Raw genomic sequence first — 61,426 nt, 5'->3', positions numbered from 1 at the left:
CTCCGAACCCTCGTCTTTTGAGGGCGTTGCACCTTACGACTGAGACGTGAATCGTGCCTGGAAGGGGGTTGTCCGGTTTCAAGTCGCTGTCCATCAATATACGTTTAATCTACCACAAAGTTTGATTTTTGATTCTTCGTTTACGTCTACATCGATACTTCGCAATCTACGTTACGGCGATTGGCGGAGTGTGCCTCGTACCACGACTGTTTGTGCCTCAGTATGAGCCCTAATTGCTCATATCTTCGTGGTCCTTACGCGCAATATATGTTGGAGGAAACAGAATCATTCTGGAGTCAGCTTCAGATGCCGGTTCTCCAAATTTTGTCAGCATTCTTCGAAAAGAACCTCATCTACCCTCCATGGATACCCATTTTAGTTCCCAGGGCATCTCCGTGACATTTGCGTGTTTTTCTAACCTACCGCTAACAAGTCTAGCAGCCAGTTTCTGGAATGTTTCGATGTCTTGCTTTAATCCTACTTGGTGTGGATCCCAAACACTCGAGTAGTACTCAAGATAGGTCACACTAACGTTCTATACGCGACCTTCTTTACAGGTGAACCAGTTTCCTAGAATACTCCCAATTGCTGCCACAGTCCTAATGCTCGTTCCATTGCATATTGCTGTGTAACGTTACGCCCAGATATTTAAAGGCGTGACTGTGCCCTGCAGCACACTATTAATGCTGTATCAGAACAGTATGGGTTTGTTTTCCCTACTCATCCGCATTAACTTAGGTTTTTCTACATTTAGAGCTAGCTGTCATTTATCACACCAACTAGAAATTTTTAAATTGTCTTGTATCCTCCTACAGTCACTCAACTTCGCCACCTTACCATACACCACAGCATAATCCAACAGCCGCAGACGGCTGCTCATCCTGTCCACCGGGTCATTTATACATGTAGAGTGTGACATCGGTCCTATCACACTTTCCTGGGGCAGTCCTGACGGTACTCTCTGAGCACTCTCCGTCGATGACGACATATTGGGTTGTATAACTTAAGCCTTCGAGCCTGTCATGTCTGTGTACCTATTCCGTATGGTCGTCACTTCTGTAATTAACTGCAATGGTGCACAGTGTAAAACGCTTTCCGGAAGTCTAGAAATATGGAATCTGCATGTTGCACGTAGTTATCAGTATATCATGCAAGAAAAGGGCAAGCTTAGTTTCGCACGAGGGATGCTTTCTGAAACCATGCGGATTGGTGGATACAAGCTTCTCGGTCTCAAGAAAATTTATTATATTCGAACAAAGAATATGTTCAAGAATTCTGCAGCAAACCGATGTTACGGATATTGGTCTGTAATTTTTCGGGTCCGTTCTTTTTCCCTTTTTATCAAGGAGTGACTTTTCTTCAGTGCTTCTCTCGAGGGATTAAGAGGTCGATGCAATCCTTCGAGAATTCGTTCTCACTTTCTCACCTTACACAGACGCGCTCTGAAGTTGCGATCGAAAGTATCGGTGCATTTGCTCAAGGCGTGCATTCGTATAAGATTTGTGATTCGTCAGAACTTAAGTTGCTACAAATGATCCATGTTGATCGTTTCGGCTTTATCAAAGTGAGTAGATTATGAAGTGGTGTTTTCCAAGTGTTATTCCCTCTTGGCAGATTTCATTCACCCATGAGTTGCTCCGAGAGCATAATTGTCATTTGAGTATACTGTGAAGTACTACGTGTGGACTCTAGAGTATGCAAGGAATTCAAGCTTTTCGTTTGGAATGGAGGAAGCCTTAGCAGTGCCTCCTTAAGAAGTGAGACTTCGCAATATTTAAATTTAATACGCTTTTAGAAGTATGTGGTGCAGTTAACTTTCAATTTCTACGTCGTTTGCTTTGCGCCATATTTTATGTAATGGTTCTGGTTAATAAGGGGACTTATTTTTCTGGTCAATAGCATGTATCAGATATGGTATTTTATGAAGTATGTACAGTTAACAAGCCACAGCAGCAGACACGTGTTCCCCAAGTTACGCAAATTCTTACGTATGGTGCAAACTGTTCCAGTATACGTCTTCAAAACACAACTGTCCAGACGATTGGAATACTTTTCTGCCATTAGGGCAGACAGCGCTTAGAACTGAGGGAAGGGCAGACTAAGTATAGCAGCCGTCGACACTTTTTGTGCCGCTGCACATTTAACCACCTCTTGGGTGCTGGTTCGCCGACGTTCATGGGGCAGTGAGTCACGGCTGGCTGAAAGTGAAAGCACCCATTAGTGGCACCCATCCTGCAGAGCTCCAGGGGCGAAATCTTCTTGAATCGGGAATGAGCAATTCGTTACCGTAACGAGTCCAAGGACACATCAGTTTGTGTAGTGCCTGAATCAAATATGTCCCGCTATGTCGCAATTTAGCTGAATTTCCTGCAACAGAAGGCAGCTTTCAGTTTACCGGAAATATGCCGTTAATTTTATCTAACAAGCCAACAAGTTTTAAAATTTCGTATATCCTATGGACAAATGTGCGACACTTCAGTGATTTCCTTTTGAGACGTTGACCAAGGCCTGTATGTTTCCACTTCAGTAGTTACGCTCCGTTTCGCATGTGGACTTCACATAACCTATGGTGACGCAAAGAATTCCTTAATGGCATTATCATATACTTTTTCGCGATATTGTTCTGGTTATAATGTACTATAGGAATCAGTTTTTAATGTGATGTAGCTTGAGAATACCCAAGGAGGCGAAATTAGCTGAGTAATGAAATAGTGCTTATTCCAAACTGAAATTACAGCCTACGAAGAAAAATGACTTCCTGTAATACGCGAAGGAATATTGGAATTTTCTGTCGTGATATTACATTGCAGAACATGAAATGTTAATTGTAAGAGTCAAACATTGGGCGGGGGGAGGGGGGGGGGCAATAAGTATGTAGGCATATATAGTGAGCGATGTATCGTATGTTATAGCCATCTGACGTTCGAAAGTAATTAAAAACCAATTACTGTCAGCATAAAGTCATTGTCTGTCCTAAAGTACATGGATTCAGGCGTTTCTCATATTCTTCTGTTTCGACTCCAATACTATCCACTCTGCACTGTCTTGTGGTGGCTTCCCACCTTTGGTCTTCTCGTGAATGTATAACCGATCCCTCGCAATCTATCCAAGCGCCTACACGCACATTTATTAAGCTACTAGCGAACTGTCACCAAATATTGTACTCCCCTAGAAAAGACAGTAAATATACATGTATGAAGGTTGAAGCTGTGTTCGTTGACTTCAAGAGGTGATACAGCTCCACACTGTCGCCTAACGAACAGGTAACGAGCATGCGGAATATGACAAGCTTATATTAACGGAGAGAAACCTGAAGACGTTACAGCAACTTCGGTCTTGCCACGATGAAGTGTTAAGAGAAAATAACTTCACTATATTTCTAAATGACCTAGTGGGTAAGGCTCTTTGTTTGTGTACGGAGTGTTCACAGCACTAGAAAATTTTTGCAGAAAGCCAGAAGGGTCGACGCTTGTTGCGTGGGTTGGAAGTTGACGTCAGCGAATGTATTCTACTGCATGTATTGCCAAACAGCCATGCCCCTGAAGTACCTGGGAGAAGGCGTACAGAGCAATTGAAAGTGGAACGATCACATTAAACTAATCTCAGGTAAGGCGGATACCAGTCTATCAGTTGGGAAGAGCTTCAGGGAGTGTAGTCCTTACACCTATGAAGTGGGTAGCTTACAAAACATGTTTTTAATAATCTAGAACCAGCACCATATAGGATTGCTAGATTTAGATAGGGAAAATCCAAAATTACTGCATCCCGTAACAGGTTGATTTAGTAAAGGTCAAAGCGCCATGGAGATAGTGATCCAACTCCAGTGGCAGAAAGTACAGGAAGTGCCGAATGTCGCGGTGTGATATCTCTGCTAAAATTTCGAGGGCGCACATTCCTAGCAGAATCAACCTAAAAGACTAGAAGGTAATATTATTTAAATAAAAATAAATTTTTGATACAGGTTTTTAAATCGGACTAAAGTATAAAATTTCTCCTAGCGCCATACAGAATCCGTACCCCATACAAATAATAAAAATTTGTGCTTGTGGATTTTTAATAACTGTGAGACTACTTGTAAGATTTATAACGAAAAACTTCAGTTACATGCAATACATATCGTCGCAGGACTAGTTAACGACTATTGTCTGCTGCATCTTAAAAGTTTCCTCTCTCTCTCTCTCTCTCTCTCTCTCTCTCTCTCTCTCTCTCTCTGTGTGTGTGTGTGTGTGTGTGTGTGTGTGTGTGTGTGTGTGTGTGTGTGTGTGTGTGTCCTCTGCTCAGCCTTGCCCATCCACTCACATACCTCCTGATGCGCATTGCGGTACTGTCCTATCCGCACAACACGCTGGTCCTACATGGCAGCCGAGAAGTCTGATGTAATCAGAGTTTTCGTCCCCATCCCCACTGATCAGATAATAAAGCGTTTAATATTGCGTTGTCATCCAGTTCTGAGCAATTTTTAAAATTTCATGTATCTAGCTCATCGGGAAGCTAGTTTGGACGGAGTTGCAAAGTTCGTACCAGGGACAGAAGTGACCAAAAAAACTTGTTAGAGAGATTAGAGCTCACACTGGAGCTTACCAACAATCCATCTTCCCTCACACCACCACAACGGGAACCACCATACACCGTAAGGTGATTTCCGATGTGTAGATGTAAAAATAGATACAATTGTGTTGCGCGTGAGTGAAAATATGGCCCGGATGAGTGACAAATTGAACAACACGCTCACTAAATCCAGGCAGTTAATGTCGATGTTGGTGCTGCCAGTACAGCTAGAACACCAGCAACGGCTTGCATTCAAAACTGGAGTAAAAAAGTAAGCAGCGGTGGGTCGGTTTTCACCTCGCCGCCAGGAGGCTGCAGCAATTCCCAGCGCCGTGCAAGGTGAAGGCCGGCGCCGCTCTCGCAGTGCCGCCCTCTCTCTCCGCCGCCTAGCGAGTTGCCTCTTATAAGCAGCGGCGAGCCGGCGCGCGCTCCGCATACAGGCGCGCCCGGCGGCGAGGCGAGCGCCAAGGTTAGCCCAGTTGGGCCGCGACCGCCAACGCGGCGGCAGTGACAGCGGAGGCGGCGGCATCGTCCTCGTCTGCCGGTGCTGTGCACGAGCCGGCGGCCGCGTTCGCGTGCACCTGCCGCCGCCGCCCACCACGCCACACCTCGCGCCTCTTCGACTCGAGCGGCCCACTAGTTCGTAAGTCTCCAGCACCCACATGTGCCTCCTGATTCTGTCTCTCGACAGCAAGTGTCTGGAGTAAAGTGCCGTGTTTACGCATCAGTCTTCACCAGGATCATATTTGTGTTCGGAATCCTTGTCCACTAGTCATGCCAACTGCACGCATACTCCGCGCGCCACAATACGGTACACGGCGGAAGGTACAGTGTACTACTGCTGGACATCCCCTTTCCTGTTCGTCTCCCAAACGGAGCTAGGAAAACTTAAGAATCCAGTTTATCTTAGTTTACCTCCGCAGACCTTACTTGAGATTTTCGTAGGGCAAAATTACGAACCAATATCTTTAACATCCGTTTGCTGGAAAATCCTTAGCATATTCTAAGTTCGAATATAATAAATTCCCTGGAGAGGGAAAAGCTTCTGTCAGCAAATCGACAAGGTTTTAGAAAACATAGCTCGTGTGACACTCTGCTCTTTTCTCGCATGATATCCTGCGAGCCATGGGTGAAGGGCTATAAGCGGATTCCATGTTCCTAGGTTTCCTTAAAACATATTTGGTACAGTGCCATGGTGCCCACTGGTAACGAAGGTTCAAGCATAAACAAGCTTCTTAAGTAACAGAACCCAGTATGTTGTCCTCGGCAGTGTGTGTTCGTCAGACAGGGGTATCGTCAGGATTGGCCCAGAGAAGCGTGGTAGGACCTCTGTTACCTTTTATATACAAAAATGAACCGGCAGACAGGGTGACCAGCAGTCTGCTTCTGTTAGCAGACGATGGTGTGGTATAGCGGAAGGTGTCGTCGCTGAGTGACTGTAGGAGGATACAAGATGACTTAGAAAAAAGTTTCTAGTTGGTGTGATGACAGTTAGCTCTAAAAGAAGAAAAATGTAAGTTAATACGGTTAAGTAGGAGAAAAGCTTATAATACTCGAATACAGCATTAGTCGTGTGCTGCTTGACACAGTCGGGTCGATTAAATATCTGGGCGTAACGTTGCAGACGAACTTGAAATAGAATCAACATGTAAGGACTGTAGTAGCGAAGGCGATTGGTCGACTACGGTTTATTGGGAGAATTTTAAGAAAATGTGGTTAATCTGTAAAGGAGACGCATACAGGACACTAGTGCGACCCATAGTTGACGGCTGTTAGTGTGTTTGGGATCCGCACCAGGTCGGTTTAAAGGAAGACATCGAAGCAATTCAGAACGGGGAGGGGGGTTTGCTACATTTGTTACCGGTAGACTCGAACAACACACGAGTATCATGGAGATGCTTCGGGAATTCAAATGGGAATCACTAGAGGAAAGGCGACATTCCATTCGAGGAGCACTATCGAGAAAATGTAGAGAACCAGCTTTGAAGGTGACTGCAGAGCTATTCTAGTGCTGCTACCGTACATTTCGCGTAAGGACCATGAAGATTATAGAGATTTGGGATCGTACGGAGGTATATAGATAGTCGTCTTTCCCTCGCTGTATTTGCGAGTGGTACAGGAAAGTGACAGGTAGTGTGGTACAGGGCACACCAGCCACGCACCATATGGTGGTTTGCGGAGTATCTGAATAGATTTGGCAGGATTGGTCAGCAGTCTGTCGCAAATGATTTAAACCTGAAGCAGTTAGGTTGCTATTTACACTCAAAACTTAATGTTTCTATAAGGCGATTAAGCCATTTTGAACGGTGTCATCATCAGCGGTGTTTATCACTTTCCATTTCACTTCACTGTTTCACGATAGCATCAGACCAACATGATTACTTCGAAGTAATAATTATGTACGCTATGGTCGAGGACATTCGTACTCGTGTTAGTGAGAACTGCTTTTCATTCACGAATTACGTAAGTGTTGATTCACTGGTATTCACTACACCCCGCAAAACCTTTTACTTCGATGGAGCTTTTCGTAGGGTAATTCTGTAGAGTTGTTAATTTGAAAGACGAATATTTGTCCCATCACCTGCACTACGGTAATTGCGCCAAAACACAGCGTGTTTATATGGATTGTGATAAAACAGGCTATTATGACAATGCTGTATGTTCATTTGTGTAGCTCATACATGGCTGAAATGTATGGTTGATAGCGTGTTTATATGGATTGTGATAAAACAGGCTATTATGACAATGCTGTATGTTCATTTGTGTAGCCCATACATGGCTGAAATGTGTGGTTGATCCATTGAAGTACATACAATGTTTTACTCCTTGAATATGATTGCAATAATCGAAACCGATAGAAAATAAGCATAAAACCGTACAGTTGATGGCACAAATGTGTTTTTACTTTCACGTTTTAGGCTCCTAATTTCCGGGAGACTACTTCTCTCTAAAGAATGTTTCTGTAAGGGCACTATCTGAGAGCACTGGACAAGGGATTATTGTGGTTATATGTACAAGCTGTTTAGGTTGTGGATTTATTATTTTTTGTACTAAGTGCTTAATGTATTTGAGGTCTTGAATAAATATACCATGGATACTGTTTTGTTTGCAGCAGCAAAAATTTCATACTCTGATGTATGTGCCACTCAGCGAAAAACAGTTGAATCCACTGGACCACGCTCCCGGAAATATTTAGAAGGCAAAGTGTTTTATTATTCTCATTTAGTTTTTGAGAGAGAACTACTAGCAACGCTCCAAACTTTTCTACTACAGTACACTAACATAATATCCCTGATAGACTGTACTGTATTTACAACGCTCGAGAGTACGTATTGTTGCACGTTCTTCAAACTGCAGTCTATACGATCTCATTTCCAGAAACCAATAAAAATAAATGATGTTGAACACTTTTCAGAAGTCAGTCCAAAGCTTCTCTGGCCCATATTGAGTATGGTGTTGCAATAGTTTGGACAGTAGACTCATATTCTGGAAGAACAACGCCTAGGTCCTCGTACGAGCATATTGGATCTTCGTTTCCGTGGTTTCGCTAACTCATGAGACGAACGCCAGGATATATCCTTCCACGAAACGCTAACGATGTCTTCCATTTTTCTTCGTTCAGACATAATACTCCATTTCTAAAGATGTGGTCGTCGACCAAACACTGACCTTTCCGCCTTCTTACAACCATGTGCACTCGCTCAAACGTTGACGCGCGGGAGAATTATCTCGAAATTTTCTCGAAATTTGCACGTACATGCGCAATTCTGCACGACATACTGAACCGATTCACAGTATGAAAGGGAAGTTTTTAAAGCTGTTGAGCAACAGTGTCTTAGCAAACAGGCTGTACATATTTAAGAGAAAAATAGCTATCTACATATGTGCCTTAACGGAAATTTTGTACCCAAATGGCTACAGGTGAAGTGAGTACAAATAGCTTGCTTGTATTGGAAGAATAGCTGACCCTCCCCTCCCCCTTTTTCTGTCGTAATGGTCTGTTGATAATCTTAAATGAGTTTGAGTTTCTGAACTCCTTTGCTATATACATTTCAGTTACTGCCTATAAGTTTCTCATCCGCATTTGTTTATGCTCTTCGTGTGTTGGGCCAACAGACAATAACTTATCCGATAACTATCATTGTTGACATCCGTTTTCTCGCTCGTATCCTGAGATTCTGGAATAAGAATGGTGATGGCTGTTTCCTTTGCCTAATCAGCGTTAACGCTCTCTGGAATACGGTATTTTTTCCGCTTCCTGTTCAGTTTCATCGGCCGTAACCACGATACAGCTCACAAGAATCAGATCACGCAAAGCTTGTTAATTTATCCTTTGACCCGCAAGACACCATACTAGTGTCGGAGCTGCGAAGTTGTTGGTTTGAACCCTGCATTTGATGGATAATTGTATCGACGTCTGTTAGATGTGGGCTCTATGTTGAGACAACAGTGATCTCGATGTCATCTCAGTCGACACCAATAATAACGCAAGTTGTTTTCTATGCATCTTATTTACGAACAAATGCTTACTGCTCATCAGAAAAAGAGCCATGCCACCAATTTCATTCCGTTGCGATATTTACAATTTCTTACATTCTTGTTGCGGGGAGAGTTTCTTTCCTATAAGCCATGTAACTGCTATTCTGAAACTGTTTTATGAGCTTGAATATTCTTCGTCAATCTGAAAAAGTTCCTTCCGCACACAACTGACTATATTGCGAATATACAGAACATTAGTTAAAATGTCCGCTACTATGTGAAGGAAAATACAGTGTATGCCATTGGAAAAGTAAATTTCAGACAGTGTTCTGTCGTGTTCAACGCTCAGTGCACCGTGGAAGGCACTGCGATATCCATGTTCCAGAGAGAAGGATAATTTCCAAGTGGATAAAGCAATGTCATGAGACGGGTTCTGTAGCCTGAAATGGCATGCGTATGATGGGAAAGATCTGTCTAGTTCGTGCAGATCTGCAGCGAAGCCCACGGGGATCTAATCGTCGCTGTTAAAGAGGAAATCCCTCGTTCGTCTTTGCAGAGGATTAACAGGATTCAAAGTTTCAACCTTATAAGCTGCATGCGTCTCAGTAGTTAGAGCGGGGAGACAGTGAGTAAGCGCAATTTCAGCTCAACATTGCTGGACGCAGTTGATGACGATGACGCTCTTTCTACAGATCCTGTGATATCTGATGACAGACTTTCATCTAAATTGGTTTGTCAATAAAATATCCGATACTACTCGAACACACATCCTTCAGCTAATGCATGGAAAAGGACCACGGCAACTCAAAGGTCGTCTCATGTGCTATTGATAGTTCAATGGAATGGAATCAGTGAACCATATCTGAAGACAACGGCCGGCCAGTCAGTGTCTCTTTCGAGCGGTAGGCAGCCGTGGTTAACAATTTCTTCATTCTGAAGCTGCAGGGACATTGCTCTGTGGTTTCAACAGCCCATAAGGCTGATAATGAAATTACTACTTTGAGTCACCGTCTTCCACACAGATTGCTCTCACTATTCGGTTTTAAAACGCGGCCAGTGAAATCACCTGACCTCTCAATCCCTAATTTTTTTCATGCAGGTCATCCCAAGAGCAAGGGTTTCTTCTCGGCAACTTCACAATACTGATGAATTGAAACCCGCTGTCCAGGAGAGAGAGAGAGAGAGAGAGAGAGAGAGAGAGAGAGAGAGAGAGAGAGAGAGAGAGAGAGACCCCGACCGACCGACCATTCCTTAATAAATGACTTAAATGACTGTGAACGTAAAGAGTAGCTACCGCGAACGTTTTAACAATGCATAGTCAATGACTGAAGCCACAAACTACCGTTCAGATTTTCAGTAATGGAGATGTATGAAGAACACTGTTACATTCTTAATTTGTGTGGCCATATTGTCCGTAGGTGCTGTAAAATTCGTGATAGGATTTTCGTTCCGTCTTAAAACTGCAAGAAAATGTGTTTTTTCTCGTCAGACACGTTTCCCTTTATTGAAGTAAAGCGTCATCAGTGCTCTGTAGTTAAAGATATTTACAATATGATTTGTTTTTAAGATCGCAAGACAGTTCATTAACAATTTGTTGGTTTTACTTTCTGTGATTACCGCTCAGTTTCCCGCCTACATTAGAAAAAATGCCGTCTGCCAGCACGTCTGTTTTTTTTTCTTTTTTTTTTTTTCGACACTGATACTTCTAGTCCAATTTTGCGCTCCTCTGCAGAACTGTGCATTTGTTGAGTTTTACTCAGCATATTTGCTTTTACAGCGCTGTTCGCAATAAATTGAGCCTCTCCTTATCGTACGGATGAACGAAAAGGAACGAATGGTGAGACATACGCAGAATCTGCATGCATCGTCGGCTAAAGAAAGGTTACTGCCTCCCCCCCCCCCCCCCCTGCTGTCAACCCGCATCTCGTGGTCGTGCTGTAGCGTTTTCGCTTCCTGCGCCCGGGTTCGATTCCCGGCGGGGTCAGGGATTTTCTCTGCCTCGTGATGGCTGAGTGTTGTGTGTTGTCCTTAGGTTAGTTAGGTTTAAGTAGTTCTAAGTTCTAGGGGACTTATGACCACAGCAGTTTAGTCCCATAGTGCTCAGAGCCATTTGAACCACTCCCTGCCGTCACACTGAACTGGTTACATGAATACACGACGTGATTAATTAATTTATGAGTTTGAAATATTTAAGAAATATGTAAGAAGTAAGAAAGAACATTTGTTTCTGTGTTGTTCCATTCTTGTACGTATCTCTGTCCTTTAAATACAATGTTTGCTAGAGCTGGGGAGCCGTTTCATGTTGCTCTCTGCCTTTCGAGTTATTCTTGTTTCAGTACAACATAATGAAATATTTCCTGTCGTGACTTTTGTACCCCCTATATATCCTTTCAACCTTTCAATATGTTCAAAAGGTTCAAATGGATCTGAGAACTATGCGACTTAACATCTGAGGTCATCAGTCCCCTAGAACGTAGAACTACTGAAACCTAACTAACCTAAGGACATCACACACATCCATGCCTGAGGCAGGATTCGAACCTGCGACCGTAGCGGTGCGCGGTTCGACTGAAGCGTCCAGAACCGATCAGCCACACCGGCCGACGCTACAATATGTAATTTGCAAGATATCTGGGGGGGGGGGGGGGGATTAGCCAATGCGGAAATTGTTTTATTTACCCTTTTAGTATTTCGGAGTTGACTCAGATACTTCGTGTGCATAATTCACCACAGAGCAGTATGGAGTGGACTAGAATACTGGTAACCTATTCCGTGGAAACATGGAAGGCATATTTAATGTATTTTTCCTCGAATAATAGTTTTGCTTTTACAAATGATGTTTATAGATCCGAAACATATCGAATAATTTGTATATAAATAAAATTTTACTTATTTGTTTGCCCTGCCTTAATCTGTATTTCCTCTCGTCTGATATTATATTAGATGACGTACTCCCACTTAAGTTATAAAAAATCAGCACATACTCACGTAGATCCTTTTGTGGAAGTGCCTCCTCTAACCATAGATGAGAGAAGAAATGTAGATTTTGGCAGGACAGAGTATAAGAGTTACGGTGTAAGCTGTTTCGGATCTAAGAGACTCATTTTTAAAAACAAAATCTATATTCTGGGAAAATATTCACTGACATTGCCTTTAAAAGGGCGAAACTCGTCTGGAAATTATAAATGTTATACTTCCGCAAGGAAAAAAGTGTTTAAATTTATAAAACTAAAACCTGTATTTACATATTCGCTACGGAAAATGGCCACACCTTCAACTTTCTTAGCGGATGCGCGTTATCAGACACGAGATTTCCGTGTCTCCCGCGAGTGATATGATATACTATTAGGGGAAGGGATCCCTTTCACCCCTTGTAAATGTCTTCCAAATGAGAATCCCTCTACCATGTGATCAGTGGGATGCAGCGCCTCATGTCCTTCCCGCCGCACTCCAAATGATTTTTTAAATTCTTCCAGTGACCAATGGCAGTCTTCTGCACCGACAGAAACTTTTAAGAAGTACAATTATGCCTTCATGTCATTCGGGATGGTGATTCTCGATGCTTCGTTTTCTTAGCGATTGTTGTTGTCAAACAGAGGATCGGTGATTCATTTGTTGCACTGTGAACAGACTGCTTGCTGCTAGAATCTGAGATTGCGCTGATGGCCGTTTCCCCGAACAGTCACCCACGGTATATTATTGACATGGTGGAACGTGAAAAGCCCAGCGCCTGCTCTAGCATTGGAAGATTTACAGAACTCCAACGTTAATTCTTCTGCGTGTTCATGTACCCCCGATAAATGTCTCAAAAACGGCAGCAACAGCCAATTATTGTGCTGACTTATAGTAACAATACTTTACATAGTTCTCTTGTGAATAGTTGCGTCAGCTAAACCCAATATGCTCCAGCCAGGTCCAGGGAGCGGGCGGAAGCATATGTGGCGAACGGATCTTGCCTCCCCGATATTGGCTTCCCCTCAGCACTCAATATTGCGCATGCGTCGCACGTGAAATACTCTTAAATTTCCTGTAGTTTCCGATCGGACCGTAGTAATTCTCAGATCCTCTTCCTTCATTTTACCTTACTAGCGTGGTTCACGACCTATTCCTTTCGTGGAACCCGACAAACCGGATTGGAAAAGCTCCTCGGAACGACTCTGTACTTGGAGCGTCCTGAATGCCATATCATGGACGGTTAGATCCCCCCACGTCATATTTATTGCGTTGTCATTGTGAGTACAGGTCAGCAGCGTAAATGTTGTTTGCATCTGGCGACTTTGTTGCATTAGTGCAATTAGCCCTCCAGCGAAGAATCTGTAGCCCTCCGCTAAGTAACTTCATGACCACACACACACTGCAGTCTCACTAGCTTGTTTATGTGGCAAGTTCCACGGAGGAAAGATGGCGCAAGAATAGGTGAAAGCCCATTGTCATGTTCATTTGAGTGTTAACATTATTCTGTATTAGTTTGCATTTCAAGTGTCTTATTTGATATCTTAATTTTATGCCGTCCTTGAAATGAACTGTCCAGGTGGTAGTTTCACTGAACGAGTGGAAAGGATAAGTATCCGTTCAGCAGCATGTGTGTTCGGCCATGTTTACATAAATTTTTCGGAAGAAATCTTAATTAAATTATGAGAATTGGAAGCAGTGACTGATACAAGCCAATTGGCAAAATTGGACGGCTCACTGATCGATAAAATTTAAGTGTGCTGACCAAGAAGTTATTTTCTGTATGACAACTTTATTAGCAGATCTAAATGATTTGACACTTTTCTGTTAAAGGTAAAAAGGCTTACAAACAATTAAGATTCCTTTTATAGAATGTGTTTTCCTGGAGGTGGAAATATTCGGTGCAAGACCCTCCTTTTATATGCTGTTTGTATTGTTCGGTTTTGTTGGAATGAACACAAACAGAAGTCTGTGTAACGTAGATCTTAGCTTTGTAACTGATTTATTAGAAGCCTTAAACCACAGGAGAAATGAATGCTGTTTCTCATACTTGCTTTCTTAGCCATGCAAAAGGTACCAAATGGTATTCGACGAATAGTACTTCCAATTCGATCAGGGATGCTGCCTAGGAAGGAGCTTTGTTCCTAGTTACTTCAATACATGCCTCCAACATCTTTTGCTTTGTGAAGATAGGTTTTTAGTGCTTGAAGAGCAGCGCTTCGGATACTACCCTGTATTGGAATCTATGTAGCATGTTTGACACTCGCATCTCAATGAAATTTACTAGCCACTAATAAACAAGATTGTTTTTTGGACATTCACAATGTTAGTCACATATTAACCAATAAGACTACGTAGGTCCTAGTCCCCATTATTAAGATTCTGTTAATATTGGTACGAGAAAGTTTAACTGGATATGGCTTTAATGTACGTCGTTTCCACAACACCGACAGCAACACAACTAGCAGACTAATTAAGGCGTAAAAAAAAATATTCAGTTGCATATAATGTTGTGTCGCAATTCCGACTTCCTTCAGAAGAGGGTTGTAACTGAGCTTCGCATTTGGCTCGGAAGTCGCGAATTCGGATCGAAATTGTACCTCTGACTTCGCCTCCGATAATTTTGAGACAGATTATACTGAAGGAGAAGGTTCTAAGTTTGCGTTTAAAAGTGCAAAAATCAAAGCGTGAAATAGCAACATCGTTGCCAGATATGCGCATACTCAGAACGGCCGAGGTACTCTGTCTCCTAAGCTACCTCAACCCACCACAAAGGAATGCCGCTTGTGTTTACAAATCGCTTCAGCTTTGTCCGCAGTGGGGAGGATTAGTGGAATTTCCTAAAGCCTCCTGAAACAACGAAAAAGTATGCTAGGGTTGCCAACCGTTATGGACCTTCTTGTCCCGACATCCCGGCAGTACATATTGTCACGATTTTGCAAAACAGCACAAATACTGAAGTAACGCCATCTGTTATCGTGACATGTAAATGTAGTCTGTTACTTTTGTCAACAAGTTTATGCTGAAAAGGTCGTCTCACAGATAGCGTTGCATGTTTTGTATCCTGTATCGACGATGCAAGCACTTCCTAAATCAAGCGGTATCATTCAAGAAAATATCGACTTCTCCAGTAGTACAGGACTGGAACTATCTAAGCAGCACCACGCGAAAGAATCGGGCAGTTTCCGTTTGAATAGCGGTCTGATACGACGATTATTTTTGTACGTAATACGAACGACTAGAGCAAGTTAGTGACGTCTGAAGTGAAGTGTTTACTGCCGATATATAGGACGTGAAGTGTATATAGTAATGAGTACTAAGATGACTAAAGTGTTATTGTTGACTGTTTATCGTCTAATAAACTTATCACAGCTTACATTTAAGGATGAAGAAAGTCACATTTCGGACGATTTCACAAAAGAGTGGCCCTTTGTCAAGATAGTATATACGGCTAACAACGTTGTCAAGCGTCCTCAATCCTTCAGTTCTATGGCGATTGTAAAAAAAATTCTCGCGTCATACTGTGTCCTAATACATAAAACAATTGCAAGAAGTTTCACTTCACGGCATGGACACCGACGCATTGAACCCCAACACTGAAAAGATGTTTCTTAAGTTGGTCAATACTTCACTGAAACTGACGGAATCCAACAGAAGCTGTTGAAGTTTGATTCCCTGAATAACGAAACATCAAACAACATTGAAGTTCTGTCTAGACACTTTAAGACAACCGCAGATTTAATTAGATAAATTAATCGCTTGTGGAGACAGTCCCAATAACTTCGGGGGCTTCATCGACGCGGTCGTCGGAATGTTTTACACCAAATCAAAGAACAGTTAGGAAAAAAATGTGGAAGGAACTGGATGTCGTGTCCATATTCTCCACAATATTGTATGAAGCGCTGCTGGGATCTTAACTGTTGGCATTGAAATAATCGTCATGAAAATATTCTCCAATACACACAGTAAGGACAGAGAAGCTGAAAGAGATCATCTTATACGTTTATGTCAATCGTCAGATTCTTCTACCTCACTCAAATATACTTGGTTTTTGACGCCGAAGGCAGGCCAGACAACCTAAAAGCTTTGATTTTCCAGTAGTCCAGTTGTATTCTGAATAAACCTCACTGTGTCTCGATAACTAGTACAATTCTCAAGGCTGTCTATTCAACTAGGTACTTGGGTGTTAAAATTACGAACAACTTCAGTTGGAAGGACCACATAGATAATATTGTCGGGAAGGCGAGCCAAAGGTTGCGTTTCATTGGCAGGACACTTAGAAGATGCAACAAGTCCACTAAAGAGAGAGCTTACACTACACTCGTTCGTCCTCTGTTAGAATATCGCTGCGCGGTGTGGGATCCTTACCAGGTGGGATTGACGGAGGACATCGAAAGGGTGCAAAAAAGGGCAGCTCGTTTTGTATTATCGCGTTATAGGGGAGAGAGTGTGGCAGATATGATACACGAGTTGGGATGGAAGTCATTACAGCATAGACGTTTTTCGTCGCGGCGAGACCTTTTTACGAAATTTCAGTCACCAACTTTCTCTTCCGAATGCGAAAATATTTTGTTGAGCCCAACCTACATAGGTAGGAATGATCATCAAAATAAGAGAAATCAGAGCTCGAACAGAAAGGTTTAGGTGTTCATTTTTCCCGCTCGCTGTTCGGGAGTGGAATAGTAGAGAGATAGTATGATTGTGGTTCGATGACCCCTCTGCCAAGCACTTAAATGTGAATTGCAGAGTAGTCATGTAGATGTAGATGTAGATGTAGTCCCAGCTAGATGAGGCAAGCGTAAAATGTGCTGGATATGGAAACTGGGAACGCAAACTTTCAGATGACAGTCGGAATTCCAAATAGTCTTTAATGCTGTTCTGTGAGTGCGTTCTTTCATATGCATTTCATTTACTCCGGATGTGAGCCATTTCGAATTTATCAACGCTTCTGAGCCAGAAGTCTGATCATAACAAAGCGTGAGATGTGCTTTGGAATTCAATGACGTTAACATAAATTGTCAAATTTGCAAGAAAAGCCTCAAAAGGTTTTGCTACTCTATTACTACATCGGTAAAACGACATTTAAAATTTTTATAAAGAGTGCAGGAAACTCCATCAATGCTACAGGAAGCTAAGAATTGTGTAACTTATGCTGAATCCAGGATAAATCGGAAGTTCACTTCGAATCTTAAAACAAAAGAAATTGCCAGGTTTATTGGTGAAATGATTCGCTTAAAGACTTTGTTTCCCGTTTCAATGTTCAGAGCAGTTTGTTATGCCTAGCTATCTGTTAAGGAGACGTCATTTTTGTTTTCAGTACACTTATTACCATTACATCTTGTAACAATGACTTCAGTAATTTACCATTAAACTAATTGTTGTAAAAGTACATAGTGGCAAAATGTAACTTATTTAAAAAATAACTTATTACTCCACATAGCAGACAGTAGATCCGGCCATAGAGAGTACAGTTTGTTCGAGTAACTAAGTATAGCCACATTTCAGTTCAAAGTAGTGCGCGTTGATACCTCGCAGTATGAGCATGAAAAGTGATAGCGGTAAATGTCTTCGCGGATAGCCGCTTCTTTGATATTGACGATTGTGTTATCACACTATTTCTGCGATATGAAGAACAATACTATGAAATACCAACGCTGCAAAGAGCTTCCACGCTAGGAAGGAAACTCCAAGAAAAGTTCTTCCGTCTAAGGGGTTTTAGTTTATTAAATGGTGCCTGGACGTGCAAACATGACTTAAGATTTTTAGGAAAAATAATGCACCCGAATTAACCGCCCAGTGGACTGTTTGGACTGAAAGTGGAGGGACACACATTACACTTGAATAAACATTTCTTACATGAGTGTGCGGAGTGTTGTCAAACGAAAGTGCCGATCAACGCTTAATTGTTGCTGTAGCAAGCCGTGATAAGTCTCATCGGTATTGTTGCCTGCGTGTGAGACGACAGATCATGAATCAACAAACTCGACTGAAGGCGATTTCAGTATCGCCGTGCAAGGTATAGGGTTCTTCAAAAAGTGCACCGGTTTTCAAATATCAAATTACGAACTTTTTCTTTCAAAACATATTAACAAAATACATGAATTTGTTCATCACACCTTTCCATTACAAGCATGGAAAATGTCTGGCTTACGACCACACCTGTTGCGTTGGCATGCAAGACCTCTTCCGTGAAATTCTCAATGACTGCCGCATAAGACTCTACTTGAATTCCGTCAACACGTCGAATCTCCTTTAAATCGCGGATGTTTCGGGGATTGACACGCCAATGATTGGAAATAACCCCAAAGGGAAAAAAAACCTACCGTTTGGCCTCGTTGGCCATTGTTGGTCACCACTATGCGAATGAGGCGATCGGTAAAACGATCAGGCAGCAGCTAGACTGTTTCGCGGTAAGTGTGGCAATTGAGACCGTCCTGCTGAAACCACATGTCTTAAACGTTCATTTTATTGAAACGAGGATAACAAAAATATCTTTTCATACGATATAGGCTTCTATGAACCGTCACAGGTTGTTCAGTCTCGTTTTGTAGAAAAAAAGGGCCGATTATGCCGCCTACTCAAAAGCCGCAGTAAACCATCACTCGCTGTGGATGGATTTCTTCGCTATTGGACAACGCAAGGATTTTGTGACCGTCAGATACGGCAGTATTGCTTAGTCACAAATCAAATAGAAGTGTCTCATCACTAAAGATGTTCCTTGCAAAAGCACCTTCTCAGAAACTAGGCAACAAACTGACGCATTTTCTCACGGGAGGCTTGTTTCAGCTGCTGCGTTAACAGAATTCTGTAAAAGTGGTAATGGAGATCATGCTGGAGAAATCGCCGTACTTGCCAGGTGTCCAGCTAATTGCGGCCGTGTCTGGCTAAATATGTGAAAGTCCGACTTGTCTGGGTTTTTAGCGATGAAGTAGACGACGCACGACTAAGGTCTGTTCCAAGCTAATTACGTTAGTGCGAGGAATAACCATAATGCGGAATAAGGAGATACCCCATAAGGACATATAAATATGCCAGTCAATGCTGTTACGACTGTCCCCCACACTTTTCACGTACATCGAGCGATCCAAATACTGTCAAAAATCATGTACTCCCAGAGCGAGCGAGGCGAAGCATGGTAGAATGTGCCGATTAGACGATGCTAACACGCCCCACTGCACTGCACTACGCTTGAGCGCAGCTCGAAGCCTTGTAGGGAGACTATCCTATCAGTAGTTCCGCGAATTGATTTCCAAGAAAAGTAACGTTCTTGCTAAAATAATTTCATACGAGAAGTATTCTTTCTTTATAACTATAATTGAAATGGACAAAGTTATTCAATCTGTTTTACGACCCAGGATGGTCCAGTGCATGTGTTATTCAGAAGTACAATGCAATGTTCCTTTGGATATGCGCACGTGTCCGAAGAAACACACACTGCGGCGACAACAGACACTGCGGCGACTGCAACCTTATGAAATACATGAAAAGTATTCGCCGTCGCGAATAGGGACATCAGCTGTCTAATACATAATGATTGTACGACTGCAGGTTCTAGACACATGGTTGACATGTCGAAGTTCGGCTCTGGCCATTGAGTCGTGCTCATATAGCCATTGATAAGGCGACCGCTCACGTAAAGCGGCTTTGAATATTGGTCCAGAACAAATTTTCATTGTTATTCCATTCTACGGTTGATTGTTGTTAATATTCGCAAATGCGAATGAATTTTATGTATTTAGTTTGTCACAAAATTACCTCAGGAAGAAGACTGAGCACATCCAGTTGCTATTATAATTGGGAAATGGAGTCTGTTTACTGTTTAAGGTTGATCTCACAACAAATGACTACACTTGATTATTTTTAATCTTTTCTATTTCTTGTACTGTAGGTGGGTTTATATTTTCTGGTTTGGTTTTTACAGACGTGCATGTGCCTGTTAAAAGCTTTTCAGTTTCAACACAGTTCAAGAACTTGTTGTACGCTTCTGCCATGATTTCTGCGTTTTACTTGCCCTTCTCTTCTCCTCCGAAATCACCCTTCGGATTTTTCTGCTAATTTTTATTGGTAGTATGATACGTTTGTCCTGAAGTATCATGAGTGAGTTTCAAATCCTCCACCGTGATGTGTAATTTGATCGTGTCCTCCTTTCTCTCTGCGATCCATCTAATGCTGCTCTTACTATTCCATAACTTGGCGCGCGGCGCATGGCTTGCGTCAGATTTCGCACGCGTCCCCAGCCCGGCCCCCATCAGCTGTGCCGTATCGGCGCGGGGCCTCCAACCCTGTTAGCACTCGTAACCTTGGGCCAGGCCGCCGCCGGCCCATGGTGTCGCGACACGTAACCTCCGATGCAGGTGCGGCGGCGAACCCACGCGGCTCGCGCTCTCAGCTGTTCTGTCTGCTTCGACGACCGTCATGTGTGAACTTCGGCGCCGTTGTAACCAATCCTTACCACAGAGAAATGGGTTCTCGTACAAGAGATCAGCTGGTGTCGTACTGGAATCCGACATTTTCTTCTCGCGTAATCTGCCCCCACAACTGCAGTGCTTTCTCAGTAAGTAGCACCCGGATGTTGTTCAGCGCACAGTTCACAGCCATGCTTTTGTCTCGAGCAGATCGCACGTGCAATAGCACCTCAGTTTGAGATGATCCCAAGTCTGCGACACACACACACACAGAGAGAGAGAGAGAGAGAGAGAGAGAGAGAGAGAGAGAGATATGAAAATACAATTGCTGCCCGAAACACACGTATGGTTGAAATCCAGTTACTCTAGGCTGCTAAGCAATCAATCAACACTGGGGATTGTGCCAGTAGACCTGCACCAAAAGAAGTTATTTTATTCTTCCAGACTGATTAAAGTCGTTACTCCTATTGATTGCGTTTCCGATCCGAATGCAGCCTCCAGATGTCACTAAATAATGAGTGCCCTTGTAAAGATTATTACCGAGGCTGAGAAATACCCATGCGTTCTGTACCCGCTGGATGAAAAAGTAAGAGGCCTAACTACAAAGGTATGTATTTGTGTCAGTGGAGTTTATCACAAAGATGCTGTAGCAGTGTGGAAACAAGGATTTGATGTACAAATTGTTTAAACATCCATCCTACTCGCCTAATGTGGTACTCTACCTTCCACTTATTTTCGTACATCTACAGAACTATTTCAGTGTAATGAAGACGGTATAGTTGTCGTAGAAGGATGTTTAGCAGACCATCCGGAATTACGCTGCATTTGAGGAATCCACTTACTGAAAAGTTACGCAAAGAACATTGATCAAAAGGAGAGTAAATCAAAGTATCTCAGGATGTTGCATTGTTAATGAGTGGTATTTTCGACAATTTTCTACTGTCAGTTTATTTCTTCAGCAGCTTGTTACCTATGTTACGACCCATTTCGAGTAAAATAAATTTTTCTGCTCATTTGGGAGCCGAAATGTGTCCGGCTGTGCTTGCAGTTACTGGAAATATATCCAGTGCCATCACTTGTACTACTGCGTCTACTACTATGAGAAGAAAACTATTTAATAAGATTTTCTGGCGAAGGTTCTAGTAACTAACGCTGGACAGTTCAACAGTTCAGTATGTTGCTTTGGTTTCCCCTTTAAAATGCTAAGGTTAGCCGGAGCCTGATGATCGAAATGTGTTTTGCAACGCAATACTCAACGACTTAAATTAATCTTTCCGTCATTGTCAGTGAATGTTAGAAAGATACGAGGCATTCAGAATACAAGTGGTGCAAGTCCAAAGAAACGGTTTCTGTTATTGGAAGTGAAAGATATATGAGAATAAAAAAAGCATAAACTTAACAAACCTAAGAGTAGCTTGTTGGCAAACAGGAAGCTGCTGCACTTGCTCCATGCGAAATTGAGTACATAGAATAAACATTGAAGACTAGATTATTTTGTACTCGAAAATTATGGATATGCTTCAGTAGTCTGATAAAAATTATTACAAAATAATTAATGCACAGTGTAACATTCTCATTTCTAATGTTGCCATCTCAATTCTTTTACTGGTAACATTTATTTACGTATTCACACACATTCATTATTGTTTTCGGCATCAGCGTCATTCTGAGCAATTTGTTTGACTGGCGTTTGAAATGCAAGGAATATGTTCTTCTGGTGGCTGTCGTGCTGATCTTCCTTCATTAAAAAAAAAATAAATAAATTTCATCAAATTTTGTCGGGATTCAGGCTTTATTGCAAATTCACATCCTTTTTCCTACTTCCGCCAATAAATTTCTAGCTAATTAACTTCATCAACAAGTTTTCTTTCGATTTGCAATGCTTTTTTTTTTTCAAATTATTGTTGGTTATGTGTCAGTAAGCCTAAGTTGAAGTACTTTAAAATGTTCTTTTCACACTGGTTACCCAGTCAGCTGGCGAATAATTACGGCTGGTTTCCAATTCTTTAGCTCTATCAAGTTAGTCGACATCATTTGGTAGGTAAGAATGCCCTGACACATATTTGATCTATTATCGCACAACAGGTTTTTGCAATAGACTCTTCAAAGCAAGTGAGATTTTCGTGTTCATATTCTGTCGATTGCAGCTGTCTGAATATAAAAGCACTTGCTTGAAATGTTTTGCACGTTCCTAAATATACTGCACGAGGAAATATGAAATGTCTTCTGATCTTCCTGCTTGTCTTCTGATCTTCCTGCTTCCGTTTCACCTCACATACTTCATTTGTTCCGTTAAATGAATGTGTCCCAAAGTTGTTCATATAGAGGTTGCAATTGTATGTTAATGATGTGGACAGTTTCGGAAACTGGAGTGCCTGCGTAGATCAAATGTCATCTGAAATATTTGCTGCGTGAAATTAAAAATCCTCCGTAGCTTGAGCAGCTCTTCCATGTAAAACAGTTTAGCTTCATTGTGTTTCACTGAAATCTTGTTAATCTCATCACAGAAGGTGCATGTGTCTTTTGCTGGTAGCTTTAAATAGAGATTAAATTTAGTTGAAAAGCCATTGTAATAGCTTTTCTCTTCTACTGTTGTTTTATGTCCTACATTGTGTTTTTGACTGTGCGTACTGTACATTTTGGAAATATATAAATCTGCGTTTCAATATTTCCTTGTGTGATTTTTATTTCTTTTGTAATGAGTAATACTCAGGAAATAATTTTATATGATCAATATCATTAATTTTTATTGTCTAGGGCGATCTTGTCACGCGGGTTAACTACTGCAAAAACTTCTGGCTTTGTTATGCAACGGTACTGTCATCCATCAGATATCTGAAAGTGCTAAGAAAAAAATTATTTATAAACCTGCATGCTTTGGTTTGCCACCTCTAGGGAACAACTAAATGACGTTGATTTCTCATTTACAGAACAATTCACCGGTCATTTCTTTGATTGAAAGATTGTAATGGTCCTAAAGATAAATATTTTGTGAATAGTCACGTAGCTTCTAGAGAATAAAACAACTTCATGGACTTCCCTTCCGTTATTCTCGAGGAGCATTCTAATCGCCGTTAGCAGATTCTCAGGATAAAAACTTTCCCTATCTTGACCATTATTTAGGAGACTTTTCTTATTTTTGGTCTTCCAGATCTCCATATTTCGTGTTCGTTTCTTCGTCTGTGATTTAATGACGACTCATTGTTTTCTCCGATTTTCTCTCGCAGCCCTATAACGAAAATTACGTAATAAAAACAGATATTAAAAACACGAAGTTTGTGAAAAATAAGTTTTACTGTAGGTTTCAAAATAGTTTATTTTAAAACTGCACATGCAAATTATATAACTGGCAAAAAAATTAATTTTGTTTCACAGTTCGCTTAAAATTTTGTTTTAGCTTTTTTGTAAACACTCTTCTGGCGGCAGTCATGATTATCTGCTGTAATACAGCAAAACATCGAAACATAGCACGGAGTGTCATCTTGCTTCAGTTTTATTCTGAAATAATTGTTTCAGTTGCTAGATGAAGTGCTGCCATTTGGCAACAAGCAGCTCAGCTAGGGACGTCGTTCGCTATTCCTTTGAAAAGATCCGATACAGATAGTGTAATACGCCTCTTTTCTAAAAACAATTACTTTTCTAAACTTACACCACATGTATTCTGTGCGCATCACATGGCATTCTATCGATTATTTGCGGTCTTCACATCAAAAGTAGTAATTTTGCGTTTTGGAGAAGTAGTTGTAATAAACATGTAGCATTAAGTTTTCACGTACAGTTAGTTAACCATCCAGCGGAGTTCCCCCTTGGTGACGTACAAGTTAACTCTTACAACACTTTTCATATTTCGGAAAGACTGTTCCCTAGTTAGATTCAGTACAAATATCAATTGGGTTAAGCGTCGAAGCTACTGTTAGACATTTGGCGGTTCCAATAACTTCAAAGAAGACTAACGGAGCTTGATTGTTGCCCCTTACAAGTTCAGTTTTCCATAAATCAAGGCGTTTGTGTACTAGCCAGATGATTACGTGTAAACTTCATAGAGTTACCGCCAACTATAATGGCAGTTGGTTACTGTGTATGCGTATTGCATAAAAGTATTCACTAGCAAACGTATAAGAGGCAGTCAGATGAGACATATGGGAAAAGTAAGTAAACTTTTTTCGACAGTAATCGCCAGAACTGTTAACATTCATCCCCCATGACACGAGACGGTCAATGCGTTAATGGAAAAATGTTTGCGCTTGCCTACGAACTATGATTGTACCTTGGCGTGCAACTCTTCATCCGAAGCAAATTGATGGCCACGAATGCTTTTCTTCAGGGCCCCAAAAATACGCAAATCTCATGGGGAGAGATCGGGACAGAATGGATGTGTAAGGGCTTTCCAGTGTAACCTCTGCAGCGTACTCGGAACAACTTTGGCAACATGTGGACCCGCCAAAATGTTGACAGATTATTTCGAGTATTATGCAGAAGCTTCTCTGGGAAGTCCGTACACGTCCTCCATACAGTGCCGATGTCTCCCTAGACGATTTTCGTATTCTTGTAGTCCTGGAGAAACGCGTTCTTGGCCATAGATTTGTTTCGGACAAAGAGGTGCACGCCAGGGTACAACTACCGTTCCACAGGAAATCCAAACATTTTTCCACGAAGGCATTTATCGTCTTGTCTCACATTGGGATGAATGTGTTAAGATTATTTTTGAAATAATGAAAAGTATACTTATACTGTCACGTTTTCATTTCACTGCTGCTTAGTCTGGCACGGAGACGATAAATGTTTCATAACGTTTGATACATTCACGAAGTGTTTTTTGGATAAGTGACTAGCTGATGAGTAGCTGTCGCGCGGTTTATGTACTTCCACGATGTGACGACACGACGTGTAATTCAGTGACATTTTATACGACTTCGTGATGTTCAGAGTGCATAACTTGAATTTTTGTATGTCATTACGAACCATCTAATGGATTAATAACATCTGAAGACGGCAATAAATTGCCGAAACCGGTAATGTGAAAATTTTAGTTATTAGACAGTCTAGATGTAATAAATTAATAAGATCGCATATTTCCGTTTGTCATTTCGTCATTAACTCCGATGTTGGCCAATATACGACTAGAGATGTCAATACACGATGCAGCTTAGATGTAGGTTGGATCAGAACCTAGCACAGCTCGGGCACTAATGTATTAGTTGCTTTATTTTTACGAAGGTGACAGCTTGGCTGACCTTGCACAAGGCAGTTTCCACTTGTTAGGAGGTGCTAGAAGCTGCCGGAATGCAGTAACAGGCTTTGGTTTCGCGTGCGGGCTGGCGTGACCCGCGAAGCCCCGCCGGGTGTCGAGATACGCTCACGTGCATGAGAATGCGCTAAATGGATGCAGAGAAGAAGTCGTCCGTCGCCGATGACGTATGGGCAATAAGTTCATCTACATCTACATTCATACTCCGCAAGCCACCCAACTGTGTGTGGCGGAGGGCACTTTACGTGTCACTGTCATTACCTCCCTTTTCTGTTCCAGTCGCGTATGGTTCGCGGGAAGAACGATTGTCTGAAAGCCTCGGTGCGCGCTCGAATCTCTCTAATTTTACATTCGTGATCTCCACGGGAGGTATAAGTAGGGGGAAGCAGTATATTCGATACCTCATCCAGAAACACACCCTCTCGAAACCTGGCGAGCAAGCTACACCGCGATGCAGAGCGCCTCTCTTGCAGAGTCTGCCACTTGAGTTTGCTAAACATCTCCGTAACGCCATCTCGGTTACCAAATAACCCTGTGACGAAACGCGCCGCTCTTCTTTGGATCTTCTCTGGTACGGATCCCACACTGATGAGCAAGGTCGAACGAGTGTTTTGTAAGCCACCTCCTTTGTTGATGGACTACATTTTCTAAGGACTCTCCCAATGAATCTCATCCTTACCAACAATTAATTTTATATGATCATTCCATTTCAAATCGTTCCGCACGCATACTCCCAGGTATTTAACAGAAGTAACTGCTACCAGTGTTTGTTCCGCTATCATATAATCATACAATAAAGGATCTTTCTTTCTATGTATTCGCAATACATTTGTCTATGTTAAGGGTCAGTTGCCACTCCCTACACAAAGTGCCTATTCCGCTGCAGATCTTCTTGCATTTCGCTACAATTTTCTAATGCTGCAACTTCTCGGTGTACTACAGCATCATCCGCGAAAAGCCGCATGGAACTTCCGACACTATCTACTAGGTCATTTATATATATTGTGAAAGTTCTCGCTGTACTGTCGGAAGAATCAGGCTTCCCTAAAACTCACTTCGGAGACTTTTGCTGTTTTGCAAGCTTATCAGGTTTTGTTAATTCCTGCGGCAAACGAGAATACAAGTGGCATAAGGCTTTCGATAAGACACTGGGATACAAAACATGTGCTGCTAGACGCACACGCATAAAATTCCATAAACGCACAATACATAGGCCCAAAAACGCCTCAGTTGCAATGAAATTTATGCAAGCAGTACAGACCCATTTATCGAGACACACCCGGCCCAGACTTGCCAGTCGATGTCCGCTCTGGGGCAATAGGCGGTTGAATCTGACGTGCAGTTGGTGCACTCAGATAATGGCTTTAGCTACTGGTATTCGGTCATCGCCATGGAGGAAGTCATCCCAGTGCTTTGTACCCTTAACACACATTGCTCACTTTGTGGATTACATTGACTCAATTAGAGAAGGCTGCGACGGAAATCGGTCATGGCGTGTTAAGACACACCATCCAGGATGACCGGACTGGTATTTCAACCCCATACCTGGAGAGAATGGGTCCAGCTCCTGAAAATAACTGTGTATGCTCCGTCTCGCTTGGTACACGGTTCTTTGTAGCCTCGGTGCGCGCTCGAATCTCTCTAATTTTACATTCGTGATCTCCACGGGAGGTATAAGAGGTGTGGGCAGATGATCGCCTGTTGTACATGGACGGCAATAGGAGGGCTCACTCGGACCTAAGAAACAAACATCTGCGCAACTCGAGAAGTTTTCATATTTGTGAGAGATTTGTATTAACAGGGCATTGCCCTATTGAAAAATGACTGAGGCATGTTGCAAGGGCGATGTTACCAGAGACAGCACGGTCTTATCAACATAGCGACGAGCTAGCAGTGGGCTCGTCCGCTTGCATGTACTGAACAGTAGTTCATGCTTCACACATCCGTTGCCGTTTGTAAGCTATTCGTACTCCTCCAGCGTTGTAGCAGGTTAGCAAGGATTGGAAACGGCGAACAGCTGAAGGAGCTTAGCATTTCATAAACTTGTGCTTGCTTCATCAAAGACGGTAGATCGCGACTGTGGAACCTCTCTCGCAGGGATGCCGACAGTGAGGTTTAGCTCTTGTTAATAATGGAACGTAAACGCTGTCAGCAGTGTGTTATGGTAAAAGAGGATACATATGAATACACGTCGGACTGCAACATATCGGAATCATCCGCACGACAAATGCGTCTCTCTCTTGGTACGGGGCGACTTTTAAGTGTTCCTTTTATTCGAAAACTTAGTTTGAAGAAAATTGAGCATACAATTTGTAACACGGATTCCAACGGCTTGGCTGGACATTCGTGAGATGTTATACACCAGATACAGTTAAGAGCTAGAGACTGTTTCTCGTTAAGATGTGCCAGCTAAAACGCGAACAGATATCAAACGAGAACAAACTCTCTTATTAGGAGGTATTTAATTTCATAAAGAGAACAAATCTGAAATAAGATAATCTTGCAGAAAAGAAACTGAAATAAGATACTCCAGTTAAGGAAATTAAACAGATAACTATTAGATGTCATAAAATCTTAGCATAGAAATGGAGTATATCATTGGTATTCTTGTTTGAATAAAGCGTATTCGTTCTGCATGTAACGGAAAAGGTGCATGTCCACAGAAGTTTTGGAATTCGCTACAGTCCCAGAACATTGGCTGGCCAAAGTTACCTCCTCCCCTCCGCACAACAGAACCCTAAATTTACGCTTGGTATAATTACAAACAGGAAACAATCATTCAGAAAGCTGCCAGGCTGTGGAGTTGGATCATGTCTGATACCCGTTGCTCACACAGGCGTTCGCAACTGTTGCGAGCACTTCTTGAGGATAATTTCACACATGCATTTCGTATATGAAACAGCTCAACTCTGTGGCGCAGAGTGCAGTGGTCTGGTGCTTGCATGTGAGCCGGGGCGCATGCTGACCTTCAGCCGCTGGGCTGTCCACTTACACAGCTAACTGCTCGCGTTTACGTGGATGCTTGCTGCTGACGACCAATAATACTTCACCCTTGTACATTGCTTTGTGCAGCTACGTATTTCGCTGTAGGAGACACAGTGCGTAAGTAATTTGTATTTCTTCAACATGCTGCTTGCAAGTCTACGGCAACAACTAGTTGTGCGCTATGCGCCTTTTTTTACTGACCATCCTTTTTTACTCGATGAATTAAGTTTCCTAGATAAAAGCAACGTAAGATTTCTGATAACCTATCAGTGGAACGATTCCTGGCGTCTGCTTGATGTACAACAGAGGCTGTAATTGTTGCACTTAATATTCCCGAGTATTATTACTCTCGGATATATTTAAGACAAATGACAACGTGACATGAACGTTGTTCAGTGTGACTGTTTCACATAGTTCTGCGTTTGTTAGGCTCAAAACGCTTAGGTATTTCTACTTTTAAAACGAGTAATAACTCTTCGGACCAAGCTGATATTTGACCATGATCTGATTGGGTGTTAGCGAAACTTTGGTGAATAGTGAGGAAACTGAAACTGAAACTGGAATTTATACTTCTCTGTAAATCATTGTGTAACATGAACAAGGGCTCTGTCACACCTTCTCGCTACACGAACAGTATTGCTTGGGTGTCTGCACGTTATTTTGGATGCTGGATCATCTAAAACCCATGCCTGTGAAGAGATTTAAGTCCAGATTATCTTGCGCGAAAATACTTGATTAGTAACCGTCAGTATGGTGCTGAATCGGAAAGTTTCTGAAAGTTTAGAAACACTGAATCCATTTCATTAGCGTGGACCGTTAGGATGCGTGTGTGGAGCTTTATGCGATAGACATTTTTTTTAAATGCTCGCAGCTTGCAGTGGAGGTGATACTTTTGTTCTGACTACGTCGTTATGTTACAACTCAAAATACGCACTAGAGTTAGGATGCAATTCTTGTTTTCTGCTCAAAAGTGTATAAATAATTAAAATTGTAGTAGTAGGATTATTTTTAAATAAATAAATGTAAAGACAATTGGCAACGTTCAATTCAAATTCAGAAGAGAGAAATATTAGAAAAAAAAATGCGACCTGATCTTGGGCGACAGTGGCCTCTTTGGGATCACAGTTGCACACACATAAAATACCAAACTCTTTAACTTCAAAGTTTTGCGCCTAATGACGGGTCTGCAATGGTGACATCGTCCGTGAGTGAAAACCTGTCAATATCGTGAGCCTTTCTTGTCCATCTTACTGAATATACCAGAAATGACGGAAGAAATGAAGGGGCGTGTGGAGCCATCTCGGCAATCGATCTGTGAGCGGAGAGGAACTCACGTGAGACTGTGTAGTAGTACCCTGTCACACAAGTTTGTGCGTACTGCAAATGTGTACATAAACATGGAAGTAGGCGCTCCAGTTGCACTTTCCACGCTGACAGAGATACGTGAAGGTACACACAGCGGAGTGGAGACGGGAAACCGCAAGCAAGTTAAAACACAAACACGAAAAAATTAAAGCATCCGCAGACTGTGGGGAAAAAACGGCGTGTACCAGCATCATAATGTTCTGTGGTTAGTGGCTACTTAGATCCAGCTTGCACTACACATACTACCTGTGTTGACAATTTCAACTATGAGAATTAAGGCTGCAATCAACAGTAAGGATAGTTTTCGTGGTCGAAGTGGATCAAGGTGTACATTAGTTTGCGGGAAAGACTGCATCGTCTGTGTATTGTCAGGGCCCTGTTTCGGTTATTCTGAAGTAACAGTTAAGACCAAACAGTAACAGGATCGTATTACCATCAGATTTTGCAGGATGAAAACATATTTAGAAAGAGTACAGCACCCCCCCCCCCCCCCCACACACACACACTTAAAAAAAAATCAATGATCAGTGACACTGGAACAGAAACTACAGCTCTTGAAGAATTACACAGTTTGCCATCCTTTTCATTGTGCACTGACAGGATAAACGTCACAGCATAACGCATTTCCCCAGATCCCTTCCGGTACACTCCCTCTCACAACAGTCTTATAACTAGCTTGCAGGTTGAGTTCATGTTGACTGAATGTAGTGGCCACACTAATGTCGGGGATATTTCTTTCTGTTCGACTTCAGTATCACGTTTTCACGTTTTTCAAGGGTGTACAAATTCTTGATTCGTGGTCTCAACGCAGCATTTGTAGCGACCACCATCGACTAGCCAGTTACCGTGTTGAAGATCATAATACTGCCATTGAAATAGTCCCTTCGCAGTGTAAATCGTTGAGCACTAGGCTCCCTCATTCGTAATGATTAAGAGTAGAGCGCCTTCGGACCACTCCTGCCAACCTCACATATGAAAAAAAAGTGTAATAATCGTGCTGTTCTATCCGTTGTCGAAACGTTTTTCAGTGTGCTGTGTTGCTAGTAGAATAAATGAGGAAGTAGCTGCTGGCTTATCGCGTATGCTTCCTGAGACTGTGTGGGAAAGGAGTCTCTCTGTCAATATCAGCGGTGGAAAGTAAAATGCATAGCGTCTTCAAGATGGATAGATAGTGGAAAATGGGGTACTGAGGAGACGGGGAGCAGAGACAATTACTGAATGCAATGTGATACTGTGCACCCACAGAAGTAGGCAGTACTTGAAGGCCGATATATGCGCATAGGCAAGACAGTCTCCGGCATAGAACGCCGGAGACATGCATCCGCGCGTTTCAGTAGTACTTGGACACTGAAAGAATGCATATAATTTGAATGCATGGAAGATAAGTAGCACTGTTGTTGGGTAATTGTTGAAATCAATTGAGGGTGGTTGTTAATTTTCAAGTGGGTGCGCCATTTTTAAGACAAGAGCAGGCGCATGGCGTACTTATACGCATAGCTGCCTTTGTTACGTACCAAGGTAAACATGTCTGGACAACATCACAGTTTAGTCTTAGTTCAATTAAACAGCGATAAAATAAAAAGTTACATTATATTAGCTAAATCACTGTTTAATTAACCAATAATAAACTTTCAGTATATCCGTCTGTTGCCGCGTACAAGTGCAATGACGCACTCAAAGCAATAAACAGTGCAGTTGCATCAGATCCCAGGCATCCGCTTATTAGATTGCTAATTACTTCTTAGACAACTGCCTGACTGTGGGGCTGTACCGGTAGCTCGAAATCTGGGTCTCCTCACTTTGACACGTGATAACTCAACGTATCACCGTGTTATCTGAAGCAATATGGGCTCGCAATTGTAAATTGACAATGGAATTGTACAAGACAATGTTATTTGTGAGTGAGGCACTTTATACATATGCGCGTCCGTTCGAAGGTTAAGTCGTTGGTCGCACTGCTGTATTATTGTCTAGCGCATCGATTCGTGTAAAATTGGCACTGATTTACTTGTCAGTTGTCATCACTGTGCAGCTTAGCTATTACTACCTTTCAAAAAGTAGTCTGCCCTACGCAATTAGCGGTATGAGTAAGCAAGGTGTTTCACAGAATAACAAACTAACTAGTGAACAAAAAGGAAGATGGGATTCAAGCTAAAACTTTGACGAATATACCGGGTGATCAAAAAGTCAGTATAAATTTGAAAACTTAATAAATCACGGAATAATGAAGATAGAGAGGTAAAAATTGACACATATGCTTGGAATGACATGGGGTTTTATTAGGAAAAAATATTGCCAGACGCGTGAAAGATCTCTTGCACGCGTCGTTGGGTGGTGGTCGTGTGCTCACACGCTACTTTCGTCATGCTTGGCCTCCCAGGTCCCCAGACTTCAGTCCGTGCAATTATTGGCTTTGGGGTTACCTGAAGTCGCAAGTGTATCGTGATCGACGGACGTCTCCAGGGATGCTGAAAGACAACATCCGACGCCAATGCCTCACCATAACTCCTGACATGCTTTACAGTGCTGTTCACAACATTATTCCTCGACTACAGCTATTCTTGAGGAATGATGGTGGACACATTGAGCATTTCCTCTAAAGATCATCATATTTGCTTTGTCTTACTTTGTTATGCTAATTATTGCTATTCTGATCAGATATAGCGCCATCTGTCGGACATTGTTTGAACTTTTGTATTAGTTTGGTTCTAATAAAACCCCATGTCATTCCAAGCATGTGTGTCAATTTGTTCCTCTCTATCTACATTATTCCGTAATTTATTCAGTTTTAAAATTTATACTGACTTTTTGATCACCCGGTACATGGGGAGTCAATCGTAGGTTTATTTGAATTCCATCGCTACGTACGTTTTTTGTAATATGAAATCGTAATTTTTTGGCCAATGAGAGCGCCACAGTCCGTAAATCCAGCCCTGCACTGTCCTTGCACAACACGCAGCGGCCCAAACTTTTCACACGTCTACTGTTTCACATCTCTGGAGCAGTGCGATCGAGAGGAAATTTGACCAACGGTACGTGACGTCTTGGGTCGAGACAACTGAGCAATGTGTACACCCCGGCAAATTCGGGAACTGAAATTCTAGAGCACACACATAAGTCTAGTTACGAATTTCAATACCATAAAGTTGTCAAAGAATGTGTAGTATTGGTTGGGACAATTGAGTTAGCGTACACGTGTGTTAGGAGGCCACCTGTAGACCATGCTACAGCGTTTGTCCTGTCAGTGCACGCGCCTGTGCAGTAGAGCTTTAAGTGCCGGGCGCGGACGTGCGCGAGTGCTGAGGAGGCGGCGCGTGTTGGTTGAACAGAGCTGCTGCTGCTGATGGAGGCGCCGGTGTGCGGCTTCAGGCGGCTGGCCGGCTCCCCATCTGCGACCGCCTCGGCGTGCGTCATTGTGTCCTCCGCCGCGTGCGATGGCCACGGGCCCTGCTACTGGGGGTGCCGCGCGTCCTTCCGCCTGCTGCAGATGGCCCTCCTCTACGTCGCCGTCATCTGCATCATCTGGGCCTTCCCTCCGGTGTACCACCGGTAAGCCCCCAGTCTCGCCACGATGGTGCACATCTCTGCGGTGTTGAGTAGCATGCATTTGACCGGTGTAAAGGGATCTAACTCTCCTTTTTCAGCATACATTCATATTTATTTTTGTTTCGTTTCGTTTTCCTTTGTTGCTGTTCTTCTAAATGGTCCTCGCCACCTGCGCGACTGGGAGTATGTGATGTTACATCAGAGAATGACGAGATGAGTTTCCCTTTGCACTGTTGTAATGCTTTTATGTAAGTTTTGGTTGGCTTTTTGAGATAACTGGTATGATTTCAGGCAAGAATACCAGGTATTGGAGGCATAAAGCTACACACATCATTATCTTTATACTCATTTCTAATACATTATGCCAGTGAAGATGATGTAATTGGCTGTCGCTTTATAGTGAAACAGAACAATTTTAACGTGGTAGTTTCTAGCCAGAGAATAGGGGTTAGTATCTTGGACGGACTAGTATTTTATCCATCTTCAGCAACTGCAGTTGTATATATTGAAATAATCAGCAACCAGTTGCACAAGAGAAATTTTCTTCCCTTAATTAGATTCATAATGCAATAGTTGCAACCTTCAGAAGAAGGCAACTAAATCTTGAAACCGCTTGAGGAAGTGAAATTTCTTTTATGCAACTGGTTGCTGAGTGTTTTGATGTAGCCTACCTTAGATGGATGTAATGTGGGGTTTTTCTCAGTGCTCAATTAATACTGTCAGGAATAACAGGCGAACTTGTTGTGGAGTGTTCCTTCCTCGGCACTAGTTAGTGTGTTGGTAAAGGGATCACTTTTCAGGAACTTGGTTGTCAGTCAGACTTAAAATAAAGTGAGATCAGTCTCCTCACTGCCAGCAGGTGGTTCTGAATGAACAAGTTGTACACCTTTTCAAAGTTCCCGGTAACTCACATTAACTTCACATTATTAAGGTGTTCCCATCAATTTGTAGGTACAGGTAAGAGGGTTAGATATTGTGACTGTGTCAAAAGGCAGAACTGACAGTGACATCACATCAGAATTGTCACGTAATTCTTACTCCCAGATACGCATGTGGCGAGCTCCTTCAATTCACAGTGATGACCCGACTTGACTCAGTGCTTTGCTTTACAGATTGTCGGAGACCAGTCAAGCTGTAGTGTTTACGCTTGTCGACTCGGCGGCAGCTGAGCTCCAGCAGCGGGCGGGCTCTGTGGATGCACCTGATGAGCCGTCTCGTACTGAAAACCTCACTGTCGGCAAGTCTGCAGCTGACAGCCCTGGTGCGTCTGAGGTGACAACACCCACTCTGTCAGCAGATGTCACCAATCTTACAGAAACTGAGGAAGATAAACAGCACCAGAAGTATGTAGTGCGGGCAGAACCGAAAGTGGTGGAGCAGAGGCCGCAGGGGCAAGCTTCTCAGCCACCGCCACAGGCTGCTACAAAGGAAGACTCTGGACCTTTTGTCAATGACAGTCTTGAAGAAGTGCAAGCATCCAGGACTACAGAGGATCAAGTTCCACCTGACCCTAGCAGGGCAGAAACTGAACACTCACTACCAGAGGACATACCATCCTTTAGTGAGTGGAGGCTAAAACATCTTGCAGAAGATGAGCAGAAAAAGAGAGGTAAAGACATCAAATTTTGTAATCTTTCAATGCTGCATTGGTTTGGTCTTCAGTATCTTGTGGTATACAAGCAAGGAATGTGATAGTGTATGCAGCAAAATGTATAATGGATAGCATAGAGATGAATTAAATACATGTTAATGGCACAAACTGTTCATTGGTTTATAATGAATTTTTTGGTTTTGGATGTGAACCTGTAGATCATTAATTTGGAATGTAAGTAAATCTAATCTGTTCTGACCATCTTAAATAATTGTTTACAGAGCTGAAGTTTACACTGTTAAAACATCTTCTCTCACCATCCATTTTGTATACCAACAAAAATAATCAGTTTTAAATTTGTGAAAATACAATGCAACTAAGTAGATACACTTAAAGATTATGAATATTCGCAAGCTTTCAGAGCCAGTGACTCCTACCAAGCAAGGTGGCACATAGTCTAGCACACTAGACTCACATTCAGGATGACGACGGTTCAATCCAGCGTCTGGCCATCTTGATTTAGGTATTTTGTGATTTCTCTAAATTCTCTAAATCGCTCCAGGCAAATGTCGAAAGGGTACGGCCTACTTCCTTCCCCCATCCTTCCCTAATTCGATGAGACCGATGACCTCACTGTCTGCTCTCCTTTCCCAAACAACGCACTCCCCCTCCCCCCTCAATGGCTCCTCCTCCTCCTCCTGGCAGAAGATTGGCAAAGTAGTCTGAAATGAGCGCCTGCCCCACTCCACCTTGCTTGTTCCCATTTTACCACCTCTCACTATACCAACATCCCTCATGCACATGGTGTACATGGGGTGTCTGCTGCTGACCATTTCTCAACCAGTACCCACCTAATTCCCAAAGCTAAGACATCCTTCATGCTCACCTCCATGAACTTTACACTTCCCAGCCATACTTTACCTTTGAGGGATAGACAAACAAACCGATCAAAAGTAAGGCTGTAGGAAAGGAAGCCTCCTTCCTAAGCCAACTTTTTCATGGGTCACTTGGAGGGGTTCTTCTTGGAGTCCATAAGCCTTCTGATGCACTCAAGACATTTTTCACATATGGTCCCATAGTAAGGCTGAACTGTTAAAAAATTTTGAAACCTCTAAATACATTCACCCACTTAGATTTCATATGTCCTATTCTCTCACCAAGGGTCAATAACACTTCAGTTCACATTAAAACTACTAACAAACAGCAGCACTTACATTTTGACAGTTGGCGTCCTTTACATGTCGCATGTTTTCTCCCTTCAACCTTGGCATTAGACGTGAATGTATTATTTCAGATGTGGACTCTTTACAGGAGTACACCGCTTTCACCTCAGCCTTCATTAGACACATTTACCACAGCAGCCTAGTTCAAAAGCAGATTTACTGGGCCGTCACATCCAATCCTAGTACTCCTGAGCCCTCCACAAAAACATCTCAGGAGTTCACCTGTACCCAGTTTTATCCTGGTGTTTATCAGTCAGCTACTTTGACAAGGGTATGATTTCTTAAAATAATGCCCTGAAATGAGATCCATTCTGTCCAACTTTTTGCCCACTGCACCACAAATAGCTTATCGTCACCCCCAAATGTCCGCAATATCCTGATCACATCCTATACTGCTCCTCCACCCATATGGTTCTCATCCCTGTGACCATCCCAGCTGTAAGACTTGCACTGTGCACTTTATTTCCACCATCTATATCACCCTGTAAGAGGCAAATCATACCATATCAAGGGGAGACACCTGTGAAATTACACTTGGCATGTCCTGGTTGTTATGCAAACAATTTTTGGCTTTTACTTGGCTTGACTACCACCGAATTATCAGTCAAGATGAATGGACATAGACGAAGGGCGTTCATTGGCAACAGACAATATCCTGTTGCAGAGCATTCTCTACAGCATGACAGTCATGACCTTGGTGCCTGTTTTACCACATATGCTATCTGGATTCTTCTCCCATACACTAGCCTCTCACACTTACGGTGGGAACTGTCATTACACAATGTCCTTGGTCTTGCTATCTAACAGGCCTTAATTCATGCTAATTTCTTTTGTCTCAGCATTTCTTCTCAGTAGCTGTTTCTTTCTTTAGTCTCTTAGTTTCCAATATGTTTTATTTTCTGACCTGTCAATTTTTCTCCACTATACATTTATCACATACATTGCTCATAGATTTATGCTCTTAATAACATCAGTTAATAACTACCCCCATGGTGTCTTGTCAGTATTATGTCATCCACCTCTAAGTAACCCTGTTTTCAAATCTCAAACAATGCAGTCTCCAACAATCAGTGTTTCTTTCTGTTCTCTGTTCAATCTGTGCCCCAGGGTTCTGGACTACTTTCCCAAACATGCCCCATTTCCTAAACCTTGTCAACCCTTCTGCCAGAAGAAAGTTGCTGGCTCTGAAAGCTTGCAAAGTTCCTTAATTTTTACATGTATATTTTCTGCTGCTGCTTTGTAAATAGATCTTCTCTCTATCCAGTTACATTATAAACCCATTTAATATAATATTCTGTCATTCTCGGATATGACAGGCTATATGTTGTAATAGAGCTATCTGCCATCATGATCATTTACGTATTCAGATAATTCAGAATAAACATGGGTTTTCTTGTTTCATTCTTCAGACTTAGTGTCTTCAGATATCCTCATTATCCTTTTAGGAATCTTTTTGTGATTGTTTCCAAGTGATTTTGTTGTGTCCTTACTAAAATGGCACTGTAGATCTACTGTTGCAGAAGTAAAAACAGGATCCACAGGTATTCTTGAAAGTGATACTTTGGTACTGTTTAATGTCAAACGTAGGAGAAGCTTCATTTTGCTAAATGTCCACTCCATCGGAACATGATGCTATACTGACCACACTACCTTCGTTGCTTTAGAGGTGGTAGCAAACTGTTCATGCCCATTCAACCACTCAATTTACAAAGTGATTACAATTGCTATGACATTAATATTGCCGGCCGTGGTGGTCTCGCGGTTGTAGGCGCGCAGTCCGGAACCGTGCGACTGCTATGGTCACAGGTTCGAATCGTGCTTCGGGCATGGATGTGTGTGATGTCCTTAGATTAGTTAGGTTTAAGTAGTTCTAAGTTCTAGGGGACTGATGACCACAGCAGTTGAGTCCCATAGTGCTCAGAGCCATTTGAACATTAATATTAATGTGATATCACGTGGTTTTTGGTAAATCTGACCAATACTTGAATCCATTCCTACATTAATATTGTGGGAACTGGAGAAATATCTGAGCACCACGACTATGTAGCTGTTTTTACGGATGGGTCGAAACAAGGGCATTCTGTTGGGTGCTCAGTTGTTTTTCCAGATAGTCTTCAAGGTCCGCCTGCCTCAGACTTTCGCTATCATTGATGCAGAATTGTCTATCTTGCGGGCACTGGAGCACATGAGACATTCTTCCTCTGCTAAATTTCTTGTCTGTTCCGATTCACTCAGTGCCCTTCACTTATTGCAACGTTTGCATCCGGCAGACAAAACTGTCCAGACCATCCAGGACGCCCTCCTCCGACTACAGCGACTGGGGAAGGTTGTAGCTTTCTGCTGGGTTCCGGGGCATGTCGGCATTGCTGGGAAAGAAAGGGCAGATCTCGCAGCCAAGGAGGTGTGTCTCACCCCACAAGTATCTGTGTGCTATCCCCTTGCACGCACTCACCTCGCTGTAGAGCTCACGGGTTATGCGTCGGTGGGAGGATGAGTGGCTGGAAGTGACTGACAATGAGCTCCGTATAGTCAAGCCCACAATGCGTGTGTGGTGTACTTCCTTTCAGCCCCATCGATGGGATGAGGTTCTCCTCACTCGGCTTCGAATAGGCCACAGCCCTATGACGCATGGCTACCTGCTCCGGCGAGAGGACCCTCCAATGTGTGGTGCTTGCGGCGTCCAGGTCACTGTGCGTCACGTTTTATTGGATTGCGTTTTATTTTCTGACCAGCGGGCCACAGCTGACTTGCCAGCGGACCTGCCATCTCTTTTAGGCAACGCTCGGACGAATGTGGCTAAAGTTTTAAAGTTCTGTGACATGTCAAATGTTTTTACAAAGATTTTAGGGAGAGGATTTTAATTTGCTCGCTGTGTGACAAGCTAGCCCATATTTTATGTAAGTGGGCAGCCAATAACAATTTCCTGTGACATTCTTGTTGCTATGTTTCCCCTTTCCTTAGGTTTTACTTTCTTATGTACAATTTTCCTTCTTTTCTTGCTTTCTTTGAGTGTGTGCTTTAGTTTTCTTAGGTCTGTCCACGTTCGTTCCTTTTAATGTGTGTCAGGGCGCTGATAACCTCGATGTTGAGCGCCCATAAGCCCCAACACCCGTCTAAATCGAGAAATATCTGGTTTAATTTTTTTCTTTTTGATTTTCTTGGTCTAGGGACAAATTACCACTGTTTAGGGTTCATGCAAAGCTGTTATAAGTAGTTCATGTTCTTAGGGATAATACTTTAATTTTTGTGTCCAGTAGCAGCAACAGCAAATCGACATGTATGTTGACATTTTTCTATTAATGCACGTCTGTTTTTGAATGCAGCAATGTTATCGAGTGTTCATTTTGTAACAATTGTCCCAGTACTGTGAACAATTTTGGTGGCAGGTATTTTTGTCTGCTTATCAGCATTGAGATAGAGATACGCATAAATAACCAGTGAAAGGTCTAGCTTTCATTTTTTACATGTGATTAGTTTTGTTTCCTAGTTTTGTACGTTAATAATATGAATAGAAAGTTTGATTCCTTCCTGCACATCGTGTAATAATTAAAAAAGTAAAAAAAAAGACGAGTAAAAATTGTAATAATGGGTGGGTACTCCTCATCTTAAGGTATGACTGATCAGCTGCCTTCCACCCTGTTTCTAAATTTTCACAATCTAAACTCTCTTTCTTCCAGAGGATGGACCTGACAGCTCCAAAATGCAGTTGTAGTAATAGTAGTTGTGTTCACTTTAAAATGTGTATATGGTGGTACTGGAATTTCACCACCTGAAGGTATCAGTTGTTGGCCAGGCATTCACCCTCTCTCTAATTTTATATTTTTCTCAAGTGAATTTGCCTTTTGATGCATACAACATAATTTAATCAAATTTGTCTCAGCTTCCAGTTAATTTTCCATAAGGTTTTGAATCAAGCATTACTATTAAGACTTACGTGTTGGTTATGGTCTTGTCATTATAAAGCCATGCAACTGGCTGTGTCATCAGTGGTTGTCCATCCCACGTAAGGCCACGTGTCTGCTTGAATTCTTATGATGGCTGGATCCCAAACTGTACTCACCACCCTCCATCTTTATAGATGCTATGACCTGAGGCTTGAAATATCTAATTTAAAAAAGTTACGACACTGTTTCCTAGTGTTATCTAGTGTGTGTAAACAGTTGAGTCCCATTTCCAGTGCATGTTTTGCTAAATTTGATTTCCTATGGTAGCACAGGCACAAACACATCATATTCTATCCACTTTGGCTCCATAGTTTGCACTACCTACATGAATTTTGACACTCACAGGTAGAGTTGCAATTTTTTGGCTGTGACAGTGTTAAGAATACAAACTTTTTATTCTGTTAGTCAGTATTCTGCTTAAGAGTGCTCTATGTAATGGCTTTGCAATATCCATCAGAAGTGTAACCATTATCAAAGAAAATATTTTTTATGTGGCTTAATTTTTGTGGCCCATGTCCAGTGTCTCAGTAAGCTTATATAATCCATTACCAAATATTTGTTCTGGATTCAACTGAATGATTCTAGGTAAAATTTACTGAATTTGACTCCATGTGGACTACATGAGATAAAGGCAGGTTCTGGAATAAAATATTGAAAATTACCAGATAAAAGTAGTGAAGGGAAATACAGAATGAAACAGTTGGTTGTTGAAAAACAATAGGTTCATTTGGTTGTGGGTTGAATTATTCGTTCATTGTTTTGAGTGTAGTATACAGGAGAAACTGAATGAACTGACGGTGTCACTTGTAATTCCGAGTGAAACCAGTCTCTGGAAGCAATCGAATGAAAACAGTAGACACAGTCGCCTGATATCCAGCAGATTCATTTCTGAATGGAAAGATTTGACTGTTTTGACACAGATAAATTGTTAGTATTGACTGCACTTTAACATCTGTTGCCACTGCTGCTGCTGTTGTTGTTGTTGTTCCACTATTTGATTTTGTTAAGTGCTAATAAGTAACTTTTAGTTCAGTCTTTCATCCATATTTATGAATAGCACTCTGTTTGATAGTGGACTTCGTGCCTGGATCAAAATACTGAAACACTAAATGGTGTGGGAATGAAAGAACCCATATGACTAGATAAATAGTGATCATCAGCGTTAATTCAATGCATTGTACAGTATATGCAAGGATGATTCACATGCTGAAACTGTATTAAATAAATGCAAAGAAAATTAACAAATTACAAATAAAAAGTTGTATCTTATATGCTAGAGAGAGAGAGAGAGAGAGAGAGAGAGAGAGAGAGAGAGAGAGAGAGAGAGAGAGAGAGAGAGAGAATATTCATAATGTACCACCAGTTAATACTAACCAAAACTTTACATTTAGCACCAGAAGTATGAGAAGAATGTAATTAAGAAATAAATACAGAAATTTCGAAAATATTTCATTTTAGAAGTACTTTTTATTTACTTATCTGTGAAATGAAATAACTTAATTACAGACAAGTAACATTTGAACTCAAGTTAAGGTACGTGTATAACTGACAAAGTATGTAAACGAACTCAAACATGGAGACTGAGTGAAAAGGTTCATATAAATGACATAATAGTCAGAGACTTGTCAGTTAGTTGTCTCTCACAAGTGAAACCACTCAAACCTGCCGAATGAAACCTGCGTATATCTGACATACCCACGGAAACTAGTTTCATTTGATTATGTCATTTTACTGGAAAAACTGCCAAAAAGAATTGACTGACCAATTGATTGCTAAAACCGGTTAGTTGCCTTGTCACCAGAAAAGCAATTACATATACTTATTACCGTGTTCAGTACTGTGTGCTGGTGTAGCCTTACTACTGTGTCCAATCATCTAGGTCCTGATGCACTACAAGGGAGTGTTGGATGAAGTAACTATACAGTCACACTCACTATTGATGATAAAGAAGAAAAGTGAAAAAGAAAATACTATGGCTACATTTTTAATTAGTGTGTTTCTGAAATGAGGATAACCCCAAAGTAAAATGTGCACTGTAGTGAGCGCACACAGTTTTGCCTATGCTAAGTTGAATGGTGATAAGGGTGTTGTAATACTGAATGTGACAGGAAGCCTTTGGCTGCTGCCAAGTGATACCATAGGGGTAGACTACAATTTTTTTGTTTTGTATTAATTATTATAATCAGACCGAGCTAAGAACATGGCAAGTGTGCTGATACAAAGGACTTTAACCACCTCTTCTATCCAGCGCTGTGTTGCATAATGATAAAGAACTCCCTTGCTATAAGGCTTATTATATACAACAAAACAAAATTATTTAAAAAAATTCTTTTTGATCTCATCTGTTTGTTCTACTCATTATGAATGTCATCAAACTTCAGCAAAATAATGACAATTGGTGTAATAGATAATGATTTATATATAAAATTTCTCTTCCTTGTAGATCAGAATAATGCAACATCTCCTCCTGTCACCCAGAGTCGGCCAGTTGGAAGTTCTAAACTGCATTCAAAAAATTATGCATCTCCAGACTGTGGTGCAAAAATAGTTGCAGCTAATCCTGAAGCTACAAGTGCCAGTTCAGTATTATCTCCATCTCGAGATGAGTACCTTCTGAACACTTGCACCAGTCGAATTTGGTTTGTCGTTGAGTTGTGTGAAGCTATACAGGCAAAAAAGGTGAGCTTGAAAGTATTAAATCGTATGTTGAATTGCGCGAAATAAGGGAAAGGTAACGATGTGTGGAGCATAGAAACACAAAATAATGCAAAACAGACTTATCCACTAGCTTGATCTCTCTCTCTCTCTCTCTCTCTCTCTCTCTCTCTCTCTCTCTCTCTCTCATTGTATGTGTGCTATTGAGGAGGAGGGGAGAGAGAGAGAGAGAGAGAGAGAGAGAGAGAAAGAGAGAGAGAGAGAGAGAGAGAGAGAGAGAGAGAGAGAGTGTGTTATTTTGTGTGTTGCTCCATCCAAGAATTTCCCTGTAAAACTGCTGTGATTATCACTCTTATATCAATGAAAAAATCAGTGTTTTAAAATAGAGTAATTCAATAGATAAAAAAATATATTCTGTAGGCAGTTTTAGGAGAATACATGTAATACAGTTTACAAGCTTTTGGACCCAGTGACTCTCTCCTCTGGCAGAAAGGCTGAAGGCGAAGAAAAAGGACTAGAGAGGTTTTTCTCTCTCATCCTTTCTGACGAGTCTTTCTTGACCTGGGTTTCTGTCCAACTTCCCGAAACTCTACCCGTTTTCCTAAATCTCACAAGTCCTTTTCCTTCACCCCTCTTCCTTCCCCTTCAATCTTTCTGTCAAGAGAGGGAGCCCTTGACTCTGAAATCTTGTGAACTGTAATACCTTTCCTGTGTTTGTTCTCCTGCTACCACTTCGTAGGTAGATTTCTTTCTCTCTCCAATTACTTTATATTTAACTAAATTACTTTAATATTTAATCAAAACAACTTCAAAATTAATGTAAAAATAGAAAACTACCATTCTTTTGTCAAGTTTATAGGTAGCTACAGCAAAATATCTGAAATTTTTGACACACACACACACACACACACACACACACACACACACACACACACACACACACACACACACACATCAAATACGGTTGTGACACCTCTCTGATAGTATATTTCTCTATAGCCTCATTTATCTGTTAGTGTTGAGAAGTAATTAATTCTGGTTGTAGATTTATGAAGTTATGATACCTAATACAAGATTGTTATGATCAAAGTTTCACTCTGAGGTCTGGTGTGTGCTGTAATTATCTTATGCGAACAAAACTAGATAGATATTCTAATGTATTAATGCAGAACCAATTTATGCTGAAAAAAAATTGCTTCCAATTTCGACCACCACGTGCAAATATGGCACTATGAATGCAAGGAAAAAAATGTGTAGAAATGTTTCCATTTTAATGGTTAGCAAAGGGATGTGGGCAGAAAAGATCACACAAGTAAGAAAGGCATAATGTTGATTTTACTATTTACTACTACTTACACAATTTGTTCAAAATGTGCACCAGGGACATTGTGAAGATCCTGTACAGTGTCAGATTTGCACCTGGTGATACAATTTGAATAAAAATTGCAACATAAATAGATTTTCATTAATACATTTGTATAGCTTCGAATTTATGCTGCCATATGATGATGCAGACCAAACTGGACCTCCATGAGTAGCTGTACTTAAATTATAACCACCCAGTATCTGTTTTAACTTTAAAACATAGTATTTGTAAATTGATGATGGGTCCTCAAAATTATTAACTACTACTTCATCTTTGTTTCAGATTGAGATTGCCAACTTCGAATTATTTTCATCACCACCGCGAGAGTTCTCTGTGTATGTTAGTGACAGGTTTCCAACTAGAGACTGGCAAAATGTAGGCAATTTTGTTGCAGAAGATGAAAGAACAATCCAGAGCTTTAACTTACATCCCCACTTGTTTGGAAAATTTATAAAAGTAGAATTTCACTCCCATTATGGCTCAGAACATTTCTGCCCAGTGTCACTGTTTCGTGCATATGGAACTAGTGAGTTCGAAGTTTTGAAAACAGTGGATCAAGTTTTAGAGCCAGATGAAAATATAGATGATGATGATGATGTTGAAGATGATGATGAACCACTTGATATTGGTAAAGGAGAACCATCAACCATATTTGATAATGCTCGTTATGCAATATTAAGTATTGTCACAAAAGCAGCAGAAGCACTAGGGAAAAGTGGAGACTCTCGAAATAATACAGACATTCAGAACAACACAACAGAAAGTTTCCATATACAAGTCCCCAGTGCAGAACCTTGTAGGAGTCCTAGGCATATTGTTGTGTGTGACAACTGTAGTGATTCACTATATGGTGATGTATTTAAGTTACTTAGTTGTGAAGAAGAGAATCTGCATGCACTAATAGAATCGCCTTTCGTTTCGGACACCATTAGGGACTCAAAGTTGTGTGCTCCATATGGATTAGATTTCCCAAGTCGCAAGTTGGGGGCTCCATTCCCTCTTAAACCTGGAAAAATGTTTGGCATTAGGCAAGTGGATCCAGGAGGCTACATTATGGCACTGTTCCCCCCAAAATATATAGCAGCCCTGTGTAACATGTTAGCAGTATTTGAAAAGCGAGTGGCCTTAAATGTTAGTGAAGAACTGAATGCTAGTCCTGTTTTGGAAAATACAGAAAAAGAAGACACAGAATCTCACATCGTGGAAGATAATTTGGAAAATGTCCTGAAACCTGTTCCAACATGTACAATGACTACTAGTATAAGTACCGAACCCTGTAATATTAGTAGCACTGCAGAGAACATAGACTCTAATGTTGTGCCTGTAACAGTATCTCATATTGACTCATCAGTTGCAGCACAAATTAAGCCAACTAAAACACTGGAGAGGGTTGATGAGGAAGATGTAGCACCTTCTCTTCTCACAGCTAGCAAAGTACTACCCAGTTCAGAAACTGTAGTTACAGAGCTGCCACCTGTGCCAGATACAGTGTTACAAGCATCTTCAGTGATACAAGCAATAGACAGTGCAAATGGAAGTGCTCAGACAAAGGCTGTTGAAACTAAGGAACAGTTAGTAGACTCGAGTACATCACAAGTAGAAGATTTTGGCTTGGTGTTGGAAGAGAGTGTCACCATGCCAGTTACAGCAGAGGAACCAGCGCAAGATAATCTTTCACTGGACAGCTTGCTTAATGAATTGAAGGACCTGGAGCGAGTTGTTGACACCAGCACTGCTCCAGCTGTAGCTACAACTATGGCACCACCAAGTTTACCAACACAGCAAGTCCAGAAAGAATCAGTTTTTGTCAGGCTTGCAAACAAGATCAAGGTAAATGTCTTCAAATGATTTTAGGGTTCTGTTATTGACAGAATGCTTGCGCTTTCTCTCGCAGAATAATTCATGCATTATAATAACTGAGCTTCATGGCTATCGACTTCCTGTCTTCTGCAATTTATACTTAAACGTTAAAAAGTTCAAAGGTCATTACATTTGAAAATCTGCTTTTCATGGGTTTCTCAACTGCCACAAGCAGCATTGTGAATAAATAGAGCACCAGCATCTCCCAACACCAAATGTATGTAAAATGTTTATGTAGTTACTTCCACTGTTACAAACTAGAGAAGTTGAAAGGAGATGAGGGGGCAACATCCTATCATTGTTCAAGTATTAGGTGTAGAGATAATGCCACTTGAACCAAGATGAAACTGTTTTGTTTCTGAATTGAGATTACTTGTGTTTAGGTGCAATGCCTATCCAAAAGTTATTAAATGAGTGTGTTGCGTGTCTTGTAATTGACATTTTGTGTAGCTAATTCAGATGAGTTTACATTTATCATTTAATTTTTAAATGTCACTGCTTTTAAACTGTTCTTCACATGGTAACATTAAACCATTATGAAAGAGACACTTGGTTCTAAATGCACTGTCCTGCACACTGTTCGTTAATTCATTTATCACCCATGGATTCCATGGAGGAGAAACTGAAGCATGTGAAAGCACTCGAGGCTCACTTTAACAGAAGACAAACTGATTATAAAATCTTAAGCTGTACACTGTATTAACAATAAACTAATCCTATGCTGTTTAATGCTATTCATACTTAAGTCAGCTACAGTCAATTGAGACAATTCGAAGATACTGCTTTGAAAAATGCTGATGCCTCTATAGTCGTACTAATATTCATTTAATTACATTAGGATTTTTCAAAGAAAATAATTACAAACGTCATTAAATATTGATTAATACTTATTGTGGAGACACATGCCAGTACATTGCACTATGTTAGATTTTGAAACTATTACTTCTTCGTTTGGGAGGGGGGGAGGGGGTACGAAAAGAAAATTAAAGTTACTCAGGTCCCAGGATCCATCTACCCTCTTTTCCCCCATGAGTAAGATACTAATAGTTCTGAACAGTAATTTAATGCTACACATTTTATCGACTCATTTGGCAGTATTTGCTTCATGGATGTGAATATTGAGCAGCAGTCTCCTGGTTTTACTTTTTTGAGCAAATTTTTCTTTAGATAATTTTATCTTTAAATATAGTCACATATATGGTACATTGCTACTGTTCATGCAGCTTTACAAAGAACACTATTACTTGCCATGTAGCTAACCAAATGTTCACTCTAGATATTAAAATACTTCGTGGAAAGATTGACTCATGAGCTGAATTTTTATTTTGTTTTGAACTTATTGGGATTTCAAATTCCTCACTTTATTTGATAGGAGCTTGTTTGAATACCTTTACACCTGAATATGTAACAGTACTTCGAACCCTAGACAAAGAGGCAAAAGTCTACATTAATATTATCTATGGGTCTTCTCTTGTGAAATCATAGTCAGTCTGAAACTGATTTTTATTTTCAGCAACAAAAATAATTAAGGTGTAAGTGTATTTGGAGGAATGTAAGAATTCAAAGATCTTTAAAAAAGCAATGTACATTTACATAATTTTTGCAATATTCTTAGCGCTTGCTTTTACCGAATACACTATTTATTTTTGGAAGATAATACGGTAATGAAGAATGAAAATAGATTGACACGATGAGTGGGGCGTCTAAGGCAATTGTGCTTAACTAAGCTTCTTGATTAGTTGTGGTGTGTGTTGACTGAAAATTAAATTATTATCCACTCCTAGGAAATTTACATAGTGTTTCATTTCATGCAAGGCCATTGTCTACTTTTGGTGCGAGCAGGTCACTTTCGCTTGTTCCAAATTGCATAATGTCTCTTCATAAGATTCAGCTTTTAAGCAGTTCGCTGCGAACCCATTGGAGGCCTGTTTGGTTAGGATCTGAACTGTGTTTAATAAAACTGAGTTTGGACACCATCTTGTCATCATTAAAACATTAGTTTCTGAACTGCTCTCTAAAGTCATTGGGTTAGGAACAAGAGTGGAACCAGTACCAGTCCTTGTGGGATTACAGAAATTGTTTCTGCATTCTGAGGTTAATTTCAGCCTTGTTATACCGTCTGTTACCTTATGTTGTAAGACTCTATACAATCACCAAAGATTTCATAACATTTCAGTTTGCCAATACGAATTTTGTCCTCAACAGGTGTTGCTTTCTCTGTCGAGAAGTCTGTAGGGAAGCCAAACTGAGAGACAGTTAACAAGTTCTGCTTGGTTACATGAGTCAGTATTTTTACATAAACAAGTTTTTTGAAGACTTTTGGAAAGACTGGAAGAAGTGAAATAGGTCTGTAATTAGGTTGTCTGCTTTATCTCCAATTTTATACATGAGTGTTGGTATGCCATATTAAAAACAGGCTGGAAATATCCCCTGAGTCACGGATTCAGTGTAAAGATATTGTTTGTGCATAACTGTTTCAAGCTTTATAAATTGAAAGGCAACTTACAATTTAAAAAAAATTCATTTCAGGCTCTGGAGCGCAATATGTCCCTGAGTGGCCAGTACCTCGAAGAACTTAGTAAGAGGTACAAGAAACAAGTGGAGGATATGCAAAAGTCTTTCAATCGTACATTGTCAGTCGTTCTGGATCAAAATCGTAAAGCAGAAGAACGAGAGAAAAGAAGACTAGAAGAGATTGTTGAGCTAAAACAACAACTTGCGATCCTTTCAGCAACAGTTGAAACTATAGTTAATGAAAGAACTAGTTGGGCTGCCACAGGTTATGTAAGTAAATAATTCTGTACAATTTTGAATTATTGTAAGTCATTCAGTGCACAAATATACTGGTATATAGAACAAAGCATTGCAAATAGTTGGTCACTTCATTCATCCATGCACAGTCTGAAGTCTGTAGCTGGTTCTTTCTTTAGCGGTTACAAAGTATCCATGTACTTCGGTATTACCGGATGAAAAAGGACTAGAGAGATGAACCTTCAGAGGTAGGTCAGGAATACTGCGGACACCTACTGTGATTTTGATATAAGGCGCACACAGTCTCTGGCAACTCAATATGAAGTTATTGCCTTTAGCCTGGACGATAGTGAATTGGTCAAAGTGGTCCTGTTCCATGGCCAGCGTGGTCACCAGACGTGGCATGTAAGGATTTCTTTTCCTGGGGCATGTGAAGAAACTGGTCAATAATGATGTGGGCCTGGTTGCTAGGATTTTGCACTTACAGAAATAGTACTCTAATCTCTTGGAATTCTTGAGCCTGTAAGACAGTTGAGGGTGCATTATTGTACACACTACTGCGATCAAGGTTATCAGAATTTTGAACAATATTGGTAATGGAACAGTTCTTCTGCATTTGCTACATGCTGTTGTACTGTACACTGACAGAATAGACTGAACACACGTTTATAAAAGTGTGTGTGTGTGTGTGTGTGTGTGTGTGTGTGTGTGTGTGTGTGTGTGTGTGTGTGTGTGTGTGTTTCAGTATATAGTCTGTGCATTATTGTGTGTTGTACATTTTGTTTGTTTCGTTTTACAGGCTTCTTCATGCTGTGAAGTAATTTTCACAGAAATGTGGGTGACTGTGATAACAAATTGTGAATGAATTGTAATAATGTAATTCTATGTAATGAGGCACGAGGGACTGTAGGTCCCAGGTCGCAGAAAAAGTTTTAATCACCAGTATTTGCCTAATGGGGGGTGAGGGGGGGGGGGGGGGGAGGAGAGGAGAGGTGCAGGTGCTGTGAAATAGCTTATCTCCAGACTTCGTTTCAATGCTGCAGAGTTGTGCAATGTAGTCATGGACACTTAATGGTGACCTGTGCCTTAAACTTAGGATTATGAACGAACGTTGAAGTACATTCAATTGAATGTGTTGGTGAATTAGTGATTACAGTTAATACTGCATGATTCAAATCTAATTTTACCTTATCACTACTGAAGTAATTAGCAAGAGTGTTGTTATTCTTGGAGGCCAGTGAAGTTACAAACATAAATTTTCTCATTTTGTATTTATATTACTGCTCACTAACACAAATAGAGTTCCTTAGTTCCTAATGTGCACTGTATAATTGCAAAGATATGCTGGCTAGAATAAAGTAATTTGAAGGAGTTTGTTTGTTTATAGGCCCTGATGCAGCCTCTTTTCTTCATAGTGGTGTTTGCAGTAATGCTTCAGTACTTGAAGCATCATGCAAATCACACAAATTTACAGCTGAATGAAGATAATCAACGAAGATTTAGTATTGGATATAGAAGCAGAAAGTTAAATAGATTTGAAAAGAGGAGGAGATCTGTTGAAGGAGTTACTGGGCATGAAATCCATAGATTAAAGAAGCGGCGTCCAAGTGAAGATACTTTAGTTTCAGGTAAGTGTCGAAAGTTTATTATTTAATTATAAAGAAAATATCCAATACTCCAGAAACTGTCTAAATAAATTTTTATATTTCAGGTAGCTATTATGAGTTACTCATCCCAGATAATCAGGCATCAGAAGTTGATGGAGGTGTCCGCAGTGTATTGAGGTTGGAGAATAAACGAAGAAGACGGAAGAAAAAAGATTCGTTGCCAAGATCAGACTATAACACTGAACTACAGAAGCCAACAGATACACAGAGTGATCCTCTGTTTCAGGAGAAATCTCCTGAAGCTAATAATCCATCAGTTATAAATGGTTTTCATTCATCTGACCATCAAGAACTTAAATCTGAAGCAGAGCAGTTATCAAATGTGGTTCAGTGCACATCATCAGACAATATACAGTACTCAAGTGCAGAATCGCTGTTGAAAACTACAGGTTCTGCAGTGCAATACTCTGACTCCTCAGATTCATCTTTACACAATAGAGGGCGAGGGTTATTACAGCTCGAAGTTCTGTATTCCAACAAACAAGTGAATGATAAGGTTAACCTAAGTGAGTCTGTACCAGTATTAGGACACAATAATGGTTCAGTGAAACATCAGGGTCTGAGTCCAAAGATTCGCAATCTGTCAGCTCCTTTGTTTATGAAGACTGCAATGGCTGCAAGGAGTGGTCGTCTTAGCTCAGAGCAGAGTCCGACATTGCAGGCTAAATTGAAGTCTGACAACTGGGAGTGGTACAGTAGTAGAAAGGGCAATGGTTCTAGTCATACAGTGACATCAACACAAACAGTGCAGAATGGTGATGGCAGTAGTCGTGCAACTCCAGATTCATTAGAAAGGACAAGTAATATGAGCAGCACAGTAGATCCAATACGTAAAGAAGGTAGCAAGAAGCAGACTGGTGGCTTAAAGAAAATAGGAAGCTGGAGGATACAGTCACTGTTCAAAAACTGAGTTACTTAAATTATGTAAATAAATTGAGATTAAAGTCTGAACAAATGCAATTTCATTCCAGAAACTTTTGTTGTAATTTATATTGTATTTAAAACATCTAATTGCAATATATTTTTCTTTTATATCCTTTTATTTATTTTTTTGGTACTGTTTTAGACATTGTCTTATCTGGTGTATTATTTATGTCTGTAATGTATGTATTTATGTAAAATCAGAAAACACAAGTCATCACACACTGTTTATAGACTGACATTCCTGACCACAGGAACACCAATAGTATTGAATAAATTGTATGCCTTTCAAACACAACATGAATAGAATTCATCCTCTTTCAAAACAACATGTATACCGAAGGGTGCTGCAGTATACTGGTGTGGATATAAATCATGATCTGTTATGTCTTTATTCTGGAGAGAGAACTTGATAGCATACAGATCAATATCACTGAGATTAATCAAACTAACTTGTTAAAACAATGTTTGAGTTTGCAGCGAGAATCTGTAAATTTTACATTTGATAGAGTGTAAGTCCAGTAAATTCATGTACTTGAAGATTAAACTGGGGAGAAGTGAATGATACAGGTATTTCCATAACAGATAAAAAGTCTATTTTAGTTTTTATTTCCATAAACTCCATTGTGTTCTAAATATAAAAGTTTCTGCTACAGTGTGTGCCATTTTTCTGACTCAATAGTCTTAAAGTTAAAAAGTGGTGTCTTCAGTATTGTCTTTTGAAAATTTATCCCTAACTTAAACGATTAACAAAAAATTATCATTTGTTATAATAGCTGTCATTTTATTAAAACAACCGGTTTTAGTAAAAAAGGATACAGCTATTGTGCCAAATCATGATTTTTCAAAAATATTTGAAAGTTGTAAATCATTATCTCCTTAATATAATGATTAAGTAAATGTCCAGAATAATGTAGCCATGCATGTGTGTGTTCTGTACTGCTCTGGAGGAGATCATCAAAAAGCTTTGCAATATTTCCAGTCCTAACTGCCTATTGACCTCCCAGTAACTTAACTATATCATGATTTTTTGCTGTCACTACTCTCATTGTTACATTTCACAGTCATCACTTCTTGTTTCCATACTGCTTCTGTGTAATTTAGATTCTTAAAACAAAACATTGTACTGCAATGTTAACAACTGGACATTAGACAATGTCTAACCTGATGTGTTTGGCTAGACAGTTACAGATATAGTCAACCCGAAAATACAACTACTATCAAGGCAAAAGTATTCATTATTATCAACTTGTACTTAGCACCAAAACATTGTATTGAAATATTTTTAAGGATTTTAGATGGCAAAAGAACATAAGATGTTGGTGATGAGAATACCTTGATTCAGAAATGAACATACCAGTTGCTTCTGCCAGTGTCTGTGCATGATGGTTGTCAAGATCAGTTCTGTGCATAAGACATTACGTAGATATTCTACACCACTGCCCCTATTCAGTGCTAAATCTGGGGTAGAATTAGCGAAACAAGAAAACAGCCACAGAGTGTGTGCATGCACACAGCTAAGGTATATGGTGCCATTACTGGTACCTCAACTCTACAGTGAGTGGTTCTCTATCCATTTCATTGTAAGCAATAGTGAAAAGATGTCTGGATCCTCATTAATTGTTCGAGTTACAACACAAAGATACTCTTTTTTTTTAATTACAATGAATGTTGGAGTGACATTACTGAACTGAATGAATGTTTGACACTGATGTTGCCATGACTACAGAAAAAAGGAAACATGCTTTCACCACCAGTTCCCTTAACATCCAGAAAAATGGCTCAAATGTTTGCTACATGTATGTTATAATTAATTTATCTAAAAACAAAGATGATCTGACTTACCAAACAAAAGCGCTGTCAGGTTGATACACACAAACATACACACAAAATTCAAGCTTTCGCAACCAACGGTTCCTTCATCAGGAAAGAGGGAAAGACGAAAGGATGTGGGTTTTAAGGGAGGTGGTAGGGAGTAATTCCAATCCCGGGAGCGGGCTTGTGTGCGAGCGTGCGTGTGCACTTGTCCTTTTTCCCCCCTAAGTTAAGTCCTTCCACTCCCGGGTTTGGAATGACTCCTTACCCTCTCCCTTAAAACCCACACCTTTGTCTTTCCCTCTCCTTCCCTCTTTCCTGATGAAGCAACCGTTGGTTGCGAAAGCTTGAATTTTGTGTGTATGTTTGTGTGTCTATCGTCCTGCCAGCGCTTTTGTTTGGTAAGTCACATCATCTTTGTTTTTACATATATTTTTCCCCACATGGAATGTTTTCCTCTTATTATATTCTTATAATTAATTTAGCTATTTTTGTTAATAATTAAGTCACCTCACTACCTTCTGTTTTCTATTATGACATGTTGAGCACTGTGGACCAACTATGTATATACAGATGAACTTCTTTATCCACATAAATAAAAATAATTCTTTGGGTGCTGTTGTTCAGTAATAATTGAGGAAATCTAAGTTGAAAGCAATATTTCTAGCAAAGTATTTCAAATTTTTTTGCAAAGTACTTAAAAATTTCTCTAAATAGTGTGCCTATTTAGGAATACATTTAAAATGGATATGCATATTATCATTTTACTTACAGTGTTGTGGCCATTATCAAATGACCATGTACAGTTTCATTGTTTATGTGAAGATCAACCTCCCACATGGACACAGTTCTGTTCGAACAGTGCAGAAAATCCACACCAAGTGTGGGCTCAGTGATGTTAGAGATCATAAAAGCCCTTCAGAAATTCTTTGAGAATGATAAATTCATGAGTGCATCTCGATGACTGAACATAGGCATTTTACTGTGAGCCATGATTTTATGTATGAATAGTTTTTTAATGTTGCAGGGTACTGACTGAAGTCTGAACGTCTGTCAGTTAAATAAACTAGCACATTCCATGTGTCTGTGATGTACAGCTGATGAGACATTGGAACACTGGAGAACAGTGTGCCTGTTAGCTTTTCAGGTAGATACATCCCCAATATGGGGGAATACACCTATTATATGATAGAGTATGGGTGGCACATCTTCATCCAACAAGGGTAGAAATGTTCGCAGTGGTAGGTAGGTGCTGTACACTGGTGCAAGTAGTTGTGCCTAACTTCAGTCGCAGCTCCCATTCGGATAATCGCATGGCTGGATCCATTTGTGGACCAGCTGTCTGAAGTGTGAATGATACGGACCGTTTTGAGTGCAGCATCTGGTAGGCTGAGGGCTGCTGGAAGTTGCTGGAGCTCCCTAGTGTTGATGCTACAGCGTAGTCCACACACTTGTTCTAAAAGTGGAAGCTGCCGTTCTTTAGCAGTGGCATCCATAACCGTGCCCATGACACAAAGTTGTTCAGTTTGTGGTGGCAAATTTGTGTCATTAAATAACAGAACATGATAAAGTTGATCCACAATCAGTAACTGTCAGTTGAAAGGTCAGGGTGTACTGGAAATCACTGTTCTTTACAACCTGAAAAGTACCTGGCTCATACAGATCAGTGTGAAACCAGAAAACTTGGTTGGGGAAACCAGTGACTGTAGGTGATGCAATAATGCAAAAGGGACCTTGTTGAATGTGGATGTTTGTCAGTTTTCGGGCTTGGCATAGCATAGAGTGAGTGTGTGTGTGTGTGTGTGTGTGTGTGTGTGTGTGTGTGTGTGTGTGTGTGTGTGTGTGTGTGTGTCCTCAAGGAGGTATGTTACACATAACATCTGTCAGTAACCATAAAGTTGGTAAGTCAAATGCTCCAATAGGGAGGATGAATTGGATATTAACATCTGAAATGCATACTGATATGCTTCAAAGCAAAGCTCAAGAAACTGCAACCAAAAATCAGGCTGTTGCGCCATGTACAACGCTGCAATAATTTAATAAGCGGTGCAGGTGGTAGGACGCAGCTTGGTGATGAGCTCCATAAGGTGTGAAGTGCCTCAACACTTAGGTGGAAGGTAACGCCAGTTGTGAAATACTCTGAAAGTCTTCTGAAACACCTGATAAGCAAGTATCTTGGAGCTGTAGTGTCCTTGTTAGTATGTGATCTGTCTTGATGAGCTTATCTGCCATTACCAGGGTCACTGCATGTGGGAACTATAACACTGAACAACAAATTTGAAGTGAAAGTGTGTGTTTTTGAGTTTGTGTTTATTTCGGTGTAAAATGATACAAAACCATCTTCTTCATAAACATGTAGCTCTAGTTTTTAGAAAAGTAATCTATATTTTTTGTATAAATAACTCACTAAATATGCATCCACGTTCCAAGATTCAGCATAACAAATTTTAAGTGAATAATTGCTTGAATTACGTTGTGAGTTAAGCATTGATAAATTTCAGTGCTATTCTGTAAGCACAAAAGTAAAAAATGAAGATAATATTACACAAATGGAAATGTTTTGTACCATAACTATGTTAAGAACAAAAGAAAATATATAAATTAACTGGTCACAAATGTATATAAAGGATTACAAATGTTAAACGTCCATATGTACAGTATATACAATTATATATTTTGCTCAGAGATCAATTCAGATGACGGCAGTTTTCTCTTGGCTTAACCTTTATACACATACTCTGGAGCATCCCTTATGACAGTCCAGCAGTAATCTGCTAAAATAGTAGGGCTGCACTTTCTGGCATACCTCTTCTCAAATGTGGCAATATCTTGATGAAATTACTCCCCATGTTCATCACTGCACCACAATCTTGGGGAAAGAAGTCAAGAAAAGCATTTCAACGTAAGAAATGCATTTTCAATGACATGTTGCAACCAAGTTTTTCATAAGATGACAGCATGTTATCTACAATCTCCTTGGTCGTTTGTTCCCTAAGAACTGTAAACAGACTGTATTAAAACATTCCCATGCATGCATTGTACGATTCTGTCAAAAGTATGGTATCTAAAAAGCCTCGGGTCTCTGGGCTTACAAAGACGCCGTCCATTACTTTGGAATCACTTACGGGACTGTTTGCCTTAAGTACTTTAACGTGTCACCATCTTTGTTCATTCCCCTAACAAAGTTTTTCATGAGACCCAACTTGATGTGCTAGGGTGGGAGCAGAATCTCTTTAGGGTCTACTACAGATTCACTCTTAATGTTCTTTATACCTGGTTGAAGAGATTTTCTGGTGGGCCACTCATGTTTACTGTAATGAGATGCATAAGCTCTGCTATCCCATTCACAGAGAAAGCAGCAATATTTAGTATACCATAAATGCACACCTAATAGCAGTGCAACCACTTTCAAGGCACCACAAATCTGCCATTGAGTCATATCTATTGGTTTCTAGTAAAATTGTAATGTTTCGGTACGACTGTTTCATATGCACACTACGCCAAACTGGAATAGAAGGAAGCTGATTACCAATATGTAAAATCACTGCTTTTAAGCTCAACTTTGACAAATAAATAGTTCGTCTCCACTCATCAGGGTTGTAATTAATTCTGAGAGTCGTCATTAGACCATTTATGTCTACACATGCCACAAAACTATCTTTCATGTTTAAAAAAGGAGTGAATTGTTGCACTCTTCTGCAGTAGAATGACAATTTACATTGCTTTCCAGAAAATTGCACTGCTGCAATCTTGATGCTAAAATCTCAGCCTTATCTTTAGAGAGCTCAAAATCTCTGATGAGATAACTTATTTCATTTTGAGACAATTTTTGTGGATCATCAGTTGATGATATATTTGGAAGAAACTGTGAATCTTGTGATGTACATGGTTCAGGACATTCAGAATCTCCATCAGAAGTAATCTAGTACTCCGTCGGTGCTTCTGGTATTGGCAATCCTCCCTCATGTAGAACTGGACATACGGATAATGAAATGTTAGGATGGTCAATATTCCCTTCTTGATAGGAGGAACCATACAAAAGTAGCAGTCACTGACTAGGTTAGTTGGCTCACGCCAGATCATGGTCACTGCTAAGGGCATTGAACATCCTTTCCCATGCACCCAATTCCTGAGGTTGCTGGCACAAGTGTTGCACAGATTACATGTGCAGCCCAGAGTTCATCCTGATCACCTATTTTGCACCCAAGATAACAACTGTAAGCTTTTTTAATCAATCGAGTTATTTGCTGTTTTTGTGAAAACAAATGTGCAAAAATTATCACATGCATTAATAGTCACTGAAGTTGAAGTGAAGGGAGACAAAAAGATCACTAAAATTGGAATCAAAATGTTTATATCCAAAATATTGTACACCAGAAAGACCAGAAATATTAGAATTGTTAGGAACTGGCTATTATTATTCAACTTAAATTTTCACATTGCACAGTGTTATCCAAAATTGAATGCAGATGATGTTTTATACAATTTTATAGTGGTTGTGGTCTTCAGTCCTGAGACTGGTTTGATGCAGCTCTCCATGCTACTCTATCCTGTGCAAGCTTCATCATCTCCCAGTACGTACTGCAGCCTACATCCTTCCGAATCTGCTTAGTGTATTCATCTCTTGGTCTCCCTCCACGATTTTTACCCTCCACGCTGCCCTCCAATACTAAATTGGTGATCCCTTGATGCCTCAGATCATGTCCTACCAACCGATCCCTTCTTCTAGTCAAGTTGTGCCACAGACTCCTCTTCTCCCCAATTTTGTTCAATATCTCCTCATTAGTTATGTGATCTACCCACTTAATCTTCAGCATTCTTTTGTAGCACCACATTTCGAAAGCTTATATTCTCTTCTTGCCCAAACTATTTATCGTTCATGTTTCACTTCCATACATGGCTACACTCCATACAAATACTTTCAGAAACAACATGCTGACACTTAAACCTATACTCGATTTTAACAAATTTCTCTTATTCAGAAATGCTTTCCTTGCCATTTCCAGTCTACATTTTATATCCTCTCTACTTCTACCAGCATCAGTTATTTTGCTCCCCAAATAGCAAAACTCCTTTACTACTTAAGTGTCTCATTTCCTAATCTAATTCCCTCAGCATCACCCGACTTAATTTGACTACATTCCATTATCCTCGTTTTGCTTTTGTTGATGTTCATATTATATCCTCCTTTCAATACAGTGTCCATTCCATTCAACTGCTCTTCCAGGTCCTTTGATGCCTCTGACAGAATTGCAATGTCATCGGTGAACCTCAACGTTTTTATTTCTCCTCCATGGATTTTAATACCTACTCCAAATTTTTCTTTTGTTTCCTTTATTGCTTGCTCAATATACAGATTGAATAACATCGGGGACAGGCTACAACCCTGTCTCACTCCTTTCCCAACCACTGCTTCCCTTTCATGCCCCTCAACTCTTATAACTGCCATCTGGTTTCTGTAGAAATTGTAAATGGCCTTTCGCTCCCTGTATTTTACCCCTGCCATCTTTAGAATTTGAAAGAGAGTATTCCAGTCAACATTGACAAAAGCTTTCTGTAAGTCTACAAATGCTAGAAACGTAGGTTTGCCTTTCCTTAATCTTTCGTCTAAGATAAGTTGTAAGGTCAGTATTGCCTCAAGTGTTCCAGTATTTCTACGGAATCCAAACTGATCTTCCCCGAGGTCGGCTTCTACCAGTTTTTCCATTCGTCTGTAAAGAATTCGTGTTAGTATTTCGCAGCTGTGACTTATTAAACTAATAGTTCGGTAATTTTCACATCTGTCAACACCTGCTTTCTTTGTGATTGGAATTATTATATTCGTCTCAAGTCTGAGGGTATTTTGCCTGTCTCTTACATTTTGCTCACCAGATGGTACAGTTTTGTCAGGACTGGCTATCCCAAGGCAGTCAGTAGTTCTAATGGAATGTTGTCTACTCCAGGGGCCTTGTTTCGACTAAGGTCTTTCACTGCTCTGTCAAACTCTTCACGCATTATCATATATCCCATTTCATCTTCATCTACATCCTCTTCCATTTCAATAACATTGCCCTCAAGTAAATCGCTCTTGTATAGAGCCCTATGTACTCCTTCCACCTTTCTGCTTTCCCTTCTTTGCTTAGAACTGGGTTTCCATCTGAGCTCTTGATATTCGTACAAGTGGTTCTCTTTTCTCCAAAGGTCTCTTTAATGTTTCTGTAGGCAGTATCTATCTTACTCCTAGTGAGATAAACCTCTCTATATCCTTACATTTGTCCTCTAGCGATGCCTTCTTAACCATTTTGCACTTCCTGTCGAACTCATTTTTGAGATGTTTGTATTCCTTTTTGCCTGCTTCATTTACTACTGCATTTTTATATTTTCTCCTTTTGTCAAATAAATTCCATATTTCTTCCGTCCCCCAAGGATTTCTACTAGCCCTCATCTTTTTACCTACTTGATCGTCTGCTGTCTTCACTACTTCATCCCTCAAAGCTACCCATTCTTCTTCTACTGTATTTCTTTCCCCCATTCTTGTCAATTGTTCCCTTATGCTCTCCCTGAAACTATGTACAACCTCTGGTTTAGTCAGTTTATCCAGGTCCCATCTCCTTAAATTCCCACCTTTTTGCAGTTTCTTCAGTTTTAGTCTACAGTTTATAACCAATAGATTGTGGTCAGAGCCCACATCTGCCCCTGGAAACGTCTTACAATTTAAAACCTGGTTCCTAAATCTCTGTCTTAACATTATATAATCTATATGAAACCTGTCATTATCTCTAGGCTTCTTCCATGTATAAAACGTTCTTTTATGAGTCTTGAACCAAGTGTTAGCTACGATTAAGTTGTGCTCTGTGCAAAATTCCACCAGGTGGCTTCCTCTTTAGTTTCTTAAAACCAATACATATTCACCTACTATGTTTCCTTTTCCTAGTACCGATTTCCAGTCACCCATGACTATTAATTTTTCGTCTCTCGTCACTATCTGAATAATTTCTTTTATCTGGTCATACATTTCTTCATTTTCTTCGTCCTCTGCAGAGCTAGTAGGCATATAGACTTGTCATAGGCATGGGCTTTATGTCTATCTTGGCCACAACAACGCGTTCGCTGTGCTGTTTGTAGTAGCTTACCCGCATTCCTATTGTTTTATTCATTATTAAACCTACTCCTGCATTACCCCTATTTGATTTTGTATTTATAACTCTGTATTCACCTCACCAAAAGTCTTGTTCTTCCTGCCACCGAACTTCATTAATTCTCACTATATCCAGCTTTAACCTATTCATTTCCCTTTTTAAATTTTCTAACCTACCTGCCCGATTAAGGGATCTGACATTCCACACTCCGATCTGTAGAGCACCAGTTTTCTTTCTCCTGATAACACTGTCGTCCTGGGTAGTTCCCGCCCGGAGATCCGAATGGGGGACTATTTTACCTCCGGAATGTTTTACCCAAGAAGATGCCATCATCATTTACCGATACAGTAAAGCTGCATACCCTCGGAAAAAATTACGGACGTAGTTTCCCCCTTGCTTTCAGCCCGTTTGCAGTACCAGCACATCAAGGCCATTTTGGTTAGTGTTACAAGGCCAGATCAATCAATCGTCCAGACTGTTGCCCCTGCAACTACTGAAAAGGCTGCTGCCCCTCTTCAGGAACCATATGTTTGTCTCGCCTCTCAACAGATACCCCTCCGTTGTGGTTGCACCTACAGTACGGCTATCCGTATCACTGAGGCACACAAGCCTCCCCACCAACAGCAAGGTCTATGGTTCATTACTTTAAACAAATGTGAATATCAAGAAAGAAAATACTCAAAGAGAAAACCAGAGCTCTCTCAAAATCAGGAGTAAAACACAGATGCTGTTAGATTGTCTGTCACGTGGGCACCAGGATAGTCCATATTTTCAGTTACTTGTTAGACTGCTATTGCCACCACAAAGGGAATGAAACAAAATGTAGAAACTGATTTTTCAGACTCGGAGCATTAGTTCAAAGATGGTACTACAAAATGCTGTACTAGCACTTACTCTTCATTTATTTATTTTTAAAGTGTTGGAGACAAATTTGGGATTCAATTTTAAAAAGATTCATTGTAGTCAGTAAAAGCAAGCAGTAGACAT

At 40.7% G+C, this 61,426-nt stretch overlaps 1 protein-coding gene across 1 annotated transcript; it reads left to right on the top strand.

The window, feature by feature from the left end:
- The first annotated feature begins 5,030 nt into the window (after nt 1-5,030).
- Nucleotides 5,031-51,804, top strand: LOC126272533 (SUN domain-containing ossification factor). The gene is made up of 8 exons (XM_049975446.1): nt 5,031-5,191; nt 33,312-33,531; nt 34,641-35,137; nt 42,730-42,965; nt 44,590-46,137; nt 48,697-48,951; nt 50,306-50,546; nt 50,630-51,804. Exons 2-8 carry the CDS (start codon nt 33,326-33,328, stop codon nt 51,493-51,495), a joined length of 3,849 nt encoding a protein of 1,282 aa, XP_049831403.1. The 5' UTR covers nt 5,031-5,191; nt 33,312-33,325; the 3' UTR covers nt 51,496-51,804.
- The last annotated feature ends 9,622 nt before the right edge of the window (nt 51,805-61,426 follow it).

The sequence above is a fragment of the Schistocerca gregaria genome, chromosome 5, assembly GCF_023897955.1.
Source record: "Schistocerca gregaria isolate iqSchGreg1 chromosome 5, iqSchGreg1.2, whole genome shotgun sequence".
NCBI classification, from domain to species: domain Eukaryota; kingdom Metazoa; phylum Arthropoda; class Insecta; order Orthoptera; family Acrididae; genus Schistocerca; species Schistocerca gregaria.
Note: the sequence above shows the minus strand (reverse complement) of the source record. Positions and strands in the feature narration are given on the sequence as shown.

Coding starts and splice junctions, on each gene's coding strand:
- LOC126272533 (XM_049975446.1), top strand. CDS start 33,326: ATGGAGGCGCCGGTGTGCGGCTTCAGGCGGCTGGCCGGCTCCCCATCT. Junction 33,532..34,640: donor TTCCCTCCGGTGTACCACCG/GTAAGCCCCCAG, acceptor TTTGCTTTACAG/ATTGTCGGAGACCAGTCAAG. Junction 42,966..44,589: donor AAGCTATACAGGCAAAAAAG/GTGAGCTTGAAA, acceptor TCTTTGTTTCAG/ATTGAGATTGCCAACTTCGA.